This window comes from Macaca nemestrina, chromosome 2 (assembly GCF_043159975.1).
Source record: "Macaca nemestrina isolate mMacNem1 chromosome 2, mMacNem.hap1, whole genome shotgun sequence".
NCBI lineage: Eukaryota > Metazoa > Chordata > Mammalia > Primates > Cercopithecidae > Macaca > Macaca nemestrina.
The window spans coordinates 53,010,769-53,082,857 of NC_092126.1; the positions used below are offsets into that span (position 1 = coordinate 53,010,769).

Consider the following 72,089-nt stretch of genomic DNA (forward strand, 5'->3'; position numbering starts at 1 on the left):
TAGTAGAGACAGGGTTTCACCCTGTTGGCCAGGCGGGTCTCAAACTCCTGACCTCAAGTGATCTGCCCATCTCGGCCTCCCAAAGTGCTGGGATTACAGGTGTGAGCCACTGTGCCCAGCCAGGTTTCTAAATTTATGTTGAATGCATGAAGAAGTAGAGCTGGTATTATTATATTTGGAGCTGTTTGTCCAAGATACAAGCTTGATGTTACTATGATAAATCTTTTTATTCCACAGAAATAAAATATCTCAAATGAAATATTAGTACAAAAATTATTTTGAACACAGTAGTTATGCTTAAAGAAATTCAGTGGTGAATACTTACTATGATTAGAATCATCACAATGTAATTTATCTTTCTTGAATATATGCATTTTTGTGTGACAGGCTGATTTTTTTTTCCTTGGAGGGTAGAGTCATTGTATTGATGAAATACCAATGAAACAAACAAAAATGAAATGTGGATAAGCTAAAAATCTGAAATTAGATTAGTTGTTGAGTAAATATACACAATACGCAAAGAAAAAAGATTAGTATCAAAATCCAGAAACAATGGGGAAGGATAAAAATTCTAAACATTTGAAGATGAAAATATATTTACATCTAGTCAATTTAGTTTAACAATAGGTAAATGCCACAAAAAGGGGGTCAAAACAATACTGTTACCATTATTCACTAGGGGTTTGATGGCCAAAATTAAAACAACCCTCTGGTTAACTTTTCACCTTGATTTTGCATTTCCCTATGTCTTTAGTTTGGTCACTTCCTTTTCCTTCAAAGATCCCACATTAAGGATGGGGGAAGGGAGTGAATATTAATTTGCAGAGAAGCAGCTCATTACATGACCATTTTGAGTAACACCCAAATCCTTATGTAAACATGGATCATGTGTTGAGCTTTTAATGAGTATGAATGCTTTCAAGGTAGGATTTCAAGTATTCTAAAGTTAAATGCTAAAAGTGTTTTGTTTCCAGTGACTAAAGAGCTAGCTATTTTGGAATTAAAACATAACTGGGAATGCAAGGTAGTCAAGATTCTATCTGTACCTTTCAAAACTTTGGCTTCTATGAATAAAAGTAGTTCAATCAGCCAGGTTAGAATGACCTTCAGATTATCAGTCCAGAGCATTTAGGCTATCCTTCATGTGTGAATACAGTTTATATAAGTTTCTACACTCACATTTTTAAAAACTTTACAAGCTGATAGTAGTAACATACAGAGGGAATTATTACCCCCAAGTCTAGAAATTTGCAGTCTTTCAATGTTCTTTTGTGAGTATTAAAGTTTTACAACTTAAAATTACAGGTATACTACAACTTTAATCAATACTTCAAATTCATATACAAGAAAGACTAGACAGTGATGATTCACTTTGTCAAAGAATGTGTCATTGAAAGTCTGTAAATAGCTCATCTATGACAGAATATGGCTTCTCCATAAAATCATGGATATCTAGTAACTGCTTTCTTCTTTTTTTTTCTGAAATTAACAAATGGTATTGCCAGTAGTATCACATTGAGTTGCTATCTTTTCTTCTAAAGATGCCAAAGCACTGCCACATCTGTGACCTTTTTCCAAAGTTTTTCAGTCGGTTTGGTAGTTTAACACTCCTTTACCACAATGTTATTTCTTTTTAGTGATAGGGAAACTGAGGGATTAATAGACTTGTCAGCAATCACAAAACAAGATTATAGCAAAACCGGAGCTTACTCTTGATCTATCCAACTAGGAAATGTAGTTTAAAAAAAAACTTTATCCTGAGTGGCCACATATCATATTTAAAAAGAAAAATAAAGAAGTAATATAGTCATTAATGGATTTTGTTTGGATTTTCTGTTGCCCTACATTGCAGCATTTAAACAACTTGTAAAACCACAGAGTTAATATCTTACATTCTAAGTTAAATTCCATAAAATATAACACAGGCCTTAATAGGACATTATGTTTATTATCAGTTTGAAATGCATCCTTTACTTTTACCAAATTGCTACATTTTGCTTGAACATCAAAGGTCTTTTGACATCAAGGAAATCTTCACTAAAAAAAAAAAAAAAAAAAAAAAAAAAGACATCATTGTTTCACAGTATATTAAACTCAAAAAGAGTATTTAATAGAAGTTTCCTTAAAACACCTCATTATCAAGTAGGCATTTGTGCATCTCAGTCAAATTATATTTTTCTTTATGAAAGTATTTATGGAATTTTATTAGCCTTAGTTCTTTCTCATTACATTTTTTTTCCTTTTTGGGCAATACCACACAATGGACTCACTGAAGGGGTTTATTAATATGATATTGTTCCAGAAATGGAACCCTAGGAAAATCATACTAATAAATCAAGTACCACTTATTTAGACAACTGATATTTATTTCTACCAAATGCTTTCTGGAACCTGAAAACTATTTCTCCATTTTGTATTTTTCTATTAGGTTGGCGCAAAAGTAATTGTGGTTTTTGCCATCATGTAAGTGGCAAAAACTACAATTACTTTTGCACCAAACTCTAATAATTTGGTAATAAAAAACACAGAAAATAAGCATAAGCTATTTCTAAACTCCGGAAAAAATTGTTAACTGGGCTATAGGTAGTCCAGTTCTTAATACACAACACAGAGAATGTTCAATAAATGTCACTGTCTGGTAGTATTAATGCTAAAGGGTTACTTCTCTTTGCCTAGGCCGTCGCTTAATTTCTATGGAAAGTATTTTCTTTATCCCATAATGTTTAATGTATCATTATTATTTTAAATATATTATATCTTCATTTAAAAAAAAAGTCAGGTTTTCTTGAGTATCTAGAGTTTACATTCCAGGATTTTCTATGAAATAATGCACCATCTGGTACTGATATGGTTAGATAATAACCTACGAAAATTTGGGGGTATGATGTTTGCAGATGATGAAAAGATCTTGCTGTAGCAGTTTTTTATTTTATATCAGTAGAAATTCTCCTTAATTTTTAACTGCTATTATTCCCCTGTATTATGTTTTATAAATGTACCTCATGCATCACTGCAATTTGAAATATTTGAAAAAAGTACCAGGTACAGAAGAAACAGTCAAATTGGGGGCTCTAAGAGCAGTAATCGAGGATTCCCACAGCCTCTAGTATGGTCTCTGGGTGCAGGCATGCAGCCTGGTAACTGCATTAAGACTCCTAGTCTTGAGGTTTGGGACTCCAGGGATCTCTTTCTTCCAGTGAGTTAGGCTACCATGTTACTTATTAACAACACTCTATACAGGGAGAATGTGTACTTGCATATACATCCTGCTTTCTATCATTTAAATTAGTTATTTAAAGGCTTTCAATTCTCTGTGGACCAACTTATGAATTACATACTTTTTTATTTAGATATAACTATGCCACTTTTTGTCCTCTACATTGATTTCAAACTTAATTGCAAAAATCAGAATTCTTATTTCTTCATAGCAGTTTGATGTAATAAATTCTGTACATTTTTTTAAGGGCAAATGTATAAAAGTAGCTAGGGCCTTTAAACTTTTGGAAAACAGTATTTTCAAGAGAACTATTAAACACAAACACAAATCCTTAAACATCTAAACGAGACTTTTAAAAGTTATAAATCATACGCTTTTCCTAAGATGTCTTTGAACACCTTTAGCACCCTCATTACCAGAAATTTAGTCCACTTCTGGATCTCTTCTAAATTATCTTTATCTTTCCTTTCATCTCATAATATATCCTTTTAAGGAGAAATGGTCTTACAGATTACTTTAAGATTTTTCCTTTAAATATATGATTTAAGAGTATTATAACGAGTAATCAAGAAGTTTATATGATAAAATAATGTAAAGGGATGAGCAGGCATATAATACTTATTTTTCCAAAAGCACCACCATCAACACTACCCATTGATAACCACCTTAAACAATCTGGTAAATCAATCCAAAATTAAATTAAGCTTTTATAAATTCATATTGGATTTAACCATTTGATCGAATTTATTGATGGAAAACTGCCTCTGACAATTACTGAAATTACAGATTTAGAAAAGAAACATTCCATTAGCTATCGCTGCCACAATAGCATAACGTTACATTTTATTCCATTACTTTCGCCCACCCCCTTAAGAAACAGGGATTTTATGTGGTCTTATTTCACATTCTGACTCTAGTCACTTGGGTTTGGAGGGCATGGTTTCCACTAAGATTAAAAGACCTAGTTGTATAAATTACAACTAAAGACCTAAAAAATTCTCTGCAAATTTAATTCTCAAAACACCTTTTGGGATTAAAAAGTATTTCTATTCTTCAAAGATTAGAGAACCGAGTTCAACGATTTACTGATTTAAGTTATCATAATGTGATTGCTAACGCTGCAGTAGATATGAAATCTCGATTTCCATTAAGACTTAGATTTTACCTAAATGATGACTGCTTTAGTATGTCAAAGTTTAGGAGCCCATCCCCATTTTTTTTTAACTGCTTAAAAGAATGGCCTTACCATTTTCTTTGGCCAGGAACTAGCTACAAGATGATAAATTTGCCAGTACTTTCTTTTCATAGTTATGCTTTGTACTGCAACAGAAAAGGTGCTTTATCACTCGTTATGGTTGTTTGTGGCTCAATCCAAATCATATAACACCCTGGCTGCTACTAACAGTTTTAGAATAAACAAAAAGAACTATAATGCAGTAGGTTCTACATTTATAAAGCCTATAAGCTGATTTCGTGCCGAAAGTAAAAACAGTGTCAGGAGTTTAAATGAATCCTGGAATCACAGCAAATTCAGGAAATTTAGGAATACGGTGGTAACCCTTAAGCTTTTTAAAAACTGACTTCACCCTGGGCAAGTAACCATCCCCTGATGCCGTTGTTGGAGACAGAATTTCTGGCAGGAAGATAATTTTCTGACTCAATCTGGCTTGCTGTTCTTGTTTAATCATCCCCATTTCTCTGAACATTTTACTCCTCTGACGACAATGGTCAACATTTATTTTCAGAAGTTTTAAAGTGATTTAGTTCTTCCAGCCGCATCTCTCTTTATCCCATCTAAGTTTTCCCCAGCCCCCATTCCTATCGCCCTCGTTTCACTAAGATTTTGCTAAACATTAGACACAAGCACATGACCTCCAGTCTTCCAATGTCTCGGAACAAACCGACGTAAAAACATCTGATTAGTTCCATTGTAAGCTTCCCTAGGCTTGGAATTTAAAAATTGTCTTTAGCTCGTCAATTCTTAAAGAACCTTCAACACAAAATTTAAATTTAAAAAATTTTAAATAAAGAAACCGCTCCCTTTTTTAACCTTTAGCTCCGCCCATTGCCCCCCCCCCAGGTTCCACGCGATACTGCAGGAAACCGGAGGGGGCGGAGCGGTGACGTCACGACGCCGGTGCGTCACGGAACGGCGGCGGCTGCGGCGCTGGCGGTAGCTGCGGCAGCGGCGGCATTTTAGTCGGCGGCAGCGGCGGCGGCAGCGGGGCTGCTGCTTCTCCCAGCATCCCTGGCGCGGCCATTTCAGCCCCATCTTGGCCCAGCGGAGGGAGCTGCAGCCGCCGCTTCAGCAGTTTGAATTTCAGTTTCTCCGGGGTTTAGGAATTGGGCGCACCGAGAAGGAGCCGAAGAAGCCACCACCGCTACCTCACACAGCCGGGGTGCCTCCGCTCCCGTGCCAGCGGTCTGCCGCCGCCGCCGCCCCTCTGTGAGAGAAGCCGCGAGGGGAGGCCGAGACCGCCGTCGCCGCCCGCCCGCAGGGGTGGTTCCCCCTGTAAGGGGAGGACCGAGCCGGCTTTCCCCTCCCCCAGAGCGGGTTTCCGCCAGAGAGAGTCGACATGTCCCTGGGGTTGAGCTCCGGCTAGAGCCGGGGAGGGAGGGCCGCCTGCCCGCGCCGCAGCCCCACCGCCCGCCGGCGGACCTTCAGCCAGCTCCGGCCCGCGGCTCCCGGCTGAATCAGGCATCTCCGACTCCGGACTAGCCACTCCTTCCCTCAGTCGGAGAGCCCAGCGCTGACGCCGGCACCGGCCTGAGGAGCCCGAGCGGGGCAGCACCGCCCCTCACGCCGCCGCCGCCGCCACCGCCTCCTCCTCCTCCTCCTCCTCCTCCTCTTCGCCCTCCCACTCCCACCCCCAGCCAAGGCCTGCTGACCGCGCCGAGCGCCGAGCTGGACTGACCACGGCTGCCCGGAGACGGGAGAGGAAGCAGCCGGCCCGCCCCTGGGTTCGCGCTCTCGCCGCCTCTGAGGGAATTGAATTGAGGCGCCGCGGCTGCGGGAGCTGAAAAGGAAGGAGGAGCCGCCGCGGGACTGAGACGGGGGCAGAGCCGAAGAGACAGACACAGAGAAGGAAACGAGGAGGAGGATGTCTCACCGGGCGACCAGCGCCTGGATCAGCTCGTGACTCTTACAGCGGCGGGCCTCGGACCCCAGCGCAGACTCGGACTTTTGTCTTTGGGGGCCCGTGCTCTGCCCTCCCTGGTTTCCGGCAGGACCCGGAGGAGCCGGCGTGCCTCTCTGCCCTCCAGCCTTCTTCACCATGTCCAAGATGCCGGCCAAAAAGAAGAGCTGCTTCCAGATCACCAGTGTCACCACGGCCCAGGTGGCCACTAGCATCACCGAGGACACTGAGAGCTTGGACGACCCGGACGAGTCACGTACAGAGGACGTCTCCTCCGAGATTTTCGACGTCTCTCGGGCCACGGATTATGGCCCTGAGGAGGTCTGCGAGCGCAGCTCTTCCGAAGAGACGCTTAACAATGTTGGGGATGCGGAGACTCCCGGGACCGTCTCCCCAAACCTCCTTCTGGATGGGCAGCTGGCAGCGGCGGCTGCTGCTCCCGCCAACGGAGGAGGAGTCGTTTCGGCCCGGAGCGTGTCTGGGGCGCTCGCCAGTACCCTGGCGGCGGCCGCCACTTCGGCCCCCGCCTCAGGAGCACCCGGCGGCCCTCCGGTCGCGGGCTCATCCGCCGGGCCAGTGACTGCAGCCCCATCTCAGCCTCCCACCACTTGTAGTTCCCGTTTTCGCGTGATCAAGCTGGACCACGGGAGCGGAGAGCCCTATCGACGCGGCCGATGGACGTGTATGGAATACTATGAGCGGGATTCAGACAGCAGCGTCCTGACTAGATCCGGGGATTGCATTAGACACAGCAATACTTTTGACCAGACTGCGGAGCGGGACAGCGGCCTGGGCGCCACCGGAGGGTCGGTGGTGGTGGTAGTGGCCTCCATGCAGGGGGCGCACGGGCCCGAGTCGGGAACTGACAGCTCCTTGACTGCTGTGTCACAGCTACCCCCGTCGGAGAAAATGAGCCAGCCCACTCCGGCCCAGCCGCAGAGTTTTAGCGTTGGGCAGCCACAGCCGCCGCCGCCACCCGTAGGTGGGGCTGTGGCTCAAACCTCGGCTCCGCTGCCGCCGTTCCCTGGAGCCGCGACCGGGCCGTCGCCAATGATGGCAGCCGCGCAGCCCAGTCAGCCCCAGGGAACGGGGCCCGGGGGACAGACTCTGCCGCCGACGAATGTAACCCTAGCGCAGCCGGCTATGTCCCTGCCTCCGCAGCCGGGCCCTGCAGTCGGCGCTTCTGCTGCGCAGCAGCCCCAGCAGTTCGCGTATCCTCAGCCTCAGATACCGCCCGGACATTTGCTGCCCGTCCAGCCCTCCGGCCAGAGTGAGTACCTGCAGCAGCACGTGGCCGGCCTGCAGCCGCCAAGCCCCGCGCAGCCGTCGTCCACCGGCGCCGCAGCGAGCCCCGCCACGGCGGCTAGCCTTCCCGTGGGCACCGGCCAGAATGTCTCCTCGGTGGGCGCGCAGCTCTTGGGCGCGTCTGCCCAGCCCAGCGAAGCCATGGCCCCCCGGACGGGACCAGCGCAAGGTGGGCAGGCCGCGCCATGTCAGCCGGCTGGAGTGCCCCCGGCTACTGTGGGAGGCGTGGTGCAGCCGTGCATGGGTCCTGCCGGGGCTGGGCAGCCCCAGTCCGTGCCTCCACCGCAGATGGGTGGCAGTGGTCCGCTGTCAGCCGTACCTGGTGGCCCTCACGCCGTGGTGCCCGGAGTTCCAAACGTGCCTGCAGCCGTGCCCGCTCCAAGCGTGCCTAGTGTGTCTACCACTTCTGTTACTATGCCAAATGTACCCGCGCCTCTGGCCCAGTCTCAACAGCTGAGCAGCCATACGCCAGTCAGCAGGAGCAGCAGCATAATCCAGCACGTTGGGCTGCCCTTAGCGCCAGGCACACACAGTGCACCAACAAGTCTACCACAGTCTGACCTAAGCCAGTTTCAGACTCAGACCCAACCTTTAGTCGGGCAAGTCGACGATACTAGAAGAAAATCAGAACCCCTACCTCAACCACCACTTTCTCTCATTGCTGAAAATAAGCCTGTTGTGAAGCCGCCTGTTGCAGATGCCCTGGCAAACCCCCTTCAGTTAACACCTATGAACAGTCTGGCCACCTCTGTATTCAGCATAGCTATTCCTGTTGATGGTGATGAAGACAGGTATGGAAATATCTATTTTAAATATTTGATAGAAATGCTTGGCCACCATTGTAGCTTAGGATGCAACTTTGGGAGATTTGTTGTCAACTGAGGCCCTTAGCATTTTTAAATACAAAATTTAGTGTTTGGTAAAATTGATTTAGATTGCTGATGTCAAAGGGTGTAATGAGCGAATTGGTCATGTCACAGTTGTTTAAAAGCACTAAAATGGGTCAGGATGCAACATTGTTTACTCAAAAAAAGGTGAATTTAAGCTTAATCCTTACCATTTAATGGTAGTAGCTAGTATGTTATGCTCCCATAGATTTGTTCTTTTCTTACATATCAGTCACACTTGAACACTTAAGGCAGAGAGATTTGTCAGTGTGAGTTTTGAGGCTGAGACATAATATTACTTACAAATTTTCCTTTCTGGAAAACCAGAAGGCCCTCTAGTGAAAAAAAAAAAAAAAAAAAAATCCATGTGAAGAATCTCCTCCAGTGTATCTGGAAAGGCTGGAGACATAATGGTGAAATGTCAAACCCGGCTTTGAAGATCATACTTAGTTCAGCCTTTTGATTAAAGAAGGTACACCCAGAGACTTCTCTAAGATACTTTTTTTGTTGTTAAGCAAAAACTGTACTGGAAAGATGTTCTTACCTTCCATCAGTCTATTTACTATAGGAAAGGGAGGTTGAGATCGATCCTTTAACTGTAGTGAAAGCTATAGTTCTTGAAATTTAAGAGTAATTTTTAAATAAAAGTGTAAATGTTAATAACTGGCTCCCTGTATTTAGGGATGCTTTTTTAATGGCCTAAATAAGAATTGGTGTATTGCTACACCAATACCACAAGAGCTGATATTTGGTTATGGTTTAATGAGGATTTTTGTGGTTTTGAGGAAGTGTCACATGTAAATTTGACATATATATTGCAAATTTTTAAAAGCTGACTCGTTGCAATGTTTTAAAATTATATTTTAAAATTATAGAAAAAGTTTCACGAATTTCACAGACATTGCTGGGGTTTTTGTTTAGCGAGAGGCTAATTTTAGGTATTTTTAAAAGATGAAAAGTGGTATTATGGATTTCCAGAATAATTAGTGTGTGGAAGAATACAATGACATATATGTTAAAGCTTTCTCTTTCTATGGTTTCTTCTGAGTTCCTTCATGTTTCTTAACCTCCCATTTCTAATTAGCCTTGTATTTTTGTTATATACTTCTGTTGGTTTGAAGAATACTCACTGAAATTCATTCATCTTCTCTGCTTTTTGTAATTTAAAGTTCATCTTTTTTTGTAGGTGACTTACTTATGGGGAGTCTTTCTTCACTTGAGAACGCTTAGAGAACACCACGTGTCCATAAGTGCGCTCAGCTAGCTAGTCATTGAGAAATTTTGTGTGGATGGGACTACCAAGTAAACTGATTACACGAGCCACTCAGAAAAATCTGTCTACTTTTTATAGTTGCTCCCATTGTCACACACAGGGACACACCTGTAACACAGATTGAGCTTTATTTTTTCACTTTTGGTAATAATCAGCAGGCATCTTCTCTTTTCTAGCTGCCACAAGCCAATTTTTTCCTGATAAGTTGGCAAATAACCTTTTCTTTCCTCTGTTCCTGTATACTGCCCATACTGCCCCATATCTCTTCAAGAAATGATGACTGGTTTCCTGACCTACCCTGCTTTCTATACACACACACCCCTCCACCCAAGAATGCAGATTACATTTTCTCTCCTCTTCACACCTCTCAGTTCACAGCATACATACTTAGATTCCTCAGAACTTTAGTATGATGATAAGGCATGAAGCAGATAGTTCTGTTGATAGATGGAAATTGAAATGTATTTAGGATGTGACATCAAAAATGCATTTATTTTTCCTCTTACTGTGTTAACAGTTGGTAATCTGAAGAATCTCATTTCCAAATTTGTGAATGTTTGAACTACAGATACTACTGTATCAGTGTTCTTATCAATTGCAACAGTTAATTCAGTGCAGGGGTTTTGATGTATGTGCAGTCCTGTTTTAAACATGACACTTACCTCCCTCACCCCAATCATTTAAAATCTACATCGCTTACCAAATGTTCATTTCTAATTTTTGTTATAGTCTTTCATTGGTTTTTAACTTAACATGTTAGTTTCCAAGATGTAATCTTACACATTTGACTGTTTTGTCACTGGTCCAACATACCTGGTGAAGGAATAAATCCATTAAGTAGAAATAGTTGGGTTTTGTTTTGTTTTGTTTTAATAGAAAGCCTTAGTAAAAAACAGGGCATTTTAAAATTTTGTGTTTGAAATTAAATAACAGTTTTCCAGGCATATGTTTAAATTACTGAGATGAGTACTTTTGAGGAGGCTACTATCTTAACTGAAAATTTTAATTTTAATGTGATTTTGGGTTACCGCCTTAAAATCTGCATACAGTTTTATATGCAATCATTCAAATTTGAAATAAAACCAACTGGAGTGAGAGGTCTTGAGTAATTACGATTTAAACTTTGCAAGTAGTTTGACAAATTTCAGATCCTAAGGAAATATTTGTAAATAAGGTGTATGCTTTTTAAAAAAAAAAAAAAATTAGGACTTTAGTAAAGTCTATTTCTTTGAGAAAAGGAAGGAAAATGGGAAATTAACAAAAAGATTGAGGTGGTTTAGGTTGATACATTGAAAACTCTATCTTGAGATTTTGATTCCACTACCTAATTAATACAAAGCTCTATATTGGCTTAATTTTGAGATCATTTAGAATTAAAGAACTGGGCCTTGTAGTAATACATCTTAATATTATCACACCTTTAAAAGGCTGATGGTTGTATATGCAGAAGGTTCTCAATTAGCATTGCCTATTGACTCTACATTAATTACCATAAAGTTTATCTTTCTGGCCATTTTCATTAGAAAGGTTTATGGTCAGTTGTTGAGACTTTTCAAATTGATTTTGTGTAAACTGGTGGATGTGATGGTTGAAAATATAATTCTTAAATGTGTAGCTACTTTTATAGTGAACTTTACAAAACTTGTTTAAACTGCATACACACTTAACAGTCTCCTATAAATGAGAGGAGGTGCAAAGTATTACTGGCCCTTTTGGAAAAGGACCACAGTACAGATCACTTTCCATAGATAGCCGGCCAGTGTGAACTCTGTAGGCCGCATTCCAGGAACTCTTATGAATGGCTGCAATTGTGAGCTGTCATCTGTGGCCAAAAGACTGTTGAAAACCTGATTCTAAGGATCCTTTGGTGGCAGATATTTCTATGTCTTGTTAGTGGTTTTATTTGTGTGGTTTGCTAATGACCGCTGATAAAGTATTATACATTGTGAAAGTTAAGTGGTGTGTCCTGGTATGTGCCATAAATACACATTTTGTTTGTACATTTATATATATTTTAAACAAAATTCTGCTTTTTTTTTTACTTGAAGTTTAAGTGAGAGGATTAAGTAAATGTATACCAGGAGGCAGAACTGTCTCAATCTTAGATCTCTGTTATATGAAAGTCTCACTGAATTGAAGTCTCTAAAGATGGACATTTCTGTCTTGAATATATTTCTTGGAAGCTGACATTTATCTGTTAAATTGTGAAGGTAATTTTGCTCTTGTAGGTTTACAGTTGATGTGTGAATTACATACTAGATACTATCTTAGGCCTATCTACATGTTTAAGAGTGTTCTTACTGAGGAGTTAGTAATAAAAATGTCAGATCATATATATGTGATATTATTATTTAGTATAAAAACTGATATTGATGTATTCATCAGGAGCACCACATGGATTACTAAAACATACTTTATTCATAAACGTGGCTCGAAGTAAAAGGAAATGACAGTTTTCCAAAAAGGCTTACGGTTTTCCGAAGTACCTGAAATTCCTAAACCATGAGCTATATCTGTAGGAGTGTGACCTTTTATATTCACAGTGACACATATTGTATAAAACTTTATGTGAACTAAATCATATAGGCCAAACATTGTTAAATATTTTTAGAAAACATAATGGCTTATATGTGTGTGAATAATACAGATTCCAACTATTTTAGTAACACTTGTTTTTTCTCTTTAGGAGATCACAACCCCTGAACTAAATCACCTTTATGAGAAGTCATTTTATATAGGACTGGTGGTAGGGGTATATATGTTCTCTACTTCCTGAGAATAAATATAATGCCAATTCATTTGTTATTTAAGAATCCTGGGCCAGGGGTGGTGGCTCATGCCTTGTAATCCCAGCACTTTGGGAGACCAAGGTCGGGATTGCTTGATGTTTGAGTTTGAGACCAGCCTAGGCAACATAGCGAGGCCTTGTCTCTACAAAACATTTAAAACTTAGCCAGGTCTGGAGGCCCACACCTATAGTTTTAGCTACTTGGGGAGGCTGAAGCAGGAGGATCACTTGAGCCCAGGAGCTGGAGGCTACAGTGAGCTATGTTATAATATTGCACTGAAGCCTGGGCCACACAGCAAGACCCTGTCTGTAAAAAGAAAAAGAAAAAATAATTCTGATAGCACTAATTTGGAAATAGTGAAATATAGTACTGGATCTGTGAATCTGGTACTTCCCAATTAGGAATGGGAGTCTATCTGTCTCTGCACCAGAAAAGATCAGAAGCAGTTATGAACAAATGGCAGCCCCACCAATCAAGTAGTAAAGAAACCCAAATAAATCTGTTTCCTAATAGAGGAATAGTAGTTAGGAAAGTATAAAAGGATTCTGACCTTCCTTTCCTAAAATGGCAGGAGTTGGGGGCGGGGAAGTGTAGAATGATAGCAGATTACCAAGGTGGAAGAAAATACAGTGGAATAGCATGAAATATAGTCTCAAAAGAAATAGGAACACTTGTGAATATTGAGGAACGGTGTTCTAATTCTTTCTTTGAAGAATTGTTTTAGTCCAGTGTGTATTTCCTTTTCTGAAGATTCTGTTTATTTCTTAATTGCATTACTCTTTAAATACTTAAAGTATGAGGAAGGAGAGGCCTTACAAAAGCAGGTCTGTCTGGCTAAACATAGCCTGAATGATATTCCATAAGTAATTCCTTAATTGGAAAAGCAGATTTTTAGTAAGAAATATTAATCATATTTAAGGGGTATGTGTAGCAAAACTCCTGATATTTAAGTGTATGGTTTTTCTTTATACTAAACCAATGGGCTTGTGATTTGAGGCTACTATTTTCAATGGTATTGTGTGAATTATTGAGTCCACAAAGAATATGTATACCTGAATCATTGGTATAATGTCTTTCCCACAGCAATTCTTGAACGTATCAAATTACTCAATATTTGTTAGATTCTTAATCTGGCATTGCTTAGGGCAAAAACTGGGTCTCCCTCATAAAAAGGTAGGAACAGTAGCCAGTTTGCACCATTCCTATACATCATTCCATGACTTTAATAAGCATACTTTGATGTATACTCTTCAAATTTGGCTTAGTAATATTAAAGGTGTATTGATGGATTGTTTCTTATATGAAAGTATTGCATGAGTTCTGCTCTCTTTTTTTTTTTTTTTTTTTTTTTTTTGAGACGGAGTCTCGCTGTGTCGCCCAGGGTGGAGTGCAGTGGCTGGATCTCAGCTCACTGCAAGCTCCGCCTCCCAGGTTTACGCCATTCTCCTGCCTCAGCCTCCTGAGTAGCTGGGACTACAGGCGCCCACCACCTCGCCCGGCTCGTTTTTTTGTATTTTTTTAGTAGAGACGGGGTTTCACCATGTTCGCCAGGATGGTCTCGATCTCCTGACCTCGTGATCCGCCCGTCTTGGCCTCCCAAAGTGCTGGGATTACAGGCTTGAGCCACCGCGCCCGGCGAGTTCTGCTCTTAAATCAGGTGAATTAAATTTCATCTAGATTACTTGTCTCAAATTTAAAGCCGCAAATCAGACTTAAATAATTAGTATTTAGTATTTAGTTTGATTTCTTTGTACCCAAGCTAATTTTTGTTTAAGAAGAAAAAGTGCTTCCATCCTTTTAAATTGTACATTTATTTGTGATGTTAAGTGAAAATTCTGCAGATAATTGAGTTAATTTTATTAGTGTTTGCCTGGGACATATACCTATTATTAGGGTAGGCAGGACAAATAAGTAAAGTCTAAATGTTAAATTACTTAAAGCTTCTTTTCCCATAAGCCTTTACTAAAATTTGTCTAAAGAATATTGCCTTGTAGAAGATGGAGTTTGTGATTAATGTGTCAATTATTATAAATAATGATGGCATAGTTTTAAATGTTAGTGTTAGGCTGTTCATCTTCATTATTATACAAGTATATCATTTAACCTGAATAAAGGATTCCCAAAGCTAAGTGTAAAGCCCACTAGTTTCTAAAGTAGAGTTAGTATTTAGTTTTTATCAAGTGGTTTTGTATGTTAAAGCAAAACAAATCTTTGCTTGGTATACTGTCTACCTAGTCTTTGAAGACAAAACAAAGGAGAGAGGAGCTGTTTTGATCAAATAAAACCAATAGCATGTTTAATTATGTGTTAACATATGTGAATGACCATTACAGAGACAGTGGAGTCAGACATACCTGGGCTAAAATCTAACTGCTGTATTTGACCTTGAGCTAGTTGGCGTAGATGCCTTGTTTCCTCTTATGAAAAATGGGGATTGTACCTACCTGGGAGAGTTTTAAAGGATTAAATGATGTATGCAAGTAATTTGAACAGTCTAACATAATATATGTGGCAAACGTATGTCACAGAAATGTTAATATTTCAGTGTCCAAACTGTTCTCCCAGATCACCCCTTCACATGCTGTAAATCATACCAAGAATCTTCCATTTTAGTATGAAAGCATAATTGTATGGTATGGTTGTAGTCAGAAAAAAGGAGATGATGTTTTAGTGCAGAGGAGTCATGATGTTGTAAGAAGTATAGGGAATTGTGTTCCAGTCATGGCTCTTCTATCATTTAGCTGGTTTCTTTGGTCAAATTATTTCACTTGTCTGTTTTTCTTTTTTGAGACTTTGTCAAATTTTAAGATTTCTTCTAGCCTTATGTATATGAGACCATACATTCAGGTGTGCTTCATGAGAGAACAGCAAACTTAAACCTTGTCACCCCTTTCCTCCCACTTGACTATTGTGTGGCAATAAATGAAGTTTGCAAATACTCATTAAGTAGGTTGATGGCCCAAGAAAACATTTAAAACAGCATATCAGTCATTCAGCTTTCATGATGCTCTGCGAGTAGTGAGCACTGGAATACAAATATGAGACTATCCTGCCCTCCTAGATCTCAGGCATTTTCATCATCATGAAAATGATGATCAGATGTATACTTTGATATACATTGTAGGTGGTGATGGAGTAATATAAGGTGCTAATGGGAACAATTTGAGACATCAGATCAGGTTGGGATTGGTAGGGTAGTAGACTGACTTCTATTTAAAAATTATTCTCTGCATAGGTATTTATATAGTTCAAAACTCAAAATATATAAAAGGGTAAAATCGAAAGCCTCTCTGCTTTCTCTGTCCTCTAGCCACCCAGTTTATCCTTAGAAGTACCCATTATTACTTGTACATTCTTTTGAGGCTAACTCTTGAACTAAATCTTAAAATGGTCATTCAGATTAGGTCACTAAGAAAAGAAGGGGATAGTTTTCCAAGCAGAGATAAAAGGTAGTTTGTATAATGATTTGTGAAAGAGTGAGAATCTATCGTTTGGAAAATGGTATTATTAATTTGACAGGAACCAGAGTGAAGGACTTAAATGTCATGGTAAGAAATTTAGATTTTTATTTTTTTTTATTATTTTTTTGAGACGGAGTCTTGCTGTGTCGCCCAGGCTGGAGTGCAGTGGCCAGATCTCAGCTGACTGCAAGCTCCGCCTCCTGGGTTCATGCCATTCTCCTGCCTCAGCCTCCTGTGTAGCTGGGACCACAGGGGCCCCACACCACGCCTGGCTAATTTTTTTTTTTTTTTTTTTTTTTTAAGTAGAGGCGGGGTTTCACTGTGTTAGCCAGGATGGTCTCGATCTCCTGACCTCGTGATCCCCCTGTCTCGGCCTCCCAAAGTGCTGGGATTACAGGCGTGAGCCACCGCGCCTGGCCAGAAATTTAGATTTTTATAGTAAGTTGCTGTTAAAGGTGTTTATTGAAGCTTTTATTGTTAAAATAATGTATATCTTGAAATGATTTCAGTATCCTTTCAGTGATTATTGCATTTTAAATTATAATCTTATGATAAAGTTGTGTTAAGGGAATACCTTCGGAGTGCTGAGTCCCAAAAATCAGAATTCTTATCTAATGAAATATGCCAAATATTTTGGTACACCTAGCTCTAAGTTTAAGTATTTTGTTTCCCTCAATATTACCTTGATAATGTCAGAACATTTGGTACATGTTGAGATACTCTACCAAAATTTGATTTATAGGCAGCGTAATTTGGAAACTAACCCTATATTAAACAAAAAGCAAACTTACTTGTGTCAGGTCCTATGTATATAGACTTTCATTTGATCTTTTCAACAATTTGTAAGAAAGTGGTTTCTTCCCTTCCTCCTTTCTTATGGTTTAAGGAAACAAACTCTTAGAATTTGAGTCACCTAGGTATTGGGTGACAAAGCATAGACTCATATTCAGACCTTTAACCCAAAGCCAGTGCTTTTGAATATTCCGAGTTACAAATTTGTTTTATTACTTGGCAGACAGTAAGTTAGGAGGAAGGAAGAGCTACCATAGCCACTGATGTGTTGTGTTGTAACCCTTTACCTAAAGGATATTTTTAATCATTTAAATTCCCCAGATAATAATACTGGAGATGGTGCTTGTTGATCTTCTTCATATCGTATTTCCTTGGTTTCTATTTAGAGATCCCTGAAGTCATATTTTGGCATAGATAAGAGAAAGAGGTGTTTGTTGAGTGCTCAAGTACCTTATGCCTTAAGCTTTGACAATTTTTGTAGCTTAGTTTTGAGGTATGGAATGTTTGTGTTTTTCTCCCTGTTGTAGTCAGTTACCCTACAAAGTAGTATCTTGCAAAAACGGGTAGACATGCCACATGCTTTGAGTCATTTTCTGATATAGTATTTTGACTTACTTGGAAATTAATGTGATGGACTATTGAGTATGTAAAGTCAGGAAGAAAAGAATATATTTTGTTCAGTGGTGTTGAAGAATGTTTACAAATAGGAAAACAGCATTTTTGTTTAGGTGGCTGAAGTACAGTGTAAACCACATCTCAGTCTTCCTAGAATTGCTTCGTTGTCTCTATATTTAGAGTGGTAGTTTATATTAATGTCAAATAAATTGTTAGAAAGCTGGTTTCAAATTTTACTTCCTGAGTGGAAGAGAATTTGTGACCACAGCTGCATAAAAAATCAGTATTTCGTTCTAATAAAATATTTAATTTCAGTTGCCTCTTCATGCTTTCAGGTTTCATAGACTGTAACCTTGAAATGATCCCATTAACAGCCTTTTCCTTGGGCTCTTAATCTCCTCAATTTTATGCCATTCCAAAATAGAAGTCTCTCTGATAATCAGGCCCTTCAATCTTTACAAATGGCTCTTTTCCCTTCTACTTTCTTGATCTGTAATTTCACAGACTTGACTCCTTTAATCTATACCTGTTAATCAGTGTTTGGAGACCAATTATTGTTGCTGTTTGCCAGAAATCCCTCAGTTTATGGATAACATCCCAGTTGAAGTATCCCAGAAACAAAATTTCATAGCTTATAAGACTGTCTAAATTTTTACCTTTAAAATCTAGACTGTTTGAAGTTTTATGTAGTACATAGATTGTATAACTATGTAGTATAGAAAACCATGTACTGTGGCTTCTTCACTTTGAATATATGTAGAGTGATTATTAATTGTTAGCTTTTTTCTAATTAAGTGTATTCTAATATATTCTAAAAACTTTTGATCCATTTATACAGTATTTTATTTCACAGGTTCTTTACATATCCCAGTATTTACTACTAACTACAAATATGTTTGTTTTTCACTTTTACATTTGACTTGAGATATTTCACTATTCTGTAAAACTGCTGGAATTTTATAACAAGTCATATGACTTCATTTGGAACCAACTTACCTGGAATATGAATTTGATTCAAATTAAATATTTATATTTCCAAAGTCAGAGGATCTAAAGTTCTTTTAAAGAGGCCAGGTGTGGTGGCTCATGCCTGTAATCGCGGCACTTGGGGAGGCCAAGGCGGGCAGATCACCTGAGGTCAGGAGTTTGAGACCAGCCTGGCCAACATGGTGAAACCCCATCTCTACCAAAAATTAGCTGAGTGTGGTGGTGGGCACCTGTAATCCCAGCTACTCGGGAGGCTGAGGTGGGAAGACTGTTTGAACCCAGGAGGCAGAGTTTGCAGTACAGCCACGATTGTGCCATTGCACTCCAGCCTGGGTGAGAAGAATGAAACTCTGTCTCCAAAAAATAAATAAATAATAGTTATTTTAAAGAATATTATCCCTATAAATATATTGTGAGTACTCTTTAATGAATTTTGAATTGTAGACTTGAAGAATAACTTCCAAGTATACTCTTTCTTATTCTTTTGTGTATACTGCCTTCCTCTCTGAGTCACTCCATTTAAACTGGAGGTTTCCAAACAGACCTTTGAGGAGAGCAAACTAGTTCCCATATGTTCCTGGGCAAGCCTGTTTTTTTTTTAAAAAAACAAAAACAAAAAGAAACAACAACCAAAAAAAACCAAATTGAATGTTCAGTTGGTTCAGTTTTCATTTGATTTGGGAGACTGACTTCTAAGTACAGCGAAAAAAGTGGCCTGACAAATACATCTTAAGAGGATGTAAGCCGTTAAACAAACAGTAGTTAGAAACCTCTTAAGCTTTTCTTGTTATTAGCAGGTCTAATCAGTGTCTTTGATTGCCTTAGACCTAGTTAGGAGAAAAGCGGTGAAGGGGTTAAAAGAATAGAAAGGAGTTGAAGTAGGGCAAGCAATGAGAAATACACGTATTAGTCTTCTAATTAATCAGTTACTTTAGTGATTCTCTGGCATCTTGGAAGTCATTTTTTTTTTAATTGTACTAATAATTCTGCACAGAGTTTAAGGCTGTTAATAGGACTCCAGAATTGCCATGTTGTATCTAAACCTCATTTTGTAGATTAAAATAATAGCTATTAAGAATTCACTGTATGCCAGGAACTTTACATTTAGACTCAGTTCTTCAGCCATCCTGCAAAGCTAGATAGTAATGTAACCAGTTAACAGATAAAGAGACAGACTTAAAGAGGTCAAACTAATGCTGCTATGTGTTTAGCGTAGTGGTTTAAGAGCATAAACTCTGGAACTAGATTGCCACCTACTAGCTCAGTGATGTAAGCCAAGTTACTTCTATCTGACCCAGTTTTCTCATCTGTGAGATGGGAATAGTGGTTCCTACCTCTTAGGGCTATTGTCAAAATGTAGTTAATGAGTATAAAGCAGTTAAAATAGTGTGTGGTACCTAATAAATACATTCTTAACCACTGCTGTTCTGCTACAAAGTTATATGGCAGAGTTTTTGTTAGCTTCCAGACTTACAGGTTGAAGGTGGGGGAAGACTATGAAAGCATGCTGAGGAGGAGGGAACAGGTTTGTCAAAAGTTTGGGTCCCCATGGAACCAGTCCCTAGATAGGAGGTGAATCATACTTACTGGGAGACAGTCCAGAAGAGCCCATCAGTTAAGAGTCTATGGTGATAGCCCTAGGGAACGTATCCCTAGGGAATGTTAGAAATGAAAAATAATTACGATAAATAGGCTTTTACCCCTTAAAGTGGTACAGTACCAATGCTAGAATTAGAAAGCTGCCAAACAATTGCAGCACCTTTTTTTGCCCTATACGAGAAAAAAAACACATATAAATAAATGGGTTTTGAAGGTGGAAATGTGTCAAGTCCAACCCAGGAAAGAACTCTTCATTGTTAATTATCAAACCTTTGCTACTTTTAACAGAGCCTAAGAAAAGTTTTTACATTGTGAAGATATAGCTTAACTTACTTTATGTGGATACTCTACCTGAGAATAGCCTTGTTAAACTGTTAAACAAGATGGATATTTATAAAGGCATTTGGTACAGAACAGTGTTGATTAGGCTATGAATTAGTCGTATTTATAAGCACACACATACAAAATTGGATGCTACTTAGTATTTAGTTTCATCTGCATTACCTCTTTATAACTGTGATCCTGAATTATTGTTGAAGTCTGCTGGATTTTGTCCAGTTTTTAATTTCTTTCGAAGTGTTGTTTTAAGCAAACTTACGTGGTTTTAAAATCTTTTTATTATTAAAAGTTACACTGTTTTAGAAATCTAAAATCTTCCATCTTCTTTTGAAAAGTAGTGATTATACTGTACGTTCTCAACTTCATTTCCATTTGATTCTCGGATCTCACAGGAATCCTTCAACTGCTTTCTACCAAGCGTTCCATTTGAACACGTTACAGGAATCAAAGAGCCTCTGGGATAGGTATGAATACTTACATATGGAATGCATACATGCAAAACTGTATGCATGAATTGCTTTGCACTGTACTGGTTTCTCATCATTAAAACTGATCTTTGTTATTTTATGGGGGGGAAATCACATGGTATCTAGCATGGGACAAAGCAGCAAAATAAACCAAAAGGACAATCTATATTTTATATAGAAAATAAACATACTTTTCTGCATCCTGTGTACTTTAAGTATATCTATATTTCTGAAGGGTTCCTATTGTGTTGAATTTTTGATATGAAATAGTCACTTCCCCAGTGTATTTTAATGCAAATACATATTCTATAAAATAAACTATATTTTAATTTTTGTGCTATTTTATGTTTTTTTTTTTCCTGTAAAAGCCATAGTGATTCAAAGCAAAATGTTATTTCAAATTATGAAATTGGAGGAGGAACAAGACCAAGGTATCAAAGTAATCGTTGTTTAATTTTTGGCAAGAAACTTTAACTTCAAGTTTGTTTGCTAGAATTCACTAGGTCTGCATTACTGATTTGTATGCCCCTAAAACAGTTTGCTTTCTTACAGAAATGCTGTATAGATTTTACTGTTAACTTTTAAAAATACAGAATGAAGTCTTGGAGTTCTTTTATGGCAAAAGATACTTTGGTTTATCTTTCTGCTTAACACACATTTTAAGTAGTGTATGCTCTGTTCAATCGTTTTGCTGAATATTTATTAGCACTCCATCATTTTGTGTTTAGTTAATAGAAGTTGAGTTCAAACAATGTTTTTAAAATTCACACAAAGCTCGTTAGATTCTTTTAACTCTGCCTGGCAACGCATTTGTGTCTTCTGCCATAGTTTTGGATAACACTCATGAACTCAACTCCATCTCTTTCATTAGAAAAGAGTATTGCTAAGTGCATGTACATGTCATATTAAGACATGATACACATTGCCTAGAAATGCTAAAACAGTCTTAATTCTTCGGCTTGATTTGCTTGTGTGTGTCACTCTAGGGAAATAACAGTTTTTTTTTGATGTTGTGTTCCAGAAATGTTTTTAAATAGTTACTTTTAGAACAGGAAGTTTTAAAATTTGTAGTACCGTGTTTATAAAATAAATTTTTAAATAGTTCTCTAGCCATTTAAATTAATACATAAATGTAAATTGTGAGATGAAATAAACATGAAGGTTTAATCATTCAGATAGTTTTCCAAATGTAGCCAGAATGTGAGTACTTTGGAGTATGCTTTATAGTTTCCCTTAGAAAAAGGAAAAATAGCACTCTGTTTAGAAATGTAATAAGAGTAGCTTTCAAAAGTTTGATGATTTATTTCAAATAGCTAACTTTGAGCTGTCATGGTGTCAATATGAATGATATATATTATTTTTATCAGTGTAGAAAGGTTTGAGCTATATTTTTAATAATTTGAATCTAATATTGAAAGGTTTATTTTGTTTCATAATAAAACAACCATAGAAGTTGGCTGTACATCATTTGTTGTTACAGCTAAATACTCCTTATATGTTTTCTTTTTTAGATACCAGCAACTTTTAAGTATCGGAAATGAGGCAGGTTGCGTATCTATGGTTTCTCATGGGTTGAAAATACTTATTTTATCTTCTCCTTGGAGCCTGTTGTTCAGAGCCAAAGAAGTTAGTGGATATTTGTCTGTAGTGTATTAATGCCAAAATATAATAAAATCAAAATATAATCAGATCAGCCATTCTTCACTGTAAATTGGCCTTGTTGGTACTAAGGTGACAAGCCCAACCCAACAGAAACTGGCTAGTGGCTTTCTTTGAACTTTTCAACTAGCTTATTAAATTTTCCATTGAGAGAAGCAATCATGGCTAACTTTGTTAGTTTTAATAATCTACACTTTCAATTGGTAACTACAGAATTACTGATAGGTGTATCAGCTGATAAAGTATCGTGAGACCGTTTATTCCTTGCAAACGGGTTGAAGATTTGTGTGTGTTAAGCTTTAAAAAATATTAAATATAACTTCTGACCTTGTTTGTTTTGGACATCACCAAATTACATTGTTCATTTTTACTCTTATAAATTCAGGATTTTTTATTTTACTAATTTGTCAAAGAGGTATTTGGCAGGGGTGATTCTACTATTAAAGAGAGACATTGACTGGGCGCAGTGGCTCACGCCTGTAATATCAGCACTTTGGGAGGCTGAGGCAGGTGGATCACCTGAGGTCAGAAGTTCGAAACCAGCCTGGTCAACATGGTAAAACCCCATCTCTACTAAAAATACAAAAATTAGCTGGGTATGGTGGCACGCGCCTATAATCCCAGCTACTCAGAAGGCCAAGGCAGGAGAATTACTTAAACCTGGGAAGCGGAGGTTGCAGTGAGCTGAGATTGCGCCATCGCACTCCAGCCTGGGTGACAAGAGCGAAACTCCATCTCAAAAAGAAAAAGAGAGATGTTTGGGAGTTTAAGGGACTGCAAGTCCCTAACGTTATCTTCTACATTATCTATTTATTTTGAGGCATAGATTTGTCTCACTATTGCTAGATAACAAATTTTAGGCTCCTATTTGTGAATGTTGGAAATCATTTTCAGTAGGGGCAGCTTTTAAGTGCCCATTTTCAGTAAACCTGCCCTAAATAGCTGAATATCCCTAGTTTGATTTTGCGTAACTCGAAAGACAAGAATCTCCTTTTTTCCCCAGGAAATCTTTCAATTTAGCAGAATATATTTTAAAATATAAGTAACTAATGTACCTTTCTCATATTGACTTAAAATTCTCTAATGGCCCCTTTGTTTCCTTCCATATTTAAATTATAATTGGCAAATTAATAGACTTTTCACCAAGTAGCCTGCCTCTGCCTATATTTAGATACTTCTCCTTGCATTTATATCCAGTGCTTTACTCAGTTATTGTACTAAAATTGAAGCTACCCTCAAGCCTTCCTTTCCCTTTTTCTGTAGGTGCCATCATGGTTTCTGTCTTCTCTATCTGCCATTTGCAGAGTCCTCAGGGAATCAATTAGCTGAAACCATTCAAATGTAGGGACAGTAGATACTGATAACTCAAAAATAATCCAACCCTTTCTTCAGTAGCCCAAACTGTTTTTGAGTTGACTCTTTACTAAATATAAATACTATAACTGCCGTAGCTTTCTGGGAGATTATCTTACTATGGAGGAGTTAATTTTTCATGAGATCCTAGCCTATTGGTATTTCAGAATAGTAACTTTAAAATTTGACTTCCTATTTTCTAAACAACAGTTTTCCGAAGTTAATACTTGGCATTGCTTTGTTAAATTGGCAGAATTAGTTTAGAAACCTATCCTGATGATCACTGGGGTGCAGGGAGCAGGTTGTCTTTGGGAGTCCTTTGTTTACAAAAGCTCAGCGTAAGAATTTATAGCAAACAATTTTACCCTCTTCTAAATACCAGGTCACTAAAGTAAAGGAGTACTAAAGGGAAGAAACTTCAGCTAGACTAAAGGAAGAAATTAGGTAGCTTGTAAGGCTTTAACCCTATTGATAAGCATTTGCAGAGCTTTTGTCTTCATTAAGAAATGCATAAATGTTGTTAAAACAAGTGAGAGAACAGTTGCTAGGTGTGCTTGTCTATCCTTATGATAACATCAGTATTTAGAGAGAAGTTTATAAGGAAAGTAGTAGATATGGGTTATTAACTTAAAATGAAAGTCTAGTAAGTTTATCCTAAATTTTTTCACTAGATAATTGATGATCTCTCAGATTGTTTTCTACAGTGATTATTCACTTACATTTATTACCTCTAATTTTAAAATTATTGGATAAAAAAAAGTCTTCGTATTTCAATAGCCTCAAGTATTTTGTGTAGGGAACGCCTTCCAGTATTTCCTATCATTGTTCTCTATGAGATGTTTTTGAAGCTAGGAATAAATTAGAACTAAGCTGCTTGTATCGTAAATACCTTTGGTACCATATGAGACAATTTATTTTGTTTTACTCATCTCTAAGAAGCTTGGCTCCATCATGAACATCCACCAGTACTTGTTATCTCAAATGGTAAAACTCAAGTTGTACAACTTAGCTGATCTAGTTTTTGAATGCTTGGTGATAGGACTTGTTAAATTTTTTTATTGAAGTATAATTTGTATAAGAAAAGTGCACCATTCATAAATACATAGCTCTAATTGAACATACCTGTGTAACCAGCGCCCAGATCAAGACAGAATATTATAAGCCCCTTTCATTTCCTCTTTGTGCCCCCCCATCAGTCACTTCCCCTCCCAATCCTAATTTCTAATGTGTTATATATGTAGGACTATACACTATGTGTTTTGTGTCTGACCTCTTTCACCCAGTATTATATTTGAGATTCATCTGTATGGTTCTGCATAGTTGTAGATATGAACTATGTAATTTTAAAGAATCACTCAAGTAAGTTATTTGTTGGAGATTGGTATTGGTTACATGTTCTCTTCTAGTGATTATGTGTAAGTATCTTGAGGATATGTACCTGAACCATTTTGTGACCAACCCCAACAGATTCCTTACTAATTTGTACCTAGTACTTACATAATTTATTATCTGATTATATTTCAACCAATTCCACTAAAAGACGTCTAGTAGAGGATAATCCAGGAAGCTAAAAATTAATAGAGTATAGCTTTTTAATGATTGTCACCTTTTATTCTTCCTCCCTCCCTCCCTCTTTCCTTCCTTCATTTCCTCCTTCCTTCCTTCCCTTCCTCTCCTTCCTTCCTTTTATTTTACTTTTTAATCTGAAATAATTTTAAAGTTGCAAAAATAGTGCTGAGGGTTCTCGTATGTCCTTTACCTAGCTTCCCTTAATGTTAACATGTTGTACAGCCTTAGTACAATTATCAAAGTTAGGAAGTTAACATTGATAGAATACTATTAACTACAGATCTTATTTTAATTTTACCAAGTTTTCCACTTTTTTAAGTGTCCTTTTTCTGTTCCAGGATCCAATTCAGGATTCCACATTGTGTTTAGTCATTATGTCTTCCATTTTAATTTGTAACATAGCACTATTCCTTTATTGAACATAGTAAGTACCAAGTCTGGTCTTATTGGTGTGGAGAGTCAGTTAAGTAAGGTTTTCATCAGTAGTTTAATCTGTAGTTCTTAAGTGGGGAATGGGACAGGCCCAGGGTAGGAGGGGCAGGTAATCAGTGGTACTTAGAGGATGAAAGCTTTATATATTCATTCTAAAACTCATTTTTGAATCTCTGATTTAGATGGAAACCTCAGGGTGTGGTTATGTTCAGATGACGTTAAATCAAGGAAGTGACAGCCATTGAGGATGACAGCATTTATAAATTTAACTGAAACAAATACAGAAACCAAGAAATTGGAAGAACTTACATGTAAATTCAGGGAGGTTGAAACCTAGGTTGACTAGTTATAGCAAAAAAAAAAAAAATACTTAGATATGTGTGTTAATGGCATTTTGTAGTATTGGTTAGCAAGTGACAGGGCTGCCACAACTAATGTGATTTTAGGTGATATTTCTAGAACTAGAGTAAGAAATGATGGTGACTAATCTGTTGTACTCCGTTTCTACAGAATAGTTGTTCTAAATACAAAACTAACTAGAAAACCAAATTTCTTTATACTCTACTTGCACATCCAGGGGTATTGCAATAGGCAGACCTGAGCAAGCTTACTAAAAGTAAACAGATCCCTTGGGAAATGGTCTTGCCATCACTATCTTCCTGTCTGTTAACCAAGGATGCTGATTTTAAGTGAAATTTAGTTTTAGTTACTTTAAAATGCCTACGCTGGAGTTTTATTTCCCCCACTTTTCTAAATGGAAAAGAAAAGAGGTAAGTACAAGCATTGGAATTGAACTCATTTACTTGTTTTGTCATTTTTGGCTGTGATTATCAGTAAACCTTAAAGAGCTGTGTATTTGCTTAAGGAATGGAAGACTAGCAAATTATTCTGCTCTTTTAGGAAAGAATTCCATGTCAGAGGCAGTAAATGTTGGTCTGAATAGAGAAACCAGTGGAGCTTCCCTCAGAAGAAAATGAGTGACAGTAAGCTTATTTGGAAATGAGAATTGCCGTAGATAGTGGTGGTAAATGAAGCCCCACAAATAACTAGGCACCAGTTAACACCATGCTGATCATTTCAGCAGCATCTTAAAAACTAGTGAATTCTTCATACCCAGGTGCCAAGTGGAGGTAGAGTAACTCATGGAGAGAAATAACTACACATTACAGACTGACTGGCAGAATTTAAGGTTAACTTCATTTAGAAATCATGGACTATATATATAAATGGGTATCATCAGTCTAGGTCACAGTCATAGGACCATAGGGAAAACCAGGCCTCCAAGTTTTTAAAAGCCACATGGTTGGTTATGAAATTGATGCTCTCAAAAATACAATTCAAATTCTTGTTGATCTGGAAATAAGAGTAGTATGTAGGAAAGAAATACAATTGTATGTAGAGTGTAGTGAATGTAGGTCATTGGAATTTTAATGAAAGAAGCCACTTAAAACTGTTTGAAACCCGTGCCTACAATGTTCTGAAAAGCTACTTGGGAAGCTCAGTAAAGTATTAGATGCTTGGTCATATTAATAAAGTAGTCTGTTTAACAATACATGTTTGTCCCAAATTATAGATACTTGCTGTTTAAGGCATTTTTCTGTTACCATCTCAAGTGGTCTTACATCACCTTTTCCAACCAAAAGACTCTAAAACCTTAAAAATCTCACCTTTTTAGAGTAGCTCTGAATGAATCTAAGGGAAAATATCAGGAACGTTTGCAATTCCTTGACTCAGCAAAAGTTTGTTCTCCTATAATTAAATACTAGAAGAAACAGTAAGATTTAGTAACTGCTTTCAGTGAGCTTGGTCTTAATATGGAAAATGGTAAAGACATTATCACGTGATTGAAAGTGATAATATATAAAATGTAAGCACTTCATGTCTCTCAAGTACAGCTGGAGGGATTGGTCAAAGTTTCTTCAAGAGGTGGCTTTTGAGTTGGAAACTGAAAGGTGGGTAGAATTTGGTCACGCAGAATTAAAGAACTGAGGGGAAGGGAACATTCCAGTTAGAGGAAATACTGTGCACCACTATGAAAGTACTGGGCTTATATGATAAGGATAAAATTAAATTTGGTGGGTGTATAACATATTTGAAGACAGGAGAGGAGAGCAGTTAGATTAGAGACGGTGATTCTAGAAAGGTACTGAGGCCTGAATTAGGCAATGGGGATGAGATGGGAATTACAGGATTTTACAACTGATTGGTCATGATAGGGGAGCAGTCAAACCTGACTCCAAAGTGCCAAACCTAATTGACTGAGGGAATGCTGGTATTGTTAGGAAGTATTAGTGAAAGAATTAGTTTGGGAAGGAGAAAGTAGTGATGAGGTTTTTGGTTTTAGCTGTTTTTTGGATAAGTACATCCAAAAAACTGGCTGGTACAAAGTCGAGGTGAAAATATTTGGGGTACAGCTGAGGCTGCAGACTTGCAGCTTGATATAGACATTAAAGCTAGTTGAGATTTAAGAATGTTTTATTAGAGTTCAAGCTTTAGGAAAGGCCAAGGATTAGAGTAGGGTAAAGGGTCAAGCCAGGACCTTGGGCAATATCACCTGTATTTAGAGAACAGAAGGAAGTCTGAAGAGGATGATTGGTCTTAGAGATTAGAACATTCTGAGGATATTATTTTCCAATCAAAAAGAAGAGAAATGTCTGAATCTTTATTTTGAAATAATTTGAAATTTACAGAAAAATTACAATAGTACAGAGAACTCAATCTTCTTACCAAGATTCAATGTTTGTTAACATTTTGTCATATTTGCTTTATCATCCTAACATATTATTTTAGGAACCACTAACAAGGTGAAACCCCATCTCTACTAAAAATACAAAAATTAGCCAGGCATGGTGGCAGACACCTGTAGTGCCCGGTACTCGGGAGGCTGAGGCAGGAGAATGGTGTGAACCCAGGAGGTGGAGCTGGCAGTGAGCCGAGGTTGCACCACTGCACTCCAGCCTGGGTGACAGAGTGAGACTCCATCTCAAGAAAAAAAAAAGTAGATAGAAAGTACCATATCCATTTAACTTCAGATACTTCAGTGTATGTTTCCTAAGAAGATTATTCTCTTAACAACAATGTAATTACCAAATTCAGGGTATCTTATATTAATGTACTGTTATCAAATATGAATATATAGTACATATTCAGATTTTGTCAGTTATTACAATAATATCCTTCATAGCCATTTTTTAATCTGTTAGAAGAGCCAGTATAGGTTCACCAATTATACTTATGTTGTCTTTTTCCCCTCCTGTCTTGTTTGAATATATGAGTACTTGTATTAGTCACCTATAGGATTATTTAAAATTTAGATATTTACAAAAAAGGCAGTATTAACGTTTTGGATAAAATACTAGAAAAAAAATGTACTTGCTTAGCTAGTTTCTGTTATTGGAAGTATTGGGAGGCAAGGGAGTACTGCCTAAAATCCAGCTGAAACAACTACTAGAATTGGTGAAGTTTTATAAGGGGAGGTCTTTTATTGCTCAAAGTTGGGGTGGTGGGTGGCAAGACTAGGAGAACATTTGTATATTAATGTGTCCGTTACAATAGAAATTGAAGAATATTTGTGTACTTCCCTTTCCGTACTGTGATTTTTGTATGTATGTATTAAATTGGGCTTTTAATTATTTTGAGTTGGAAAAAATAGTATAATTTTAAAGACATTTTACATCACCATTTGGGTTTGCAAATTATGTATTGCTATCCTTTATATTCTGTTGTATCCTCTTAGTTTTATTCTGGTAGTTGTGTTAGGTGTCTTGTCTGCTGTGAGATTTTTAACCACAAATCCGAATCTCATTATTCGAAGTGGTGTTTCACTGGACCCTAAACATCTCTTCTCTAAACTTTTCTACGGCTAGCTGAAGTGGGACACTAGACATTCTGACATCTATTTTCAGCACATTACTAGATTTCAGAATTGGCAAAGAGAAATTATTTCTTAACTGCTCACCCACCATTATATATGCTTTTTGCTAATATGTCTACCACCTTCCTCTTTAGTAAATTTAATATGTTATTTAATAAATTTCTCAACCTAAGTCATCCCAGCCTATTTTGAGATGTTTTGATAATTATTTTCAGGTGAAATTTGAGAAACAGTTTTGAAAAATGTGGGAATAGCTGGTAAGGTCTCTTTATTATTTATTTATTCATTTATTCAATTCTTTTAACTTTTCAATCAAATAGGTTTTAAGTAAACCAAGGCTTTGAATAGAACAGAAAAGTGTATGTATGTGTGTACATATGAACTAACTCGCCAAACTCAATGTATTTTTTTCTACAGAATCTAAAATTCTATTGCAGAGCTTTAAAAAAAACAAAAAAAACGAAAAACAAAAAACAAAAAAACTAACTGAACTTGTTCAGACAAGAAGGAAATTTAAGGAACCCGGAATTGTTGAACCAGATAAACATAGAGCATCTTTTTGAGTTTTGTCGTTCTTGTTGTTTTGTTTTTCCATTCTAGTCCTCAGCAATTTAAAATTTTAAATTCACATCTCTTCAGTTGTATTTAAGTCCACAGTTGGGCAACCTTTTGGGAAGAAAGAAATATTAATGGAATTATTTTAATTTTTTATTTTTATTAAGATTTGAGGTGGTAGGTAGAGGTAGAAGAAAGAGATGACTGACTCTTTGTATTCTAGCCTGACATTCTTTTAGTTTGTGTGTATAAACATGCTCATAATATTCCAAGTTACTCAAATCAGGGAATATATTAAATTTTTGTGATTGATACAGAGCTTTTATGCCTTAGCTTACCAAAAATTAGCTCCTGTGTTTAAGCTTTAGTTGGCTACTTCTAAAGTATTTTTCATATTTGATAGAAATAAGTTTAAATAAGTGATAATAATTTAGAGTTTATCCATTAGTAAATATCCTTAAGAAATAACATTTTTATGCCAGTTTATCTCCCAATTGTTTCAAAGTTTGAAGATTGTTGGTTATAAATACTAAAAGATTTGGAAGGTTCTATTGTATTTTTCACTTAATTGTGTGATAATTTGGCCCAAAAATAGTGGTGTCTTCACTAAGTTAAAGTATGTATGCAGGCAGCATGGCTGTCAGTGTCCCCAGCTATTTATATGGCCACGTACTGAGAATTTTCTTTGTGACTTCAGTATCAGTACTAATGGTGGTATCCATAGTAACTACGTATTTTCTACCAATAGCAAGATGTTCAGAATATATGTAACCTTTGTCATAGAAGACAGAAACATCTTTCTACATATCTGCCTGCTAATAAAGAAGTATATTTTCCCTAGTCCTACACACTATTGGAAGGGGAACAAGGAGGAAAAAGAGTTGCAGTGTCTGGCTAATAACACTCCTGTTCACAGTGATGCTAACCATTGGTCTTCAGAAAATGTCTGCATTTATTCGTAGTAGCTGTTTTTATTTTAGATAGTACTTAGTCCAGAAAATGTTGCTAAATGTATTTTTCTAGAGTGGTCATAACTACTTTTGTTTCAAGAAATAAGAGATACCATCTCTTCAAAAAGCATAATATATTATGGTCTCTTTACAAGTTCTATTTCTCCCGAGCATGATGGCTCATGCCTGTAATCCCAGCGCTTTGGGAGGCCAAGGTGGGCAGATTGCTTGAGCTCAGGAGTTGCGTCCAGCCTGGGCAACATGACAAAACCTCGTCTCTACAAAAAATACAAAAATTAGCCGGGTGTGATGGCGCATGCCTTTAATCCCAGCTAATTGGGAGGCTGAGGCATAAGAATTGCTTGAACTCACAAGGTAGAGGTTGCAGTGAGCCGAGATTGCACCACTGCACTCCAGGGCCACAGAGTGAGACTCTGTCTCAATAAGTATATAAATAAATGTTCCGTTTCTTTTGTGTTAGCCGCTATTAAGCTCAGAGTCAAAAAATAGGAGGCTTTTTTTTTTTCTTTTTGAGACAGAATTTTGCTCTGCCACCCAGGCTGGAGTGCAGTGGCACAATGTTGGCTCACTGCAACCTCTGCCTTCCGGGTTTAAGTGATTCTCTTGCTTCCCGAATAGCTGGGATTACAGGCGCCACCACCACGCCCTACTAATTTTTGTACTTTTCATAAAGACGGGGTTTCAGCACGCTGGCCAGGCTGGTCTCAAACTCCTGTCTTCAAGTGATCCGCCCTGCCCTAGCCTCTCAAAGTTCTGGGATTACAGGTGTGAGCCACTGTGTCCAACCCAAATATTCAGCTTTCTCTTAACAAAACATGCAGTTCCTTATTATACATATATTTGAGTGTTATGTAACTGGCTTATACTTACTTTGATTTTCCGTTTTTAGAGGGAGCTCTACCTTTAATTTCAATATCTTTTTCCTTTGCCTTCTTTATAAGCTGTTTCTACTCCTTTTGAAAGGATCAAGTGTATAAATCATTTGAGAATAAGCATGTTAAAAATACCAATAGCCTATCTTCTTAGAGCTGTTTTTCAAAGCTGTATTAATGAAATTTTTTAAGTTGTATATTTTGTATTTCTTCTACCAATAGGTGCATTTGATTTAATGCATAAATACCCAACACTTTATATATGTATATACATGTACTTATGCTTATATATGTATGTGTATATATGTACATATGCTTATATATGTACATATGCTTATATATATATATGCTTATATATATTTAGTTTCTGGTATAGCTAATTGTGTCTTAAATGATATCTTGGATCAACCACAGATAGATGAAGTTTCTTGTCGTTGTGTGTTGTGTGTCTTTTTATGTGTGTCTTTTTTATTTTATTATTATTTTTTTGAGATGGAGTCTTGCTCTGTCACCCAAGCTGGAGTGCAGTGGTGCGATCTGGGCTCACTGCAACCTCCACCTCCCGGGTTCAAGCGATTCTCCTACCTCAGCCTCCTGAGTAGCTGGGATTATGGGCGCTCACCACCATGCCTGCCTAATTTTTGTATTTTTTAGTAGAGATGGGGTTTCTCCATGTTGGTCAGACTGGTCTTGAACTCCTGACCTCAAATGATCCACCACCTTGGTGTCCCAAAGTGCTGGGCTTACAGGCGTGAGCCACTGCACCTGGCCCGTCTTTTTTTATATGTTAATTTTTTGGAACATACTGTCTTCCCAGCAGTTTTATTTTTATTTAGGTACATTTGTACTAATTTTTAAAGTAAATTTATCTTTGATATTTTAAAGTTTATTTTTTCAATATATAACCTATGGAATGACTCTGTGTAATTTATTGGAGGACATAAAGGATTGCCCTGTTTGCCCCGTTTTTCCATTTAAAAATAAGTATTTCTGACCAAGCATTGGTTTATCATGGCTAGGATTTCTCCAAACAATGTAGTGAACTTTTTTGAACAGCAGGGTGAAAATATGGCTATATTAATGGATAATCTTGTAGAATTTTCGGAATCTTTTAAGGAAATGTGGTTTAAACCTGAAAACAAAATTTTCTATCAAACTAAGATAAGCACATTCATTAGAAAACCAGGTTCCTTTAGGAACTCTTGTAGACCTGTTTGATTTAGCATATCCATTTTCAAGTAATTACTTGGAAATTATAAATCATCCACCTTCCTCCCCTTTCACTGTTTTTTTCTTTTAATATAGATTCACCTTCTCACAAAAGGAAATGATAAAAAAACTATAGGGAATACGTGGGATTTGGTTTTGGTAGCAGTCTTGCCAGAGAGTCAAGATTATGATTGATAATATTAGTACAGTTTTCTCATTAAATATTCATTTTTAGGAAGAATTCTAATTTTAAATTTTAAAGGGTATCTGGTTAATCTGAATGCTGTTCATCTGTAACCACTTTACTCAGTTTCATTTCAGGTTGTTAATAAGGATGTCCTACATGTTGGAATTTAATGATTTAAACTCTTGAAATATGACCCTGGACTTGGTAACAACTAGTTTTGAAATTTTATGCTTAGGAAAATTTTGATACATAAGTTTTGTATCTTTTAAAATGTATACAGTTCTAAAGTCCTGATTTAACCATACATTTGTGTAATGTACACACTCTTAAAAAAATTTTTTTTTGTACGTTTTCGCAGTAAAATAACTGCTTCACATGACTGGTTTAATTGTATCTTCCAAAAATACTTTCTAAGCATTTACCATAACAAGGCTTTTTTGTTGGCAGGCCCTTTAACAAAGGGTCAAGCCGTCGGCCCTTTAAATGACCTTAAATCAAAGCCTTGCAGACAAGCAGATTTACCAGCATTATAGATAAGTATTTCAGGAAGTATTTACTTTACTAAATATGACTGTATGTTTGTCCTATAAAAAGTAAATCTTCAAAAGATTTAAAAATTTTTAGTATATTAGTTGATAGGAGATGAGTTTTATTAACACTTTCTAGAAACATTTGGTAATATGTTAATGAAATGACCACAACTTTAAACTACTTATCCTCATAAATACGGATTTTTGCCTTCACCAGGTGATTACATTATAAGGCTGTGCTTTCACAGAAGACAAAATAAAGTTGTATGATTTATATTGAAGTCAAATGTGTTGTGAGATTACATTTGGAAAGATTATATTGGAAAAATTCTAATAATTTTTCAGGCTATGTGAGAGACTTAAGTGACCATGTGTAATAGAAAAGTTCTATTGAAAGTTAAAATCTGCAACAGCATGAGCCATCCTGTACATTCGGGTCAAGTATCTTTTTAGATAGCTGCAGAGCAATGCTGTCTTTCAGTTTTCTATAGCTTTATGCGTATTGATCATCCTCAGTAAGGGCCCTTTTCTTTCTCCCATCCCCTCTGCCCCTTTATAGTGTTTTATTTAGGGAGTTAATTTAGGCAAAACTATGCCCACAAATCTATGGATTTCCTTTTCTGTGGATTACTGGCAACCAAAAATATAAATGTACATTCTTATCAGACAGAAAATGTTATTAATGATACTATTCTTCAGTGATTAGCATAGATGCCCAATTGAAAACCTTCTGGTAAAATTTAATAAATTTAACACGATATTTTTAATGAAGTGATTTTTGCCATTATTAAATCATTCTTCCTCCAGTTTTCTTCCCTGCCCATATACAGATGAGCAATAGGGACCACTGCTGCATAGGATACATTGTTATGTCAATTATATAAAGCACATAATAAAATTTAATTCTTGCCATTATGTTGTCTGTTTTCAAATCGGGGATAGTAGAGACATGAAGATTTAGATATAAAAATGGAATTCTTTCTTAAGCACTTAAATGATCGGTATGGATTGTTACTGATCCAGCCACCCATGCTGTAAGTCTAGAAACTCGGCCCAGCATGGTGGCTCATGCCTGTAATCCTAGCACTTTGGGAGGCCGAGGTGGGCAGATCACGAGGTCAGAGATCGAGACCATCCTGGCTAACATAGTGAAACCCTGTCTACTAAAAATACAAAAAAAGAAAAAAATTCTCTGGGTGTGGTGGCACGTGCCTGTAATCCCACCTACTCAGGAGGCTGAGACAGGAGAATTGCTTGAACCCAGGAGGTGGAGGTTGCAGTGAGCCGAGATCGCGCCACTGCACTCCAGCCTGGGCGACAGAGTGAGACTCCGTCTCTAAATAAATAAATAAATAAAATAAAATAAGAAACTCATATACATGGATGTGGACCAAACAATAGAACTCAAATGCCGTTCTACAGGACTACAAAGCTGTCTGTATCAGGTTATGGTGTTAAATCATAATTTCTGGATCATGATCTTAAACCTTTAATTGGTTCCATTTCTACTTTACTCTTTACTAACAAGTATCCTGATGGCCTGAAAATCCATGTTGAAATTTAAAGTTTGAATTTTCCAGATCAAATATGAAATTTATTTTCATTTTTTAAAGTACAAAATATCAGTTGTATAATCATGGTAAAACATAAAATTTTGCTATAAAAGATTTTTAAAGGCTATTTGATTAAAACACTTATTTACTTAAACTCTTTGCTAGAATTTTTTTTAGAATTCAGCATCGGAGGAGGAATGTGACATAATAATGATCGAAAGCCGAAAGTTTAAAAGTTGTGATGCCCTCACATGGTTGGAGGGTTATTCTAGCTTCTAAGGACTGAATGTTGTCCACAAGAGTGTCATCAGGTCATAAATTGGTAAGACTTAATGGCTTAGATTTTATGTATTATACCTGATGTTATTGTATTGAGATGAATATTTATGAACAAAATGAGCACATTGTGTAAGAGTACAATATTAAATATAAGTTAAAACTTGGAATTTTAAATATTTGGAGTATGTAAGCCTTTCAAAGTCTCTTGAGGCTGAAGACCGTATCTTTGCAGTGGTGTTTACTAAATACATCAGTTTAAAAAAAGAAAGTGAAATCCTGTATTATAGTAAGATTATTAAAATACTGCTATTGCATCTGCTGTAGATGCCTACAATATAGTGAAGAACCCAAATACTTTCTAGGTGTTATACCAGGAGATATTTGAGAAATAATATATTCATCTTTTCTTTAAAAAAAAATCCATTTTTCTTAATAATATATAGCTTAATTGTATTGCTTTGGGGGATTTTATTTCTTAATAAAAGACATGTTTCCTCTAAATGTCTAAAATAAAGCCAATAAAATTTTTTCAGTTCTTACATTGAGAATACCTAAGATGCTGGTATCATATGAAAATGATATATTAGAAGTCATTGCACATTTTTTATATTCCCTGAAAATTAATTTTCTCTCAGAATTGTATTCTGCTTAGAAAAAAACTACTTTGTTTTGTGCACTTTCTTATTTTGCTTTGTTTTATACAGCCGTATTTTGTAGGGGGACCATTGGAAGGGTAGAGTTTAGCTCAGGATAAGACCTTACACCTTTTAATCTGAAGATCATAATATTTTGTAGATGAAGAAAAGGAGTCTGGATTATTTGTCCAAGGTCATATAATCGTAGAATTCATGTTTTCATTAAAGTGTGGTATACATATCCTGCATGTCAGTCAAGAATTATTTGAAATTAATTATTTTCCAAGAAAGCCAGAAGGTATGGGTTGATACCAGCTAAACAGGCCACTATATATATATTCCAACTTTATCCTTAACCAGAGACATGTTATTTTATCCCTTGCCCATTCTGCCTTTTGAATAATATTCTAAATTGTTTCTGATATAGTATTCCATGATTTCATTACATTCTGTAAGCTTAAGTTCCTTAAGCTAGTAATTACAATCAATAGTAGTCTGGAGGGAAATACAACAAACTAATTAAGTTATCTCTTATTCCATGTACTTTTGTATTTTCTTTATTTTCTATAATCTACATAACTTTGATAATCAGGAAAATAATTTCTAAATTCTCTAGTATAGGATATCCATATTTAGTAGTCAGTGGTTGGGATTCAGGAGATCATGAACCATGTGGAATTTTGGGTAGAATTTTTTTATGTTCACTTTTCTGTGAAAGGTTCAGAGCATTTGTCAGATTTTTTTTTCAGGGCGTTTGTCAAATTTTCGTCTGTCAAAAACAGTTAGGAAACATTGCTAGTGAATGTTTTGTGTCAAAAGGACAATCCTTGTTAGACACCTAAGTATGACTCGTGAAAAATTTCTAGCAAGAACATTGATCCTATGACTCTTACTGATGTTTATTCAGTGCTGGGTTACTATAAATGCCCATTAGACTGATGGGACAAATCAGAGCCAAGCCACATTTAGTTTAGGAATTTCGTACTGTCAGTCTCTGTGCTCAAGGGTCAATTGGATTTTTCTGCAAAGTAGTTGTATTTTGGCCACTGAGTGTCAGGCACTGTGCTGAATATTTTTGGCACGTTATCTCATTTAATTTTCACAAAGTCATATATTAATAGACATTATCAATATCCTCAGTTTACAGAGAAGAAAATTGAAAGCTTAGGGAAGTTAAGTAACTTGCTCAAGCCACATAGCTGTTGAGTTCTGGAGCTAGAATTCAAATCTTATTACTAACTGGAACCTGGGTATCAGTATGCTGGTATGCTGATATCCTCTGAAAACTTGAAGGATAAGATAAAGGAGAATTTTATATTGTATGAAGATGTGAATTCATAAATTTGATTTATCTTGAACTTAAGTAGCAATGGGTCATCCTCCATTACCAAAGTATCTTTTAAAGTATTTGCCAAAAAATAAATGTTGGAGGTTGCTTACTATCTAAAAGTTAAGTATTAATTGCATTAAAAAATAAATTCTTTTCAGATTTAATGCTTATGAATATATGCAAATATATGTTTTAAAGTCTTAGTACTTATTAGAATAGTGTTATTAAGGAACTCATCCTTTCATATTTAGGATTTATAAACAGCAAACACTAGGAAGCATTGATTTAAAAAGCAGCTTTGAACTGCAGATATTTCTTGGGATAGTGGGATATATTGCATGTAAAACCCTTATTAAATGCTATGTGAGAGTTTTCCATTTGCTTTTAGTTGTGAATAATTCTATTGAGAACCCTCTTTTTTTGGCCCACTTTTAAAGCATTTATCAGGCAAAATTAATTTTGGGGGATACATGAGATTTTTTGGTTTTGTTTTCTCTTGTACTTTGTCATATCCTTTTTGTTGGTTTAATTTTACTCTCAGATGAGCTCCACGCCTTATAACCTTTTCCCTATTTTTAAGTGTTAATAATAAAAGGTTGAATCTACAATAAATAGTACTGCTTAAAATTTGTTTGCTTCTGAGTGATGTTGAAACAGTCTGCAGATCTAGTATAAACTGTTTCTTTAGCACCATGGTTAAAAATGCACAACTTGATAGGTCATCAGAATATGAGAATTCTATCTAAAAGTCTTTTTTTTTTTTTTAAATAATACATTTGTACCCCAACTTCTGTAGTAGTAATATGTTTGCCTTTTCAAAATTCAAACTGGGAAATTTGGAAAATAGAATAAGAATAATCATACTTAATCCAAGTTTTTAACAATTACCATCTTACTGTTTGCATATTCCCAGACTTGGAATACATATATATTAATAGTTGCAATCATGGTAGATATATTAATAGTTGCAATCATGGTAGATAAGTAGATTTTCAATAGTTTTTAAACTATTTAGTTAAAACTAAAGCTAATACTGATACGTGATAGGTTTTAATTTTTAACTGATATTTGTTATCTGTGATACCATTCCCTCCTGTTTTTCCTTCTGCCTTGCTGGTTGTTGCTTCTCAGACCAGTTGGCAGACTTTCCCTTCTGTCTGTTCTTTTAAATATTATTGGAGGCCGGGCATGGTGGCTCATGTCTATAATCCCAGCACTTTAGGAGACTGAGGTGGGAGGATCACTTGAGCCCAGGAGTTCAAGACCAGCCTGGACAACATAGGGAGTTATCTCTACAGAAATAATTTGCTGGGCATGGTGATGCACACCTGTGGTCTCAGCTACTTGGGAGGCTGAGGTGAGAGGATTGCTTGGGCCTGAGAAGTCAAGGCTGCAATTGAGCCATGATCACACCACTCCACTCCTGCCTGGGCAACAGAGTGAGACTTGGTCTCAATAAATAAATAAATAAAGGAGTCATCAGAATGCTGTCTTCTTCTTACATTCTTCATCGTAATAAGAGCTTATAGATGGCTTCCAGGCACATACCATCTTTATGCTATAGGAAGTCACCTGTGTGCTCTAAGGTGCTCAAACCCATTACTTCCAGCCTAGGTATCTCTCCTTACATTCAAACTTCCCTGATCTCTCATAGCCAGTTAATCACAAAGTACTGCCATGTCTGCCTCCTGAGTGTTTTGCCAGCCTATCCATCTCTTGTCCCCATTCAGTGCACTATCCTTTCTTATGTGAAAATGCAACAACCTTCTGACTGGTCCTTGTCGTTTGAGTTTTCTAATGTGGCCAACTGCACCTACTGTTCTTTTTACTTGGAACATTTTTTTGTACCTGTCTTTTTTTTCTCCACCCAACTGTGTCACTTCCTCTTTCCTGATCCAAGAGCTTGATTATGTGGCCCCAGAACACCCTCTCAGATCTTGCTCTGTCTTAGCACTTATCACCCTTAACATCTTGTATATCTCCTGCACTAATTGTAAACTCACAAACTCTGGAATTATGTTTATTTGACGTATCCCCCGTGTCTGATAAATGTTTTAAGTTCATTACAACCCCTTTGGAATGTAGCATCACAAAATTTGGTATTTGAAAATAATGTTAGAGATTATTGTATGGAATTAGAGACAAGACTCAAATGTAGAAACCACATTACCTAACTCCTAAGTCAGTGTTTTTTGTGTATTTCATGACATTTAGATTTTGACCACTATAAATTATTACTGCAAGTTATTAGGTAACATAGTAAGTGTTTACCATGTGCCAGATACTAATGCATTATCTCTGAATCCCAGTACCCGGTCCTATTATTGTCCTTTAGGGAGGCTAAATATTAGCTTGTCTAAAGTCATTATCTCAGTTTTGGTGCAGTGGCTCAAGCCTGTAATCCCAGCACTTTGAGAGTCCAAGGCAGGAGGACTGCTTAAGGCCAGGAGTTCAGGAGCAGCTTGAGTAACCCTGTCCCTACCCGCAAAAAAGAAAAATTAGCTAGACATCATGGCACATGCCTCTAATCCCACTGAGGCAGAAGGATCACTTGAGCCCAGGAGTTTAAGGCAGCAGAGAGCTATAATGGCGCCATTGCATTCCAACCTGGGAGACAGCAAGACTGTGTGTTATAAAATAAGATGAGAGATGGGATTCCAAAGTGGGTATAACTCCAGAACCAATGCCCTTTTATTTAATACCACCTCTCCGAATTTATCTTCTGAGTTTTGAATTATAAAGCTGAGTTAGAAGGGAATTTAGTGGTCATTTATTCTAATCACCTATCCTGTACTTGGATCATGTCTAGTGTTCCTTCCAAGTTGTCATCTAGTCTCTCAACACCTCCAGTGATATCTTACTTTGCATCCTGGTCTCTTTTTGTATTTATAAACCTCCCATAAACCCTTTCTGTAAAACAGAATCTTGAAATGTGAAGCAGAGAAATCAAATGATTGCCATCACTTAAAGCATATATAAGCAGCACTAAAAAGTCTGTGGAGATACTGAACTGGATACATCCTCTAGTTATTTCTGTATTTTCATAGCTGCTATAATCAAGAATGTGGTTTCCAGTTCATGGCCGTAAGTCACTGGTTTTAGTACATAGTCCTAAAGTTCTTTTTCAAAAATGGATAAGGAGACATTGCTTAATACCTTAGAGATCACAAGGACGTTTCTCTACTTATTGATTATGGTGATGATACAAGGACTTCGTGGGAAACCTTTATGTGTGACGTGATCCTCAATGTAAAAAAAGAGTGAAATAAATGTGAATATCTTCAGACTCCTGGGTCTAGTTTACATAGAACTTGCACTTATTCATGAGTCATGCTTAAAGGCATGGTAGTTTGAATTGTCTTTTTTATCTGACCAAAAGCCTTTAGGATTTTTAATTCTCCCTGTAGACCTAATTTTGATTGAATAGAAAGTGAGATTAGTCAACTGAGAGAACCCATAAATAGATACTATGAGGCATGATTATACAACCAAGCTTTTCACTAGATTTACAAATGGTTTCTCCTTAAATCCATGATTCTAATGTAAAAAAGTCTCTGTCAAGGTTTTTATCTTAAGATCATTAAGAGTTTTTAACATCCACTTTATTGTCCATGAAGTCTTCTATGATTTAGTCATCATCATGATCAGTATATGGAGTTACCAAGTTTCACTGGCCATGGCAACGGTAACCTGGAAATTCATAGAGCCTAGCCCTTTTCTGTTACTCAAACTTAAAACCGTTTTTCTATTTACATCAGTTGCCTATACTGTATAGAAACTGGCACACTTTTCTTCTTTCTCAGTGGGTAACAACCAGATTCAAGGAACATCAAAAACTTACCTTTATTAGTGAGAAAAAAAGTCTTGAGGTCTGCCCATATTTTACTCTGTTCCAGCGATACTCTTAAATTAGTTTCTAATAGTTTAAATAGTTGGTTAATTTCTTAGATCTTTGTCCTGGCATGATGAGCCCAATATAACATCTGTTTATACCAAACTTATAAAAATATATATTAGATAATATATTGTAAGTTGTATTCTGTCTTTTTCTTCAAGTAATATGTTTACTATCAATTATATGCAGAGTAGTGTTGTAATAAGTAGATCCTGGAGATGGACAGTTTCTGCTTTTAAGGTTTAATTCAAGAGAAAGGAACATTTGATAAAGACAAAAAATCATGGATGAATCAGAGAAGTGGAGCCTGTTGGCAAGAAAGGAAGAAGGCTAAGGAAAATGTAGGTGGAGCATTCCATCTCAAGTGACAGTCTTATCTCTGGAATCTAAATCGATTTAACAAATTTCAGGTCATGATGTAAGTGTAGAATTCATCATAAAAGATTTCACACAAACAGTTGTAAAATTCTATCATTCACCATGTCTTAATTATTAGAATTGTTATTGCCTAAAAGAATTCAAGGACATGAATCTAGACTGAAATGATAAAAAACTTGGATGTCAAACTTTTTGTCTCTGAAAATGTGCCTACTTGAGTACAGTTTTGCTTGAGTGAAAAAAACCTAATGACCCTTTAGATTTTATAGTAGTGCTGTTTTCTGCTTTACATCAGAATCCCTTTTTGAATAAGGTAATTCTAAAGCAGTGATTCTTAGCTAAGGTAATAATTTGTTTAAAAGCAAACAACACTTTATACCACTTTTCTTACTTGCTTTTAGTAATACTTAGTGTTGAATTTTCATATAACAGTACTAAGGGAAGACCTGGGATATTTTTAAATACCCTTTTTTGGAAATTTTTATTTGAATTAAATTGGTTATATTTCAGTGGCTTTTGGAAAAATTTCCCACAGTAAGATAAGTTTATTTTACTCTAAATAATGAAACACCAAGATCCCAAAGAAGATCCCTAAGAACGTTATTGACGTCCAATCCACAGGGATCCTGTGTTTAATAAGCCTTGTACAGGAGAATCACTTGAACCCAGGAGGCAGAGGTTACAGTGAGCAGAGATCATGCCATTGCACTCCAGCCTGGGTGACAAAAGCAAGACTCTGTCTCAAATAATACTAATAATAATAATAATAAGCTTTGTAAATATAAATCTCAAGTCAAACAATTTTTGTTAACATATATTTTGTGGCTGCATTAAATCTTTAACATCTAATTGAATACAAAAAAATCAGTTTATTAAGGAATAACTAGGATTTTATTTTGGGTGAAACATAAATATAAAACCTGTTTCTTAATACTAATCATAATTGATTTTTATTCATGTTTCACTGCATTGGGAGATTAACTCTTATTTAATTTTCCCAAGATACACTGGGAAAGTAGACCTTATAAAGTGTCAAAATCCAAATTGATCCAAATGATAAAAGGAACTAATAGGGTTGTTGTGTGTACTGTTGTAAACAGTCTCACATAATCCTTATAGCAGTCCTTTAATATATGTACAACTGTATCCCATTTTATAGTTGAGGTAACTAGTTTCAGTATGTTAACTTGCTAGGATCACCCCACCAGTAAGTGGGTGGAGTTTGGATTAAAAGTCAGCTAGCCTCACACTTGTAATTCCAGCACTTTGGGAGGCCGAGACAGGTGGATCACGAGGTCAGGAGTTCGAGACCAGCCTGGCCAACATAGTGAAACCCCATTCCTATTGAAAATACAAAAATAACTGGGCATGGTGGTGTGCATTTGTAGTCCCAACTACTTCGGAGGCTGAGGCAGGGGAATCACTTGAACCCGGGAGGTGGAGGTTGTGGTGAGCTGAGATCGTGCCACTGCACTCCAGCCTAGGCAACATATCAAGACTCCGTCTCCAAAAAAAAAAAAAAAAAAAAAAAAAACCTAGTCTAATTCTAAAGCCTATGCTTTTAAACCATTTTATTATTCTTTCTGAATTCAACTTTTTGCTTAGGCTAGGCAACTGCTGAGTGAGAGGTTGTCTTACCCCTCAATGTCTGACCCCAGAATGAAGTAGAGAACAGAAAATACTTTAGACAAGAGATAGTAAACTGAAATGTAGTCAACTTTAATTCTTCAAGGCCTATATTTAGAGCGTTGCCTTTATATTTGTTGAAAGTGAAAAGTGTAATCCTTGGCTGGGTACAGTGGCACACGCTTATAATCCCAACACTTTGGGAGGCGAGGGCAGGAGGATCGCTTGAGCCCAGTAGTTTGAAACTAGCACGGGCAACAGAGTGAGATCTGTCTCTACAAACAACAAAAAAAATTTTTAAAAAGAAAGATGTAATTCCTTGCTCGAACCCAATCCACTATAATTTTAGAAAATATTCCAAATGGAAAACATTCATTGGTTTATTAAAAATAAAGACTAGGCTTCCCCCCCACCCCCAATATGATATATTCTGTTCATTTCCCTAAGGAATGATGACCATGCTTGGTGCTCTCCCTTTAGTCTAAATCAGAATCAAGCAACTGTCTCTTTAAAAACCTGATGATATTCTTCTGAGTTTCGCCCTATTTTGAAACGGTTCCATGACAACCTTTATTTATTACTGTACTTGGACTTTGGGGGACAGATTAGGAAGGAGACTTAAAGTAGCAAAGAAAAATTAGTTTAATAACTTCGGAGCAAATTGTAGTCACGAAATCCTAGTGACTAGTCTAATATAATTTTACTTTGTCAAATACATTGTTCATAGAATTATACTTTTTCTAAAAAGCTATTTTAACTAACATTTCTGCACTTTCAAGAAATAGTCATAAAGAAAAGAAAGAGACAAAATGAAAAGATGAGCAAAAATGATGTACTTTTCACTGGTATTTGGCTTTTGGTATATACATATACCAAAGGGGATAGTCTCATTTTTACTTGAGTCAAGTCTCATTGTAGAAATGGGATTGAGAAGATATTTAAACAAGGTATCTAAATAAGAATGACTTTAATAAAAAGAAATAATATGTTGAGAATGAGGAGGCAAATGTGAGGCCATTAGATGAATAAGTAGCATTCCTAAGAATAGTTTCTTCCCAAGCCCATCTTTTTCCATGACTCTTTACGTGTTAGTGTTCTCCAGTGTTTTGGCCCCACTTGTCTTTTCATTGTTTGTGCAGGTTTGTCTTCTCCTATGGTTTGAGCCGTGTACTGCATTCTTACAGCTTTCAAATCTAGATTTCTAGGCCAGAGACTACTCTGGAATTCTCAATACCTATTTCCAGCAGCCTTCTCTCTGTATTTCTCCAACAGGATTCTACATTTCCATGTCCCCAAATTCAGTAGTCCCAAGTGAAACTTAAATTTCTTTTCTCATCTTTATTTGCAGCGCTTTATTTGCACATCTTTATTTGCACCACCTACTCCCCACCCCACTTCATCCTCCCCAAAATGTAGCCACCTTCTGTAATAAACCAGCCAACTCCTAGTTGCTCCAAGAATAAAGCCCTAGGCATCCTTAGCATTTTCTTTGTTATAGATAGTCTCTTTCCCTTATCATCTCACTGATCTCTCAAGATTCGGTGTGCTTCAATTGAAACTTGAAATATTTTCTAATTCCTCTCACCCTTTTTTTCCTCTGAGGTACCAGTGTACATCTAAGTCTAGGTAACTGTCAGTCATACTATTTTTCCAGTCACCAAGAAATAATTTAAAGTAGCAGGTATTATAGTGTCAAGTTTTTAATTTGAGCTTATTATTGGTATGTATTACCAATTACTTGGTATGTATTATTCACTCCTCAATAATATACTGTCATCAGATTAGGTAGTTGCTGCCATGTAAACAGTAAAATGAAATTTCTTTCAAGAGAGCCTGCTCTAAATGTTAAGTACTTCAATATCAAGGAAAATGCCACCCTCCTCATATCCCTTTATCCTGTCCTTTCTTAGATCTTACTCAGAGGAAGGAAATAATCTTTTCAACCTGTTAAACCTTGCCTATTGTTAGTCTATTAAGAAGTAATGATTTCATCTAATAAGAAATAATGCTAGGTAGGATGACCGGTTCCTGTAATCGTAGCTACTCAGGAGGCTGAGGTGGGAGGATTGCTTTAGCCCAGGAGTTAGAGACCACCCTGGGCAACAGGATGAGGCCCTGTTTCTAAACAACAGATTTTAAAAATCAGCTGGGAATGGTGGCGCACACCTGTAGTTCCAGCTGCTCGGTTGACTGAGACTGAAGTAGGAGGATTGCTTGAGCCCAGGAGTTTGAGGCTGCAGTGAACCATGATCATGCCACAGCACTCCAGCCTGGGCATCAGATCAAGACCCCATCTCTAAAAAACAACAACTAGCTAGCACACAAAGTCAAGTATCTTAAATAAATGTAACTCTATATTATTATAACATTTAAGTGTTAACTTGAAATAGGATATTTAACTTTGTTTGGAATATTTGGACTGCATAAATAGTGAAACTGCTGTGCAAATTTTACTTTTGTGCCAGTCTTCAATTTTTCCAGACTGAGTTCTTATCTCTTCGATTTTGAATATTTTCGTGGATTTTTAGTTCAGCTAGTTTTAATATGAAGTTTCTTTAAAATGGCTCTACAAGAGAAATGTAATTTTATCAGAATTTTACTACCAAATATTAAAATGATCCCCCCAAAATATCATAACTTGGAAATGTGAAAGAGATCTGGATAAAGAAGATAATGATAATTTTAATCTTGTATATATATTGGGGGATAAATTTTTAATGTAGTTTTTATTGTGTAAGTTTACATAACTTTTTGTAGTATAGATCTTTACTGCAAATTTTTATCATTTGCTTACCAGATTTACTTTGAATAAACAGAAATCACTGTACTGGGAGCTATAATCATAATTTACATCATATTTGCAGATGGTTATAATTCACTCTAAACCAAGAAATGGAATTTTTACAAATCACAGATATCACTTACATTGATCATTGTTTTGTTTGTTGAATATAGTACCTTATCTTGCAGAATGAAATAGTTCCTAGAGAAAATAGAGTTGGCACCTCTTCCCTCCTTTCTCCCTTTCCTATTTTCTATCATTACTTTTCCTGTCTGCCATTTGTTCATGTCTGGAGTTTACACTGTACAAGATAGTTCCTTCATGAGTCATTTTCATTTTGGAACACGGTTTTCATTGTTCTTCAAGATGTAGTAAAAGTACTCTTGCTTCTATCTCTGTCCTGCATCCGCCTGCCTTCCCAAACAGATAGCCACTTCCTTAATGTGTGTATATCCTTCTTTATGTGTATATAAGAAAACCAATGTGTATTATCTTCCTTAATGTAAATTATAATGTATTGTACACACATCTGTACCTTTACTTTTAAAGATCTCCAGGATACATTATTCCCATCTCAGTACTTAGAAAAGTATCTTCATGGTTCTTTAAGAGATGCATACTATTTAATTGAATGGATGGCTATGCCATGATTCATTTAACCAGAAGTGTTGCTGTTATAAACAGTGTTGTAATGAGGAGCCTTGTTAAATACATTGTTTGCTATGTATATAAAGTATCTAGAGGATAAATTCCCAGATGAATGATTGCTGGCTTAAAGAGTGAATAATTAAGGGGAGGTCAGGAGAGAAGAGAGGGAAAAGGAGAGAAATCTGTTTTGGAAAATAGTATTACATTATAGTTTTAATTTGTATTTTTATTTTATGATTCAGATGTTGAGTCTTTTTTCATGTCTTTCTTGTTAATGTTCAGTGTGAATTCCCTCCATTTTTCTATTGGGCATCTGGTCTTACAGATTTTAGGAAAATTATTAGAGACTTTTTAACTTTAAAAAAAAAATTAGGCATGCAGTTACATAGTCCTCTCTCACCAAAGTATTAAAGAAATTCTAATTAAATGGCTTTATTTAAAGTTCTTAGTACAGATGATAAGACTGATTCTAGACAAAGGGAGTCTAAGGTAGGAGATGGACTTCGTATAGATTGCATGCTCTTTCATCTATGCTTTACTGGCTAGCCATTTGATAAAATTAACAATATAAATATAAAATATGCCGAGGGCATTGGTGAACAAGGTTTTTATAGAAGATGCTGACAATAAATATCAATCATTATATAAGTATTTAACTGGGTTTTTAATAGTTCCTTGGTAAAAGCATTTATCACACCATTGCAGGACTGGCTACTTGAGAAAAAGTAACACTTAAGTTTTGTAAGTAGAAATTTTACCTGCTTGCTCAGGATGAATAATAGCTTTAAAATAACTTATTTTGTGTTACTGCTAATAATAATCTCTATGGGGCATTTTGGGTTTCTTTTTTTTAATCATGAAATTAAACATTATTTGTTTTATATTGGTAGAACTGATGGTCAATAATTAGAATAACATAACATTTTGAGTTCTTAGTTTATTATTAACTTCACCCAATTTTTATTCTTCACCATAGAGGTTTGCATTCAGCTAGAGATTGTCTACATGAATTTTATTTATTTAGGCCCTTTTGAAAGGAAAATTGTTATTTGTTCTTGAGTAAGCTATAAATATGTTTTTAGTTCCCTCTTACAGAAGAGTGGTGGATTTTTAAAATTATATATAACCTCACAAGCTTGCTGAACTGTAGATTTATTCGATTTATTCCTTTGTAATCAGTGACTTGCATTTTCTTAATTTTCTTTCTAAAAAACAAAACATGCATTTGTTAGAGAATAGGCAAAATGTTACCCAGGTTAGAAGTAATGCATTTTAGTAGTAATGATGTTATTACAGTGCTTATTTTGGGAGATGGGAGTGGGTGGAATAAAGGTTATAGATGATTTACTGGAAACAGTATATGATTCCTGAGGACTGCCCCCAAAGAAAGGTATAGCTTCCTTCTGCTTGTGCGTTTCTGAAGAATCAGTTTTAGTTGGTTTGGGCGGGGGGGGGTGAGCATGAAGTACGCCAGATTTGCCAACTCAAAGGAGTTTGTATTACAAAAAATTTGTGTAATTTGGAGAGTTCCTGTAGTGCATTTATAGTTGTGGTTGTAACTCAATGCAAAGTTAGAGGAGTCTGAGTAAAACAAGGCATTTTATTTATTTATTTATTTATTTATTGCAGTATTCTAATTAAAGATACATAATATTTTTAAGACATCTTCAGCTTTCTAACAAACCAGAAGAACATTTTCGTTCTTGGCAATTAGGTAAACTATATTGGCTATGAAAAGATCACTAAGCAAGTGCCTTTTCTAAGAGGTTCCCTCCCTTATTCTCAGAGCTGAACCTCTTCTAGGAATATGCCAGATAAGATAAATGGCATATTCTGAGCATGGTTTAATCTTTGGATCCATGCTTATGGTTTCGCAACTTAACATTTGGTACTTCATTAAAGCATTCTTAATAATTACATAATTCTGGATTTATTTCAGGTCACTAGAGATTATTTTTTCACAGTCTTACTATTATGGAAGAAAATACATGTGTTTTGACATTAGGTCCAGGTTTGAATCCTGTTCCTAGTGTTGTGTCTTTGAGCAAGTTACTTGACCTCAGTTTCCTCAACTGTAAAATGAGAATGTTGCTCAGGCTTGTTGTAAGGACTCATTAAGATAAGGTGTGCCTGCCCTAAAGTAGACAATCATTAAGTTTTCTTTTCCTCTATCTTGTTAATTTGTTAATTAGCATTTATATCTAGGGGAAGATGGAAAGACAAAGTAGTCAAAGTATGTCCATTTTGGGAAAAAGAGAAGTAGTTACTTTTCTTAGAGACAGGTCTGGCTCTCTCACCCAGGCTGGAGTGCAGTGATGAACCCTGAACTCCTGGGCTCAAGCAAGCTTCCCACACAGCCTTCTGAGTAACTGGGACCATGGGCTTGCTTTCTTTTCTCTTTTCTTTTTTCTTTTCTTTTCTTCTTTCTTTTCTTTCATGGGTTCTCACTATGTTGCCCAGGCTGAATTTTTTTATTTTAAATAAGTAGTCATGATGTCTGTGTCCACATTACTACAGATAAAGAAAAAAGTTGGTTTCTCATAGTTTTTTAAAAATAGAGATCAAGGCTGGGCGTGTGGCTCACGCCTATAATCCCAGCACTTTGGGACTCCGAGGCAGGCGCAGATCACCTGAGGTTGGGAGTTCGAGACCAGCCTGACTAACATTAGAGAATCCCCATCTCCACTAAAAATACAAAATTAGCCGGGCGTGGTTGCACATACCTGTAATCCCACCTACTCAGGAGGCTGAGGCAGGAGAATCGCTTGAACCTGGGAGGAGGAGGTTGCGGTGAGCCGAGATTGCGCCATTGCACTCCAGCCTGGGCAACAAGAGTGAAACTGTCTCAAAACAAAAAATTAAATTAGATTACCTGTTTCTTTAGTGATTTTAACTTGTGAAGTTGGAAATTCTTCATCCGTCCTCTTGCTTTCTCAGTGATGTTGCAAGTAATCTCATGGTAAGAGTAAGGAAACCTAGGAGGAAAAGCTGTGGTGGGGAACCAGTTAGGATCAATTAAAAGATGAACAGCATGGAAAGCCAACCTGTCTTACTGTAGCATTGATACTTTGAGTTTTACTTTTTCTGTGAGTGTAAGTATAATTAGCTTTAAACACTGAATTCAAGCTCATTTATTTATTTTGGAGCAGCAATTCCGGTAAATAAATACTTTCTTATAGGTCTTTCTTACTTTCCACAGCTCTATATTTCTGTTCATTCTCTCCATATCCACAAGTTTTAATGCATCTATAAATGCTAATAAATGCTTGATTTTTATTCTAAGAATAATTCATAGTAAATAGAAAGTTTATTTTTAAAAATTATCTTTTGACTTTATTTAGCACTTCCAGTTTACCATAATAGTTTAAAAAAGAAAATTCTGAACTCATTTTTCCCTCATGCTTCTGTGGCAGTAATTGTAACACTTGGTTTAAAATTGATGTATTTCAGTTTGAGTGTGTATATACACATACACACTAATCTGAAATATTTGTTTATACTACCACCATTATAGGTTACTGGGCATATATACTTTGTGCTGGGAATAAAGACAGAAAGCGTTTTCTTAGGGAGCTTAAGTTTGGAAACTGGTTAACCATCAAAATATAATGTGCTGAATGTGATAATTAAAAGGAAAACAAGGTATATAGTATTACAATATTAGGTGAAGGAAGGAAATTATTGATTCTGCTTCAGTTGATCTTTCTCATTTTAAAAGAGAGTCAAATCTCACTATGATAACTTTGAACATAATAGAAAACATCTTGATACCCTCATTGAAACAGTATTTTTAAACCATATTCTGGGATCTTGAAATAAAATAGTCTCTTATTTGCTTAAGACTACCATATTGGTGTCTTCATTGTAAATCTGGCTGTTTAAAGCAGTGGTTCTCAAACTTTAGTTTCTATCTGAATCACCTGGAGAGTTTTTTAAAGTAGATTACGGGGCCCCGCCTCAAGAGTAAATCTGGGGTGGGTCCAAATGTTTACCTTTCTAACAAGTTCCCACGTGATGCTGATGCTTCTAGTTCAGGGACTACACTTTGAGAACTGATTTATCTGAACTTAAAGAATTTTAATGCCTTCCTCATATGAACCAATAATTGTTTCAAGTGTATCATATCTAATTACTGTCAGTATGCATTGAGTTGCTGTGTGCTAAGCACTGAATTCACTTACTCACAAAGGTAAAGAAGTTATGGAACCTTTCTCAAGGAGCTCAATCTAATAGGATCAACAGTGGTAGTATTATAATACTCAAAGTAATCACTGTCTGTATTGAGTGCTCAGTGTGCCAACTACTATGCTGAGCATTAAACTCATTTAATCCTCACAATTGGCATATAATCCTTATTTTAAATGAAAAAACTGAAGTCTAGAAAGGTTAAATAATTTCCATATAGTGAGTATATGGAGGAGCCAGAATTTGCTATTCTGCCTTTTTGCACTACAAAAAGTTTGCGAAGATTGGTAGACCCCAGAAAGGATGGAGTAATTGGCTCTACCTTAGAAAATCAAACAGCATCTCAGAAGAGATGGCACTGGAGCATCTTAAGGGACAGGTGTAAGATAGCCAGATGAATTGGAACTGTGAGCACTTCCAGCTGAGGGAGCAGTTTCTGCAAAGCCAAGGAAACCTGAGAGAACATATTTCAACAGACTGCAAATAGTTATATAAGACCATAACACAATAGGCAGATGGGGTATAAGAGGAAAACAGATTGTATAAGGCAGAGGTCAAAGTCATAAAGAATTTTATGTACCAGGCTAAAAAGTTTTAAAAATAGAATTAGGCTTCTTAATTTTTCCTCCTATAACTTTCATTTGTAAGCCTGCAGTTCTCAAAGCATAGACAGCAGATTCCACATCATCCGGGAACTTGTTAGAAATGCAGAATCCTGGTTCCATGCCTACTAAATCAGAAACTCTGAGGGGGAAGCCCAGCAACCTGCGTTTTAGCAAGACCTCCAGATGATTCTGGTGCGTGCTAAAGTTTGAGACCCCTGCAGTAGGTTATAGAATTCTTGAATAATAGCCTTCAAGATAGTTAAAGGTCACTATAGTGGTAGTAATTATATTTGACACTGATTTATTCTATTAGAGTATAACACCTAATAGTTGAAATATTAATACCTGTTAAGGGATACATCTTCATCATTATCTATTTATATCTTGCAAACCTGTTTCTTCTGTTGTCAAAAGAGATCTTAGGAAAAGAGTTTGTTAGATCAGCATTCAAAGAATAGCATGCTAATTATTCTTCCTTAGCTATGGGAATCATTTTAAAACTTGCTGACTGATTTTAATTATCAAAAAAACAAAACAAAACAGTAAACCCTTTTTTAAGGGTTTTGGAGTTTTTTGTTGTTTTACTGCTTATTAATACATAAAACTGACGTTGTAGTTAGTATTTAAGGTGTGCTATTTAAACCAAATGTGTTGAAGGAATCAAATGATTTAAGTCATGAAATGACTTAAAAGTAATTCAATCTTTCCTTGCCATGTCAATAAAAATATAGAACGTATAATCTGGGATTCCCAAGCAAGCTAATCTAAATGCCTGTCACCGTCTTTTTTGCCAAAATGTGTTCAGTATTTGTGGTGAATATATCTGCACGGTATCTGGCACTGAAGTACTTATTAAAGCCTAATGGTTTACTTAGTGGTTCTGTAGTTTATAGTTACATATAGTCACACTTTGCACAGCTCACTAAAAGCATTTAAAGCCCAGCACGTATAAAGTATTTGTTAATGATCCATAAATCCTTTCTAGATACTAGATACACAAAACCTCTTTTCATCTTAGAAATAGTAGCAGCAAGAAGTGAAGGTAGTATGCTGTAATTAATGTGGTTAATGCTCAAATAAACTTAGTTTTCCATCTAATGATTTAAGGTTTCAAGGATTTAGAAGTGGAAAATCCCATGAGGCATTGACATCAACCCCTTTGTTTTACAGATGGGGAAACTGAGACCCAGGGAAGTTAAATAGGTGATTTGCTGATGGTCACATAGGAAATGAATAGCAGGAAATCATAGGACAGGATATTTCTGAGCCTCAATCTGATATGACATTGTGGGTCCACACCATCAAAGTAAAGTAGTTTCCACGTATCTTAGCACTAAAATCTTAGGTGGAGTATACTTTATGAAGAGTATTTAGTAATATATAAAAATTATCTTTTTGTATTGGTACAGTAAGCTAAAGTATCAGATTTTTCTTTACAAGAGTAATTTTTAAAAACCTAATAACTGTTTTTTGAAATAAAATTAAAAAAAAAAAAAGAAAAGGGTATAAATTCCAGCTATTCTTACTACTTAATACATGGTAGAATATAAACCACCAAAGAGGACAATTATTCAGCCTTGTGTGTTATTATCGTACAGTTGCTAAGGTGATATTTGAACTTGGAATGTGCTTAACAGGCTGGATAACTTTTCAGTTATTCCCAGGAAAAACTGATCGAAACCACATACCTTATAGGTGATTCTAACCTTGTAGGTTATTCTTGCCAGCAAGTAACCTACAAAGACATGTAGGTCTGCCAGAATGTTGAATTTCTTTTCTTTCTTTCTTTCTTTCTTTTTTTTTTTTTTTTTTTTGAGATGGAGTTTTGCTCTTGTTGCCCAGGCTGGATTGCAATAAATGGCATGATCTCGGCTCACTGCAGCCTCTGCCTCCTGGGTTCAAGCAGTTCTCCTGCCTCAGCCTCCTGAGTAGCTGGGATTACAGGCGCCCACCACCATACCTGGTTAATTTTTTTTGTATTTTTAGTAGAGACGGGGTTTCACCATGTTAGCCAGGCTGGTCTGGAACTCCTGGCCTCAAGTGATCCTCCCACCTCGGCCTCCCAAAGTGCTAGGGTTACAAGCATGAGCCACCGCACCCGGCTGAATGTTGAGTTTCTTGTTAACCAATCCTGCCCAAAGGCTTTCTGAATCATTTTTAGAAGCCATTAAAATTTTTTTTAAAAACTAGATGTTTATAAAACTTATAGCAGAAAAGTCTTACTAAGAGGAAGGACTAGAAAAAAAAAAAAGTCAAGCCATCATCTGAATTTTACTACAATAAGTAATTATTGGAATTTCTACATGAAAGGCAATTAGAATATATAGTTGGTTAATGAAGAAATTTAAGAGATACAGAGAAGGCACTGCCCATTTAAAATGTATCCTTTTAAAACCACTGAACAGAGAAATTCTTAATACAATTGAGAGTTAAAGTAGCATACATATATCACAGGCAAATTAGAAATGTTGGCACTACAAAGGACCTGTAGAAGTCTTCAATTTACTGAGACTCTCATTTTAGAAATGAGAGCTTTGAGTACTGAAATTGTTAGAACAGAATAAGCTATTTTAAATTACTATATATTTGGTTTTAAGTGAAGCACGAATGTCTTTTACATTCTTTTAAGAGTTGGAAGGGAGGTTAAATTTTTTAGAATAATTTAATGACATATTCTAATTTTTTCCAGTGCATCTGGGGGAGGTGTTGTAGCCATTGACAACAAAATAGAACAAGCAATGGTAAGTAAAAGTTTACAGTTCTCCCATTTCATAGATTGTTGGTTGTATGGAACACTTAGCTTTTCTCAATTTTAGAAAACAAATAATTTATTTAAACCAAAGATGACCAAATCATGTTTTTTGATAATGAGATTTCGTTGTAGATGCTAGAACATTGAGAATTTTTAATCTAGAAATACTAATTGAGTAAATATTTCTCCCATTTGAATATCTCACATTTCATGCATTATCATTGATAAGGACCATTGGTGAGGGGGCATACATATTTAAAGACAACATGTTCCCCAAATATTTCAGCATTGAAAATACTTTAGAGCGAAAAAGAGTATTAAAGCAAAAACAGCTAGAGGTCTGATGGAAGTAGACTATAAGTAAGCTGTGTAAGTAGGCCAGGCACAGTATCTGTAATCCCAGCACTTGAGCTGAGGTGGGAGGATCAGTTGAGGCCAGGAGTTTGAGACCAACCTGGGCAACATAGCAAGACCTTGTCTCTACAAAAAAAAAGTTGGTATTTTTGTTTGTTTTGAGATAGTCTCGCTCTGTCACCCAGGCTGAAGTACAGTGGCACAATTTTGGCTCACTGCAACCTCCACCTCCCAGGTTCAAGCGATTCTCCTGCCTCAGCCTCCTAAGTAGTTGCAACCACAGGTGCACACCACCACATCTGGCTAATTTTTGTATTTTTAGAGACGGGGTTTCACCATGTTGGGCAAGGTGGTCTCAAACTCCTGACCTCAGGTGATCTACCCGCCTCAGCCTCCCAATGGGCTGGGATTACAGGTGTGAGACCTTACAGGACTGTTAGTCACAAACTATTTTTTTAATCCTAAAATTTTAAAGTCCAAAATGTTATCTTTAAAGCAGTACTATGACTAGTTTAACATCAAACAGCTTTCCGTTGGAATATTGTTCCTTTGTTCTCTTGATCTACCATTTTAAGCATGTGATTTTAACCTTTTTTTTTTTTTTTTTTTATTCTAAGCTTAAAGAGTTGACAGTTTAAGAAGCTGGTATTTTTTGGAAATTGTCCCAAACTTTGAAAAGAAAATTCTGAGCTTACTGCTCTAGTTGGGAACTGGGTTGTTTCCAACCCATCTTCCATAGGCTCGGTCAAGATAAAGCAGAAATCTTAAAAGCAAGAGCAGGAAAACTAATATAAAAACTTAAACGGCACCAAGTAGGCTAGAACCGGATAGCACCACCTTTACCTTTTCACTCTTTGACATTACTAATTTTGTTTTTCACAGGATCTGGTGAAAAGCCATTTGATGTATGCAGTAAGAGAAGAAGTGGAAGTTTTAAAGGAACAAATAAAAGAATTAGTTGAAAGAAACTCTTTACTTGAACGAGAAAATGCACTGTTAAAATCTCTTTCAAACAATGATCAATTATCCCAACTCCCAACCCAACAGGCCAATCCTGGTAGCACTTCTCAACAGCAAGCAGTGATAGCACAGCCTCCGCAGCCAACGCAACCTCCACAGCAGCCGAATGTCTCCTCAGCATAAAGCTTTCTTAAGCCTCATTAAGAAAAAAACTGAAAGCAATCTATCCTTGTGTGCCACTGGTGTTCTTTCCACTTTATACGAAAGCAAGTAGCCATGCTTTGGTTGTGTGTTTGGCCTTTTCAGTATTAGACAATCATTCTACAAGAGCTTTTCCTCTCTGAAATGTCATGCAGCGCTGTTGATGTCCAGTTCTATGTCATCAGTACACAAGGAGAATAATGGGGTTTATTAAAGCGAGCAAAGTCTGCATTTTACCTGGTGCGCATGAGTGGGGTCTTTAAGAGTTTTGGTGGCTCTCCCATGTTTCCTATTACCCTTGGATTTACCCTGAGCCTTCCTATCACATTATAAATAACAGTTCATCTAAAGAGCCACTTTTCTTTCAATATCAGTAACATTTGCCTACATAAGTTTTCATTTATTTGTGTTTTATTTATTACAGGGCTGCTATTTTCATAATGTACATGAACAATGTCACAGAACTTTTTTAATTTTTTTGAATAATTATAAGTATCAGTAAAGGAAGTGAAAGACAGGATTGCATTTAATAGATAAAACGTTTAGGCAATAATTGAACAAAAGAATCCTGGCATATTTCTAACACTAATGGCAATTTACTTTTGGTATTTATTTTCAGTAGTAAAGACCCAGCTTGAATGTAAATTTTGTATAGTGTAAGTATGAAGAACATAGTGCAACTGTACAGGTAGTCACCAGTTATTGTGATATAATAAATAATTGGGCTATTTTGATGAAGAAAACTTTGTTCATTTGTTTCTACTTTCTAAGAGAAATTGCCACGATTCCTCTGCTTTTCAACATTTCGTATGACTTTTTTTTCGGGTGGGAATAAAAAGCTGTGAAATTGTTCAACCTACTTTGTAACCAAAGAAGCAAAGCTGTGTAATGGAGTTTTTTGGGGTTTTTTTTTTTTTTTGTCTTTTTTTTTATAATGCACATTCTTTATGTATTTTTATTTAGTGTTTTCTCAGTCACAATTTTCTTTGCTGTCTAGCATGATCTGCATGACCTATAATCTTTGAACCACTTTCGTACCTCATGTTTTTATCCAGCACTCTTATTGTAATATGTACTAGTCTGTGAACAATGTCAAATAAAAGAGAACGAACAGGTAGTTTGGTGGAGCTGAGCTAGTGTACAATACACTAGTTGTAAAAAAAAAAAAAAAAAAAAAGTGAGCCATCTTTTGTTCATTTAAAATGGTGTTTTGAATTTCGTATGCAGAAAACGTTTTGTTACATTGCAGATTTTAATGTATTTAATAAATGCAACATGCAGATTAAGTGCAGTGTATACTGAGTATTTAAATTAAAATGTACATTTCATAAATACAGTTTCAAAAGAAAGCATCATTTTGTGTATACTAACACATTAAGTGTATGTCAGAAATTGATGTATAAATATATATTTTAACACATTTTCTGAAATTAAACTGCAGTTTTGTTGAAATATTTGGCTCTATATGTGTTCAAAATTTGACTAGATTTGTATTTTCACAATTCAAAATACTCCTTAAAGACCTGTTAATAATGACTTACTGATAGTTCTTAAATTTTCAAATTAAAACAATTTAAAGAATGCAAGAATAGTGAGCAATATTTGTACTCAATATTCATATTATGTTAGTGATACTGAAGTAGGAAATCCTTGTCTACCAAAACTTTTACTTGAATTCAGAAAGGTGCCTGTAGAAATTAATATGCGCTGCATCTGTAGCCAGCTAGCTAATCAGAGTCAATGAGAACCAGTAGTTCTCCCTGTTAAAAGACGTGTTTATTTGAAGTAAAAATTTAATCAGATTAGCCACAAACGAGGCATAAAATTGGGATGTACATGAGATTGCCAAATATTTTCTATTCTAGTTGCGCTGTAAGACATTGAACAAAATGTTAATGAATAACATTATAAATAAAGGAACTAAGTACATAGGCTTGAGTAAGCAACCCTAAGGATGTGTAGTAAGATTCCAAGTAGAGCTGCTACAGGTGAGATACTTAATGGAATGTGAAACTTCGCTGTTGGACTGTTAACCAGAGAGGTTTGCTGGCTGTGCCCCTCCAGTGCTAACTGTGATATGTGATATTTAATACAGGTGGAGAAAAACTAGTCTTAGAAAAAGAGGTGGGATTTTTGTGAAAATGGATTCCATTTTGATTCTGGGGCTGGAAAAACACTTTATAAACAAAGTAATAGTCTCCAAGGAAATGAATAATATGTTAAGGTTTAAAATGGTAACAGCAGTTATTACTACTTTTGTATTAAGAAAAAAAATAGAAAAGGAGAGAAAACATGGGTAGTTCACAGAAGAGAGAGAGCAGTTTCTAAAGGTTCAACTTCTAGTAACCTAGAAAATGCAAATTAGTATTTTTAGCGAATTGTAATAAGTGTCCAAAGTAGCAGGACTTAACATAGAAAGACAGGCTTTCCTGTGTACTTTTAGAAAGTAATTTGGCAATATGTTTCAAGAGCCTTAAATAATAAGCTTTTCAGTGTAACGACAGAAGATACTCAACTCATGGTGCATTGTTCAAAAATGCAAAATTATTGTCGTGCCTGCCCTCTGCTTTCCCATCATCCCCCCCTGCTGTCAAAATCCAAACTATCCCTACTGGCAACCCTTCCCCCAGCTCATTGTTTAGGATCTTAAGTAACTTCCAGTTCAGCTATTTGAGTCTCCAGCTATTTGGAGTCTTACAGGAATGCCATCTATCTAATTCTGTCAGTGTAATGCCCATAGAGCAAGGTCCCACATAAGCTTTTCTGTTTTAGCCAATAAATCATAAGTAAAAATTTTTCTGATACGGTAATTGTCTACAGTTCAAACCTAACTTTCCCCAAATAAAATTTATTTTAGGTTGTTCCAATGTGATCTCACAGCTTGCCACACCAAAAACAAATAGTAGGGGTTAGGAGGCGTTAAATGTACAGTTTCCTTAACTCCTGATTGTCCAAAATAGCTGAATTTTTCAAATTCTATTTATACTATCCTATACTAATTTAGAAGTATTGAGATAACGTTTTATAATCAAGCCTCCAGTGATTGGGGATCACAACTGCCATTATTCACAAGAATTTTCACAGGTGAATGATTATGTTTCTCCAAGTTGCAAACTCCAGTAATTCATGGACCTTAAAAAAAAAAAAAGTCTTAATAGTACCAGAATATCTCTGTTCTTGAAAATTTATCTTTGCAGAACCAGAAATAGCTAATTGTCTGGAAACAACTTTTAAGATTTGAAGTCACATTTTTAAAAGAAACTATGGCTCAGTGACAAGCACTTTGTGACATGGCTCAATTTTCTTAAATAATCCTAGGAAAAGGACAAAACCCAGCCCTCAAGATTGACAATTTGAGGACATAATAAGCCAACTAATAATGCAGCGAGAAATACTTGTTACTATACACAGTCAGGGATGGTTTTTTTCAGGGTAGGTTTCCTCAAAAACATGACACCTGAGTCTTGAAGGTCATAAGAGCCAGAGGGAAGGGCGTTCCAAGCACAAGAAAAGAGAACTTAATGGCTTAAGAGCATAAACAAGGCTCCTAGAGCAGCCACAGAATTGCACTGGAGACAGGCAGACAGTGACTTCCCCCTGACCTAGTAGTTTGGCATCTATTCAGAAAGCAAGAATGATTTATTGAATGGTTTTAAGTAATGGGATACTGTGCTCAAATTCTGCTGGATGTGCACAATTCCAGTGGCAGATGGGAGGTAGATTAGAGTAGCTGAAACTGGAAGCTGAGAAATAATTCAGGAGGGATGATAATCCAGAAAATAAACGATGAAAAGGCAAAATTACAAAGGCAATTTTGTGAAGCTCATGAAGGAAGTTTGTCTTGTGTCTTTCTGTACCATTTTCCTCTGCACAATGAACATCCCATTCCCAGTATCAGGTATCAGGTGCCTATTTCCTTTTTTTTTTTTTTTTTTTTTTTGAGACAGTCTCGCTGTTGCTCAGACTGGAGTGCAGTGGCAAGATCTTGGCTCACTGCAACCTCTGCCTCCCAGGTTCAAGCGATTCTCCTGCCTCAACCTCCTGAGTAGCTGGTGTTACAGGTGTGTGCCACCATGCCGGGCTAATTTTTGTATTTTCAGTAGAGACGGGGTTTCACCATGTTGGCCAGGCTGGTCTTGAACTCCTGACCTCAAATGATCTCCCCCGCCCGCCCGGGCCTCCTAGAGTGTTGATTACAGGCGTGAGCCACCACACCCAGCTGCCTATTTTCTTGTCCCTCCAAAAAAAGATTAAAGAGTCCCAACTCATACTTGAAAGTTTGACTCAGTCTTTTCCTTCCAACAGTCATAAATCTGTGAAATGAAAGTCTTTGTTTCCTTAAAGGAATTTCAAGAATTTAACAAAAGGGTCGGGGGAATGGAACCTTTGCTGTCACTATGCCTCTGTGTCAATTCTACCCTAAAGGTAAACTAAATGTAATCCTTTTATAGTGACTAGGATTAGGATGATTCCAAAGTCTCCCTAAAATCTATTCCTTGCTCCCTGGAAAGGATAATATTGGTTCTGGCCCCCACTGTAGGTACTGACAACCCAAGGCAGAATAGGTTTTGCTAGGCTTTAGCCTTTTATTCTTTGGCATAGGTCAGTCCTGCAGGCTTCTTTTTTCTAAGTCTCCTGCTTACCACAAACTAGACCTTTTCTCCCACCTCCTCCTGCTTCAAGCCTCTTAATAATCCATATTTCTATTTCCTAGCAGTAGTAATAGTTTATTATTTAGTGATGTATACTTGCACCCTATTTACTCCTTTTCAACATTTCAAGATAAATCTTTGTCATGTATTTCTGTACCAGTTCACAGAATTTCTACAGCAAGATCCCTTTAAATGTATGGCTTTCCTTCATAGGTTGCAAGGATTACTTTATACAAGTGCTATTGTAACTATATCTTTCCTGGAGTACAATTGGTATGACATGCTGTGTTCATAGATGAAAATGCTAAGTGAGGCACTCTGAAGCAAGTTAAAGTTCACAGACATTCTTGCTTCCCCCCCACAGCCCGCCATGGAATCATCAAATAAGAAAAATAAGACAGATTTTCAGATTGGCGATGGCCAAGTAAGACGCTGGTATTTTGCACTGGCGCTGTCCACTTAGTTGTTGAGTTTGTTCAGCATACCTGGATGGTGAGTGAGTTAGCTTTATTTTTCATTCTCAGCAGGGAAACTGATAGACTAGGCAGTTTGGGGAGTTTTCCCATTGTCTACGGTCATGGGTCCAGAGTATCTAAGTTTACAGACTACGACATTGTCCACAGAAGCCATATTTATCCCTTTGGAGGGAAGGAAAAGGTGTGCTTGGATCATAAAAACAACTTAATTTTAAAACAAGGCAAATGCCACAGTTCAACTTTTCCATAGAAAAGTTCATCTCTTCATTCTTTTGCATTCCTACAATATTTCCATATAACAACTGTAAAATACTCTTGCCTGCTGCAATCCAAATGTTATCCAGATCACAGTTCTTGCTGTCATTTCACAGGCATGCAATGTATCTATAGATAGGTCATACCTGAGGGAGATCAGAGACAGCAAGGGAACATTTTCCCCACACTTGAGACTGAAATAATAACAGGTCAGTGTCTAATTCTAGTTTTCCTACTAAAAAGACACATGTATGACATTGTAAAACCCTAAAAGTGACGTTTTCGAGAAATTTAGGCTTCATTATTTTATTTTTTAAAAATGTTGACATGCAATTTAATTCTATTTCAGTGTAGGTGCTGCAACCTGTACTGGATGTTTGGGGATAGAAAGATGATTGGGACATGATTTGTGTGCTCCAATGAGCTCAGTCCAGTGTAAGTGTAAAAGTTAAAGTGCCATATTGTTTATTCAGAGTATATGTTATAGTTTGTGAACCTTATATCATTTGTTAAATGAAAGGTTTTTATAAATCAACAGTAATATTGCCATGCCATGTAAAAATCCTTTGATATTGCCAGGAAACAACTTTAAATCACCATAAAGCTTTAACATCAAATAATACTTTTAGAAGGAGGGGAAAAGCCTCCCACCTCGACATTGAGCCTGTGAAGTATTACCTAAAAAAGAGGAACTAATCTGAGAAAAGTTTACACATTTTTAGTACTCTAAGTTGTAGATAATGGAATTGATTTAAATCAAAGTTAACTAGAATAGGATTCATGTGTCATGAATTATATTGTCTATTGTCTCATAAGCAACACACTTACTATCTTGGCTGACAAAATCAGCTACCATTCAATGAACCAAGTTAAGAATAACTCAGGTGACTGATGCCAAAAATAAATCTCTAATAGAGCTGAGAATACAGAAACACAAATATATGTTGAGTAAGTAATAAAAGTGATATTTCAAATTAGTAAGGAACAAATGGATTATTCAATAAATAGTATGGGATAGCATAACAATTTAGAAAAAATACAAAGTTAGATCTTTCACAAAAATTAACTCCAGCTAGACTAGCTGTTAGTCTTCTACTTTTTGGTTACTCCCTTTTAGAAATTGGAAGCGATATACCCTTTCCCTTTGAAAATGCACATAAGCAAAGAACTTTACAAATCGGTTATGAAGAGATGCTCCATCTCAGCAAAATAAGGAAAGTGCACATTAAAACACAAGAAACCATCTCAGATCCAACTAATATTTAGCATGCATACATATCAAAAACTGCAAAGGGTGTGGAAAAACAGGAATACATTGCTAGTGAGCATACAAATTGGCACAGCCTCTTTTAAAGACAATTGTGTATCACCCATTAAATTTTAAAAGTCACATACCCTGTGACCTAACAATTCCAACTTTTAATGTCCTAAAGAAACGTACATGTGTTCACAAGATAACTTGTACAATTATGTCAATTGCACCTTTGTTTGTACAGTAGACCCCCTTATCTGCAGTTTCACTTTTTGAGGTTTCAGTCGTCCAAGGTCAACCACAATACAAACATATTAAATGGAAAATTCCAGAAATGAACATAAGTTCTAAACTTCAAACCTTTCTGCATAGTATAATAAAAATCTCTCACTATCCCTCTCCATCCTGCCTGGGATAGGAATCATCCCTTTGTCCAGTGTATCCACAGTGTATACTCTCTGCCCGTTAGTCATTTCTGTTATCAGATCATAAAAAAACATAGTACATAGAGGGTTTGGTACTATTCATGGTTTCAGGCATTCAGTGGGGGTCTTGCAAAATATCCTCCATGATGGGGGAGCTACTGTAATACTATGAAATTGGAAAAACCAAAATACTCATCAAGAGGATGGAATATGGTACACATGATGAAATATTAAGTATCAATGAAAAAGAGAAAGTCCTACATGTCTGGCATGGAAGGATCTCCAGGAGACAATGTTAAAAGTTTGGGGGAAAAAATTGAAAGACAATACCTGTAATACATACGATACTATTGATGTTACATCACACACACACACACACACACACACACACACACACACAAATACTGTATAGTGTACTTCTACAAGTACATATTTGTGTATTATATAGAGAGAAGGTCTGGAAGGATACTAACCAAACTGTTAACAGTAGTTTGGTAGCGTGCGTTAGCTTTAACTGTAATGTTTGATGTTTTTGAATATGCATTCATGTATTGTTTGTGTAATGACAAATTAATAAATTAGAAATAAAATAATGTTTTCTTCTTGTCTGCTGCTAATGTTTCCACTGGTACCTGGGGTCTCATCATGTTCAGTGTCTTTCCTCCCCAGGAATACCTTCCCCCTCTACCTGTTTCTTCTACTTCGCCTTCTCCTATGGCTTTTTCACATCAGTATTTATACAGGCTCAATAAATAACTGGCCAATAAATGAGTAGCCCACCTCCCCTAACTGAAAATGTGTTCCCTCCACTTGTTTTTTCAGCTCCCTCGGCTTCCTTTCCACTTTTACCTCCTCCAAGTACAGCTCATCACAAACGCAGTCTGGCTTTAGCTCCCACTGTGCCACTGAAACTGTTCTCGTCAAGGTCTTTGATGATCACTTTGTTGCTAATTCTATCCCATATCTATTGAACTGCTTTACTCCTAATTTCTCTTTATGATCATTTCATTACTCTAGTAGTTTTCTATCTCTTCATTTTCTAACTTTACTTTTTTTTTTTTAAGAGTTTCCCTTATGAAAAGTATATAGTTGAATTTTCTTTTTTGTACCAGGCAACACTTCATTCCATAAAATAGAATAAGTGTTCCCAATTTTTTCTTTTATAGAGATGAAGTCTTGCTATGTTGCCCAGGCTGGCTTTGAACTCCTAGGCTCAAACAATCCTCCCTCTTCAGTCTCCCAAGTAGCTGGGACTACAGGTATCCATCACTGTTTCTGGCTTGAATTTTTAATTTCTTAACCCAATCTGTCTTTTGATAGAAAAATTTAGTCCATGTCTGTTTCATCAGTGGCATATTTGGATGTATTTCTGCCACCTTATTTCATGTTTTCTCCTTAAAATGCTTTCTAGGCAAGCCCCACTCCCACCCCCGGCCACCGCCCCGCCACACACACACCCTTTTTCCCTTTTCTTGACTTTTATTCAGTTGTTTCTCACTCATTTTTGATCCCTCTTTTGGTTGGGAAGTATACATTCCATATGCATTCTTCCAGTGGTTACAATTTTGTGTAGCATTTTGTTCTGGATTTCTCAACCATATACAAAAGTGAACTGTATAATGAGCTCCCATGTACTTATTGTCTAGTTTAAAAAATTATCTAATCATGGCCAATCTTGCATTATTTATACTCCCACTCATTTCCCCTCCCCAGGATACTCAAGAATGTCACCCCCCAGAAGAGAGTTCTAAGAGGAGGAGGAAAACGTGAGCCCCAGGAGGGGAATTCCAGGTGGAGGAGGAGAAAGGGCTCTGGGACCTACATATGGGGTTTAAAGTGAAGACCTAGGAAACTTGGGGTGAGAGGATGCCAACACTTAGAAATAATCCATGATGCTCTGGATTATTTTGAAGGAAATCTAAGATATCGTAGACTTCATCCATATATATTTCAGCGTATACCTCTAAAGGACAAGGATTTTTTAGAGAAAAATTATAACGAAAATACTATCACCCCACCTCAAAATTAACAATTCCTTAATATCATTAAAAATCTACTCAATGTCCACATTTCCCTGATTATCATACATTTCTTATGGTGTATTTGTTTGAATGTGGATCAAAATAAGGTCCATACACTGCAATTGGTTGGCAGGCCTCTAAAGTCCCTCTTAATATGTGGGCTCCCCATACCTCTCTTTTCCCCTTGAAATTCTTCAAGAATCTCAGTTATTTGCCCCATAGCTTTTTCTGAAGTCTGAGTTTTCCTAATTGCATTCTTGTAGAATCCTCTGTCCCTGTATTTCCTAAATTAGTTCTAGAAGTTTAATCAGATTTATATTTTGTCAAGATTAATTCGTAAGTGGTGGTATATACTTCCATCATATAATGTCTGTCTCTATTTAGTGATGTTGAGCATTGATAATCATTACCTAGACCCATTAGCGTATTAATTCTATTATCCCTTCTCACTCATTAGCAAAATACTTCTCTAAAGAGAGACTTGCGCTTACCAACTATTCAGCTACCCTGTGGTACAGTTTGTATAAGAAAGGGAGAGGCTTAGTTCTTTCCTTTTATTTCCCAGTTTTCAAAATAATGAGTACCTACCAAGGAATAAAAATAAATAAGGTATGATTAGGGAAGACTTACTCTGATATTTTACTCTGAGAAGAAGGCAAAGAGAATGTAGCGAGTTGATTTTGGATGCTATGACTCAGGGGTTAGTAGAGAGAAGCCAGGAAAAAGCCCCCAAAAAGTTGTTAACAGGAAATGGTGACCTGAAGATTTGTCTGTTTACTGCTGAGTCTGGGAGTAACTTCTAAGTGAAGAGTACCTTGAGGGAATAGGGGTGGGAAGCCCCATATCTGGGCAGAGGTGGGGCTGGTTCAGAAGCAGCATCTGCAGGTAAGAAAAGCAGGTCAGTTAGCCCACGGATTCAGAGAGTGAAGAGTTACAGAAATGAGCAGTGGATTTTTGTGGGTTTACTTTCTGCCAAATGGAGACTACGCATATTCTCCTTACAATCTGAGCATGAACCAGAAAACTTACTAAGAAAGGCTGCATGGGGTAGGTAACATTTAGCACATGCGACAATACTTTTTTTTTTTTTTTTTTTTGAGATGGAGTTTTGCTCTTGTCGCCCAGGCTAGAGTGCAATGGTGCTATCTCGGCTCACAGCAACCTCCACCTCCCAGGTTCAAGCCATTCTCCTGTCTCAGCCTCCCTAATAGCTGGGATTACAGGCATGCGCCACCACACCGGGCTAATTTTTGTATTTTTGTAGAGACAGGGTTTCACCATGTTGGTCAGGCTGGTCTCAAACTCCTGGCCTCAGGTGATCCACCTGCCTTGGCCTCCCAAAGTGCTAGGATTACAGGCGTGTGCCATTGCTCCCGGCCAACATGCAACAATACTTCTAAGTATTTATTTATTTATTTATTTATTTATTTATTTATTTATTTATTTATTTTTGAGATGGAGTCTTGCCCCGTCGCCCAGGCTGGAGTGCAGTGGCACAATCTCCGCTCACTGCAAGCTCTGCCTCCTGGGTTCACGCGGTTCTCCTGCCTCAGCCTCCAGAGTAGCTGGGACTACAGGCGCCTGCCACCACGCCCGGCTAATTTTTTGTATTCTTAGTAAAGACGGGGATTCACCGTGTTAGCCAGGATGGTCTCAGTCTCCTAACCTTGTGATCCACCCGCTTTGGCCTCCCAAAGTGCTAGGATTACAGGCGTGAGCCACCGTGCCCGGCCTAACTTTTAAGTATTAAAGATCAGCAACTCTGGTGCTGATGTGTTCTATTGCCTTTGGTATCTGTGTCTTGATTCTCCATGGAGACCAATTTTGTTATCATCCTGATGGTCTTTCCCATAAGGAACGCACTAAGAGGTTTCAGTGTTGGGACATTAGCTTAAGAACCTAGGTGGTCAGCGCGAGAATCAAGGTCTGTGGGACCCTCCTATTAATGACTCCTCTTACCTACCATTCTCCAGCCAGTGTTGTCTCCTGTTCTTCTCCCCTCCCCACATTCCATCCTGCCCCGAGTAGTCTATTCGTGCTAAAGCATTCACTGAGAAAAATTGTAAAGGGAGAGTCCCTTCTCAGAAGTATCAGCTTCTTTTAAAATGGAAATTTTGAAGACCTCCCTGTTCTGTTCTCTGGAGAGAGTGAACAAGTGGAGACTTGGCAATAGCTGTGGAAACACCGCCAGCCTCTTGCTTCTAGCAACCTTGAGTTCCAAACCTGTGAATCTTAGTTTTATGTTCACTGACTTCAGCTTCCTGAACCCATCCCAGTTCAGCATTAGGTAATGGCTGTGATGACAGCTGACTCATCTGGGAATGCAGCTTTCCTGGAGGCTTCCTCTGCTCAGATAATCACACTCTGGGAGGGAAAAAAGGTTACAACAATCTTCTACCCTGGGATACTCAAGAATGTCATCCCCCAGAAGGGAGTTCTAAAAGGAGGAGGAGAATGTCAGCCCCAGGAGGGGGGGTCCAGGGGGAGAAGGAGAAAGGGCTCTGGGCCCTACATAGGGGGTTTAAAGCGAAGAGCCTAGGAAACTTGGGGTGAGAGGGTGCCAGTACTTAGAGACAGAAGCTGAGCGGTGTAAAATGGAATGAGAATCCCCTCATTGCCCTTTGACAGCTGGGAAACTTCAAACTGGGCCCCGTTTAAGGGAAAGTTCTGTAAGAGTAGAGACTTCTTATTTATTCACAGTTGTATTCCTGGTACCCAGTGCAGTGATGCATTGCTTAACAACAGGAATACATTCCGAGAAATGTGGCGTTAGGTGATTTTGTCATTGTGCAAACATTATAGAGTGTACTTATACAAACCTGGATGATCTAGCCTACTACACACCTGGGTTATATTGTATAACTATTGCTGCTAGTCTATAAAACTGGACAGCATGTCACTGTACCGATACTATACTGTGACACATGGTAAGTATGTGTGCACCTAAACATAGAAAAGGTACAGTAAAGATACAGTATAAAAGATTTAAAATGGTACACCTGTATAGGGCACTTACCATGAATGGAGCTCGCAGGACTGGAATTTGTTCTGGGTGAGTCAGTGAGTGCGTGGTGAATACAAAGGCCTGGGGGCATTACTGTGCACTACTGTGGACTTTATAAACACTGTACACTTAGGCTACACTAAATTTATTTTTTAAAACATTTTCCTTTAATAATAAATCAACATTAACTTATTGTATTTTTTTTTTTTTTTTTTTTTTTTTTTTTGAGACGGAGTCTTGCTCTGTTGCCCGAACTGGAGTGCAGCGGCACGATCTCGGCTCACTGCAACCTCTTCCTCCCAGGTTCACGCCATTCTCCTGCCTCAGCCTCCAGAGTAGCTGGGACTACAGGCGCCCGCCACCATGCCCGGCTAATTTTTTTTGTATTTTTAGTAGAGACGGGGTCTCACCATGTTAGCCAGGATGGTCTCGATCTCCTGACTTCATGATCCGCCCGCCTCGGCCTCCCAAAGTGCTGAGATTACAGGCGTGAGCCTCTGCGCCTGGCCTTTTTTTTTTTTTTTTTTTTTTTTTTTTGAGACAGGGTCTTGCTCTGTCACTCAGGTGGGAGTGTAGTGATATGATCATGGCTCATTGCAGCCTTCATTTATTGGGTTCAAGCAGTTTCTCACCTCAGCCTCCCGAGTAGCTAGGACTACAGGCAACATGCCACTGGGCCTGGCTAATTTTTTACAGAAATGGGGGTCTCCCTTTGTTATCCAGGCTGATCTTGAACCCCTGGCCTTGAGAGATTCTCCCTTGGGCCTCCCAAAGTGCTGGAAATACAGGTGTGAGCCACCATGCTCAGCCACTGTAATTTTTAGTTTTATAAACTTGAAATTTTGTTGTACCTTTTTTACTCCTTTATAGTAACATTTACCTTAAAACACAAACATTCTATAAGTGTACAAAAATATTTTCTTTCTTTATATTATTACATAAGCTTTTTTCTATGTTTAAATTTTTTAACTTTTTAAACTTCTTTGTTGAAAATTAAGACACAAACCCATATATTAGCCTAGGCCTACACAGGAACAGGATCGTCGATATCGCTGCCCTCTACCTCCACATCTTGTCCCACTGGAAGAGGTCTTTAGGGGCAATTAACACGCATGGAGCTGTCATCTCCTATAAGAACAATGCCTTGTTCTGGAATAACTCCAAAAGGGCCTGCCTGAAGCTGTCTTACAGCTACTTTTTTTTTTTTTTTTAATAAGTAGGACTGCACTCTAAAAGATAAAAAGTAGAGTATGGTAAATACATAAACCAGTAACACAGTTGTTTATTATCATTATTAAGTATTATGTGCTATACATAATTGTATGTGCTAGACTTTTATACGACTGGCAGCGCAGTAGATTTGTTTACATCAGGCATCGCCACGAACATGTGAGTAAAGCGTTGCCCTATGACTTTACTGATGGTGGCCCACAGTTGACCTAAATGTTGTTATGCAGCACATGATTGTACTCTTATTAAATGAATGAATGAGGGTTCACGTCTATCTTACGTATTCTTTATTCTTGAGCTCTCTGCTCTCTAAATGTAGCCTGAGATAACCAAATCATAGCCTTGTTGTGAGGATCAAACAATATAAAATATGTAAATCACACAACTGGGATCTGGCCCACAGCAAACATGCAGTAAATGCTGGCTCTTGCTTTCTTTCTCACCCCTTTCTAGGCATCTAGTTGAAGCAACGCTCTTTCTCCTCACTGCTTTTTGACCAAAAGCTTGGGAAAAAGACTAGGCAATTAGCACCTGTGATAAATCCAAGGTCACCTAGATAGGTCTAATCACCTTCTCCAAATAATAACACTACCAAGTTTTACAGCACTCCTGACAAAAAAAATCTATTTTTCCTCCTTTTTTTTCCCTTTAAGACAGGGTCTCACTCTGTCACCCAGGCTGGAGTATAGTGGCACAATCACAGCTCACTGCAGCCTCCACCTCCTGGACTCAGGTGTATTTTTCCTCCTTTATCTCTTTAGAACCTCAAAACTACCCTAGTAAGCCTTGGGAAAGCAAGTGTTTGGCTCATCTGACAGATAAAGAAACAGGTTCAGAGAATCCGGAGAGCTTGTGACCTGCCCAAGATCTCAGATCAGATTAGTGGTAGAACTAGATTCCAGCCCATGGGACGCCATAGCCCACATTTTTCTCCCCATTGTGCTTGAATAGGTTAGAGGTCACAGAAAGAAAGAACTCCTTTTCTGGAAAAAATTATGTTGAAACTGTACCAAATTTATTCTTATTCATTGATTCATCTACTTGATTTCATTAGGCAGCTCTGTGATTCAAGATATGGCCGTTTAGGATGGGCAAAAGAGAACAATATATGACAATATACACTCCTTGGAATGAAGAAAGGTAAGTCTCCATCCACAAAACACCAAACAGACTTCAATCAGAACACTCTCAGTTCAAGAGGATGGGTGCTGATTGTTTATTTGTTAGAAATGTATATTTTCTGGCTGGGCCCAGTGGCTCACGCCTGTAATCCCAGCACATTGGGAGGCTGAGGCAGGCGGATCACTTGAGGTCAGGAGTTTGAGACTAGCCTGGCCAACATGGTGAAAACCCGTCTCTACTAAAAATACAAAAATTAGCTGGGCCTAGTGGTGCACACCTGTAATCCCAGCTACTCAGGAGGCTGAGGCAGGAGAATCACTTGAACCTGGGAGGTGAAGTTTGCAGTGAGCTGAGATGGCACCACTGCACTCCCGCCTGGACGACAGAGTGAGACTCCATCTCAAAAAAAAAAAGAAAGAAAAAGAAATGAAAGGTGTATTTTCTTAATAAGTAGCACATGCTCACATACACACCATGGAATACTATGCAACCATAAAAAAGGATGAGTTCATGTCCTTTGTAGGGACATGGGTGAATCTGGAAACCATCATTCTCAGGAAACTATCACAAGGACAGAAAACCAAACACCACATGTTCTCACTCATAGGTGGGAACTGAACAATGAGAACACTTGGACACAGGGTGGGGAACATCACACACTGGGGCCTGTTGTGGGGTAGGGGGAGGGAGGAGGGATGGCATTAGGAGATATACCTAATATAAATGACGAGTTAATGGGTGCAGCACACCAACATGGCACATGTATACATGCATAACAAACCTGCATGTTGTGCACATGTACCCTAGAACTTAAAGTATAATAATTTTTTAAAAGCTTCAAAAAAATAAGTAGCACGTGCTCATTGAAATATTTCAATAAAGAAGTTAATTTTCAAAAAAAGGCAAAATCTGCCTGCTCTATTCATCTGCAATCCCACTCCGCAGAGTAAAACTGCTAAGTTTTCTCTGCACATAATTGACATACACACATTTCGTGTTTTCATTTACCATAAATGAGATTATACTAAACATATTTTTCTTCAACTTGCTTTCTACCAATCTACAGTAATCATGGACATCTTTTCATAACAGAACATAGAGATTGTCTTTATTCTTTTAAATAGCTGCATAGTGTTGTATAATAAGCCATATCACGACAGTCCCCTACTCATGGATGTTTAGATGGCACTTAGTTTTTTTCTATAATCAAAATTGTTTCTCTATACATCTTTGTCTAGTTATATGAGAATTTCTTTAGAATAAGAGTGGCCAACATTTCTTGAGCCCTTTACCTTCACATCATGTGAGTAAGACAAATCGCTGAGCCATGGGTAGGGCATTTCACTGTAGAAAAGTAGAGACCTGAGGCTCACAAAGGGTAAAGCTAGGA

The 72,089-nt window shown here is 37.1% G+C and overlaps 1 protein-coding gene across 4 annotated transcripts; it reads left to right on the top strand.

Moving 5' to 3' along the window:
• Window positions 1-5,587: 5,587 nt before the first annotated feature.
• Window positions 5,588-57,714, top strand: LOC105463680 (TSC22 domain family member 2). Of its 4 annotated transcripts, none has more exons than XR_011619802.1 (4): window positions 5,588-8,450; window positions 20,794-20,865; window positions 35,798-35,954; window positions 54,685-54,737. XR_011619802.1 is itself a non-coding variant. In XM_011710895.2 (4 exons), the coding sequence occupies exons 1-4, from the start codon at window positions 6,493-6,495 to the stop codon at window positions 56,242-56,244; spliced, it is 2,343 nt and encodes a 780-aa protein (XP_011709197.1). In that variant the 5' UTR covers window positions 5,588-6,492; the 3' UTR covers window positions 56,245-57,714. The 4 variants fall into 4 exon arrangements, 2 of the variants coding, with proteins under 2 accessions (XP_011709197.1, XP_011709198.1); XM_011710895.2 differs by lacking the exon at window positions 35,798-35,954 and adding an exon at window positions 55,984-57,714 and having other exon boundaries at window positions 54,685-54,736; XR_976470.3 differs by lacking the exon at window positions 20,794-20,865.
• The last annotated feature ends 14,375 nt before the right edge of the window (window positions 57,715-72,089 follow it).

Excerpts from the sequence above, each read along its gene's own strand:
- LOC105463680 (XM_011710895.2), top strand. The coding sequence starts at position 6,493 with ATGTCCAAGATGCCGGCCAAAAAGAAGAGCTGCTTCCAGATCACCAGT. Across the intron at positions 8,451-20,793 it reads GTTGATGGTGATGAAGACAG|GAATCCTTCAACTGCTTTCT; the intron begins GTATGGAAATAT and ends CGGATCTCACAG. Across the intron at positions 20,866-54,684 it reads TCAAAGAGCCTCTGGGATAG|TGCATCTGGGGGAGGTGTTG; the intron begins GTATGAATACTT and ends AATTTTTTCCAG.